This window comes from Phaenicophaeus curvirostris, chromosome 5 (assembly GCF_032191515.1).
Source record: "Phaenicophaeus curvirostris isolate KB17595 chromosome 5, BPBGC_Pcur_1.0, whole genome shotgun sequence".
NCBI lineage: Eukaryota > Metazoa > Chordata > Aves > Cuculiformes > Cuculidae > Phaenicophaeus > Phaenicophaeus curvirostris.
The window spans coordinates 43,012-104,933 of record NC_091396.1 but is presented as its reverse complement, the minus strand read 5'-3'; the positions used below and the strand labels follow the sequence as shown (position 1 = coordinate 104,933).

The 61,922-nt window shown below is 58.7% G+C and overlaps 4 protein-coding genes and 1 long non-coding RNA gene across 15 annotated transcripts; 4 read left to right on the top strand and 1 right to left on the bottom strand.

The window, feature by feature from the left end:
- Positions 1-4,458: 4,458 nt before the first annotated feature.
- Positions 4,459-33,076, top strand: CTNND1 (catenin delta 1). Of its 7 annotated transcripts, XM_069857146.1 has the most exons (20): positions 4,459-4,530; positions 17,567-17,682; positions 18,406-18,717; positions 19,798-19,869; positions 20,102-20,260; positions 20,443-20,975; positions 24,527-24,990; positions 25,097-25,280; positions 25,560-25,677; positions 26,271-26,424; positions 26,796-26,813; positions 27,063-27,131; positions 28,449-28,576; positions 29,104-29,254; positions 29,480-29,672; positions 29,779-29,893; positions 30,430-30,517; positions 30,830-30,877; positions 31,011-31,108; positions 31,695-33,076. In XM_069857146.1, exons 3-20 carry the CDS (start codon positions 18,523-18,525, stop codon positions 31,815-31,817), a joined length of 2,910 nt encoding a protein of 969 aa, XP_069713247.1. In that variant the 5' UTR covers positions 4,459-4,530; positions 17,567-17,682; positions 18,406-18,522; the 3' UTR covers positions 31,818-33,076. The 7 variants fall into 7 exon arrangements, with proteins under 7 accessions (XP_069713247.1, XP_069713253.1, XP_069713248.1 ...); XM_069857147.1 differs by lacking the exon at positions 17,567-17,682 and having other exon boundaries at positions 4,509-4,530; XM_069857145.1 differs by lacking the exon at positions 4,459-4,530 and having other exon boundaries at positions 17,430-17,682.
- An 861-nt stretch (positions 33,077-33,937) lies between these two features.
- On the bottom strand, positions 33,938-37,316 carry LPXN (leupaxin). 2 transcript variants are annotated; one of them, XM_069857143.1, is made up of 9 exons: positions 37,216-37,316; positions 36,250-36,398; positions 36,060-36,115; positions 35,640-35,739; positions 35,417-35,566; positions 35,159-35,332; positions 34,994-35,075; positions 34,567-34,715; positions 33,938-34,484 (listed from the first exon to the last, which is right to left on the bottom strand). In XM_069857143.1, the coding sequence occupies exons 1-9, from the start codon at positions 37,226-37,228 to the stop codon at positions 34,218-34,220; spliced, it is 1,140 nt and encodes a 379-aa protein (XP_069713244.1). In that variant the 5' UTR covers positions 37,229-37,316; the 3' UTR covers positions 33,938-34,217. The 2 variants fall into 2 exon arrangements, with proteins under 2 accessions (XP_069713244.1, XP_069713245.1); XM_069857144.1 differs by having other exon boundaries at positions 36,060-36,109.
- LOC138720794 (uncharacterized) lies at positions 37,303-38,277 on the top strand. The gene is made up of 3 exons (XR_011337476.1): positions 37,303-37,490; positions 37,566-37,727; positions 37,871-38,277. It is a non-coding gene; the product is annotated as an uncharacterized lncRNA (long non-coding RNA).
- Positions 38,278-39,048: 771 nt separating this feature from the next.
- On the top strand, positions 39,049-57,789 carry ZFP91 (ZFP91 zinc finger protein, atypical E3 ubiquitin ligase). Of its 3 annotated transcripts, none has more exons than XM_069857139.1 (11): positions 39,051-39,396; positions 39,865-39,890; positions 48,289-48,525; positions 48,770-48,806; positions 49,266-49,355; positions 49,699-49,821; positions 52,048-52,102; positions 52,589-52,663; positions 53,257-53,371; positions 53,879-53,978; positions 54,303-57,789. In XM_069857139.1, the coding sequence occupies exons 1-11, from the start codon at positions 39,074-39,076 to the stop codon at positions 54,811-54,813; spliced, it is 1,692 nt and encodes a 563-aa protein (XP_069713240.1). In that variant the 5' UTR covers positions 39,051-39,073; the 3' UTR covers positions 54,814-57,789. The 3 variants fall into 3 exon arrangements, with proteins under 3 accessions (XP_069713243.1, XP_069713240.1, XP_069713242.1); XM_069857141.1 differs by having other exon boundaries at positions 39,052-39,396; positions 48,310-48,525; XM_069857142.1 differs by lacking the exon at positions 52,048-52,102 and having other exon boundaries at positions 39,049-39,396; positions 52,585-52,663.
- Positions 57,790-58,469: 680 nt separating this feature from the next.
- CNTF (ciliary neurotrophic factor) lies at positions 58,470-60,318 on the top strand. 2 transcript variants are annotated; one of them, XM_069857138.1, is made up of 3 exons: positions 58,470-58,630; positions 58,714-59,003; positions 59,244-60,318. In XM_069857138.1, exons 2-3 carry the CDS (start codon positions 58,890-58,892, stop codon positions 59,715-59,717), a joined length of 588 nt encoding a protein of 195 aa, XP_069713239.1. In that variant the 5' UTR covers positions 58,470-58,630; positions 58,714-58,889; the 3' UTR covers positions 59,718-60,318. The 2 variants fall into 2 exon arrangements, with proteins under 2 accessions (XP_069713239.1, XP_069713238.1); XM_069857137.1 differs by having other exon boundaries at positions 58,470-59,003.
- Positions 60,319-61,922: the final 1,604 nt, after the last annotated feature.

Genomic DNA, 61,922 nt, shown 5'->3' with positions numbered 1-61,922 from the left:
CAGATGATTAAAAGGTGAGCAACCTTGTCTGCCCTGGGACACCCAGTGCTGCTGGTGGCTCTTAGTCTGCAGGAGGAGCAGGGAGCTTGTTGCCTCAGCCTCCTGCCTGGATGAGGGGTGGACACGCGCCCTGCACCCCTGGCAGAGAGCACAGGGCCTCGGGGGTCCTGCAGGCTCCTGAGCTGAGGGTTGCCAGGAGGACAGAGCCCCTCAGCTCCAGAGGCATTTGTTAGGCTCACACTGTGCAGAACAGCTCCTGTGCGTCCTCCCAGGGAAGGGCAGCGTCCGAGTGGCTCTGTGCCCAGAACAGGTGAAGGGCGCTTGGCTCCCAGTGGGCTCCGTCACGCAGAGCGACAGAGCCTCCCCACTCCTCCACTGCCCCCAGGGCTACGGAGCCGCTTGCCCTTCTCGCCAACAGCCCTGTCTGCCCTTAACGATCTGGCAGTGCTGGCAAACGTTCTCATCGCAGGCAGATAACAGGGGTGTTTTATGAGCGTAACTCTTACTGGTACATGAAGCTGGATAAACCACACTGGAATAGCTCTGACACCTTATGTCTCATTGACTCTTCTCTTTAAGTAGTGACGTCTGTATTCGTTGCCAGAATTTGCTGGCTAAAAAAGATTCCAGTGTCGCTCTTGCTGCCGTGCCGGCAAAACACGTAAAGCCATGAATCCTCCTGTCTGCCTCCAGGTGCTCGGAAGCCGCTTCCCTGGAGCGCAGCCCAGCTCTGCCGAAACCAGGGCTCAGGCAGCCGAGGCCGGGTGAGTCAGTGGATCGGGAATGCCGTGCGGGGTTTATCTCCTGGTGGGATTCTCTGATGAGGAGAAGGGAAGGTTGGTCAGTCTGGAGGTGGATTGAAGGCTACCTCTGCAACTGATGGGGAGAGGCCTTCCTGCAGGATGAGTCCTGTCCTCCCACCATCTCCCCAGCTCTGGAATCAGCAGGTTGTGAGCTGGTTTATTTCAGGGAAAGGCAATTCTCACCCCGGGTCTCACTCACAGCCAGGGCTGTTTTCCGGCAGCGTCCCCTCTTGCTGCTGTTCCCACTCCACAGGCAGGAGCCACTGCTGTTTCCCCATCCTACGGAAGTGCTGCCCTCATGCTTTGCTGCGGCTGCTGCAGAGAGAAAAGCCAGGGGTCCCTGGCTGGGAAAGAGCCAGAGGTGGGGAGAGGAGGAAGACGAGGCTGAAAGGAGCGACAAATCGTTGTCGGAGCAGGGAGGGATGAAGATTCCTGTGCCCGCTTCAGTTATTAGAACATTCAAGCAAAGGATGCAACAGGAATTTGATGGTCCGAGAGCACAATAGGACGCAGATGTGGAAGCTTGATAGTGGATGGGCTTGCAGGCATAGAGGAGCTGGGCACACTGGGAGACAGGTGGGAGGCAGGTACCACGCTCTCTGCTGATCCAGAGCCGAGCACCTGGAGCTGCTGGATGCAGCTCTGGGAAGGGGTCGGGGGCAGTGGGCTCGCTTCACTGCCTGGCGTCTGAGTTACGGCGAAAAAGCTCCATTAGCCCCAGCTTTCCATGTCTCCTTCAACACAGGTGTCCAACGGAGGAGCTGTTTCTCCCGCCGGTGCCACTTTTCCCCTAGTGCAAGGGTAAGGCAACAACCTGTTGGAATTCCCATAGGAAAGGGGCTGCGGAAGTGTCTTGTCCTGATTTAGAACAACGCAGGCCATCTCTGAGCTGTCTGTGCTGGGCCCGGAGGCAGCAGCCTCCCCTTCCTCCTGCCGTCCTCTGCCAGGGAGAGCGGATCTGTCTGGTAAACAAGCTGTCCTGCTCGGTTCCGGGGGTAGCCGTGTTTTCTGGATGTCTCACCAGGAAAAGGCAGCACTCTGGGATGAAAGGGGACGTGCAAGATGTGATTACTCGTAATTACTGTAAAAGAGGACAAATTTCCCTATGCTGGTAACACATCTCCTCTTCTAAGGAAGCTGTGGACGGGATCCTCTCCCATTCAGACAGGCACATGGTCAGCTGCTGGATGAGCCGAAGACAGAGGATTCTGGTTCATCCTGCCTTCCCAAGTACATGTGCTTTGAGGGGCGTTCCAGTGGCTGCCGGGCAGGGCTGACTCAGTTGTGATGCACTGAGAGACCTTGTCCAGCTCTGTCCTCCAGCCCACGGGTTCAGGAGCACTCGCCCGGCTTCAAGGAGCTCTGACTCCAGCTCAGAGCCAGCAGAGGCATTGGCAGCAGTGCCCTTCGTCCCAGGGGAAGCCAGAGGCTTTGGAGGCTGTGGATTTCTGTGCTGATTGGGTACCAAGCTCAGAAGGAGGCTGCTCTGCGCCAGCAGCCCGCTTCCCTGTTGTCCATGTCAGGAGCCAAGGGTTTGTGGGAGCATGCGGGGCTCATGCGTGCACCCTGACATCCTGCTGACCTGTGGGATGTGGGGACGGAGGAGCAAGGTGTCCCTACGCCTTTCCCTGAGGGAGTGCCATCCCTTGGGAGGTGTCGGACGTCCTGGAGACAGGCAGGTGAGGACTCTCCTTCCCAGAAGGAATTGCTAGACCACCTCTTGTCTCTCCTTGCCCGCAGGACCTGGGGGATGCGCCCACGCTCCTTCCTGGGTCGGTGAAGAGGAGGAAGGGCAGCCAAGGATTGTTTGTGGTCTGGGAGCAGTTCTTACTTGAGGCAGAGGGCCAAGAGGGCCCCCCGACTCCCGCACTTTGGGTGGCAATGTAGACAAAGGGGCATGGGGTGAAGGTCTCAGCTCCCAGATGGAAAGGAGAAACCTCCTGGGAGGGGCAGGAGCCAGCTCTCCCTGCAGCCAGCAGCTGGGATGATCCCTTTACAAACCCAGCGCCAGGGAGGACTGGGGGTCCCACTCCCCCATAATCTCCCTGAATGTGCCCTTCACACGCACCGAATCTCACGTCTCCCATTGTTCCTCTTTGTGTCCAGCCCTGCCCCAGCTGGAATGACCTTCCTTAGGGATCAGCAGGCTGCTATCCCACTCACCGCACCTCACAGTGCATATTTACCCTAGGAATCACCTGCCTCCACCCAGCCCTTTCCCCTCGCCGCCGTCTCACGGTTCAGCAGTCGGGAGCGCCCGATCCGCCAGCCCAGGGCAGAGGCGGAAGGCAGTCGCCTTCGGAGGGCTTGGAGCCAGACTCCTGCCAAGTGAGCGGTGGGAAGGGGCAGGGAAGGCTCCGCGCCACCTCCTCCCCTCCCTATGGAAGGGAACTCCTCCTGCACTGAGGCACGGGTGCCCGCAGCCACCTCTGCCCGAGCTCAGCTCCTTCTGCGGTTGCGTTTTGACAGGGTTGAGTGCAATTATTATGCCTCATGTCTGGGTTTCCTGCCCGGGTCCCTGTGCTGCCCCAGGTCCCTCCGGCTGCTTCTCCGTGCCGGTGGGGAGGGCAGCACGGTTCCCTGCATGCAGAGACGCCGTGTGTCTGTGCCAGGGGCCTCGTGCCTGTGTGCCAGCCCGTTTGAGCTCTGCCACGCTTGCCTGTGGCCCCGCTGGCCCTCCCGTGTCTGCCTGGGCTTCTGAACCATCCACGCTCCCACTGTGGGGCCAGCGTGTCTGAAGGCCCAGGGGAGAGCTGGGTGGGGACAGCCTGTGTGTCCCTGCATCCCGCAGATTGCACCATGGATGGGGTCACACGTTCCCTGTGCTCCGGAGGGGCCGTGGAGCTGGGCTGGACCCAGAGTCCCCCCGCACCGGGAAGCTGCGCTGTGGCGTCGGAGCCCTGCTCCGTGAGAGATCCCGCTGAGACCAGGCCTGGCTGGGGGTGTGCACCCCATAGCAAAACCCATGGAGAGACCCCCATGAGGCCTTACGAGGAGCGGCTGAGAGAGCTGGGGGGGTTCAGCCTGGAGAAGAGGAGGCTGAGGGGAGACCTCATTGCTCTCTGCAACTCCCTGAGAGGAGGTTGTGGAGAGGAGGGAGCTGGGCTCTTCTCCCAAGGGACAGGGGACAGGACGAGAGGGAATGGCCTCAAGCTCCACCAGGGGAGGTTTAGGCTGGATATTAGGAAAAAATTCTTCACAGCAAGGGTGATTGGGCAGTGTCCGAGGCTGCCCAGGGAGGGGGTTGAGTCCCCTTCCCTGGAGGGGTTTAAGGGCCGGGTGGACGAGGCGCTGAGGGACACGGGTTAGTGATTGATGGGGATGGTTGGACTCGATGATCAGGTGGGTCTCTTCCAACCTGGCGATTCCGTGATTCTACGACCCCCCCGGGACAGACCGCGGGGCACCGACCCTGCCCCCCGCCCCCCCCCGCCCCCCCCGCTGACCGCGCCGCTTCCGCTCTCAGGCCCCGCCCCCCGGGCGCGCTCCCGCCGGCGTGCGCTGACGCGGGGGCGGAGCCCGCGCTCCCGCCCCGCCCCGCGCGCCCCGCGGCTCCAACTTCCATTTTAGGTGCGGGAGCGGCGCGCGGCGCGGCCCGGCTCCGCTCAGCCCAGCCCGGCTCCGCTCACCCCGGCTCCGCGCAGCTCGCGCCGGCCCGGCTCCCGCTGCCGCCGCCCCCGCGGCCCCCGCCTCGCCGCGTTCCCCGCCGCGGAGGAGCCCGGCCACGGTAAGTCCCGGTCGCGCCGTCCCGGGACGGCGGAGCGGTCGGTGCGGGCCGAGCCCCGCTCGCGCCTCGGCGGGGCGGCCGGTCCCCTCCCCGGTGCCGCCGAGCCGGGACGCGGCGGCTCCGGTTGGTGCCGGTTTCCAGCGGCGGCGCTGGCACACCGCCCTCCCCCCCCCCCTCCCCGGCCCCGGTTCCCCGGCGGCTGGGACTCGGTCTTCCCCGGCGGTACCGGTGCCGCGGGGGCTGCGGGGCCGGGCGGGGCCCCGCGGGGGCGCTGTCGCGGCCGGGGCCGCCGGGGCCCGCGGGCGGCGACACAAAGGCGGCCGGGCCGCTCCCCGCCCGGTGCTGCCGCCCGAACAAAGGCGGCTCCGTGTGCCAGCTCCGCGCCGCCGCCCCGGGGGGACCGGGCCCCGCGGCCCCGGGGCCGCCTTTGTTCGGACAGCCGGTGTCCCCCGGGGGGCCGCAGGCACCGGGGCGCTTTGCGGGGTTCGGCTGCGGGGCGGCGGGGGCGGCGGCGGCTCCGTTGTGTCCCGGGGCTGGGAGCGAGGCAGCCCGGACGGCGGAGCTCCCTCGGGGTGTCGGGCCTGCCCCCCGCACCGGCAGGGCTCGGTGACCGGCGCTGGGGCGGCTGGCGGCCCGGGCGGTGCGGTGTCTGCCCGCAGCCCCGCCTGGCGCCTCCCTGGGGGGTCCCTGCCCTGCTCCTTGGTGACATTCGGAACAGGCATCCTCGGCTTCGCAGGGAGCGGGGGGTCTCGGCACCTCCAGGACCTGAACGCGCTGGGTCCCAGGGTCCCAGCTCGTGCTGAAGCCTCTGTTATTGCGTCTCTGCTCCTGGACCTGGCGAGGCCGGGGTGAGCGGCTGCCTGGGGGCTCGCAGGCTTCTGTCTCTGCTCCCTGTGGCTCATGTTTTTGTGTGAGGGGCTGCAGAGCCTGCCCGGGAATTCCTGTGCCTGAAAGTGCCCAGGCAGGAGAGCCAGAAGTCTTGCCCGCAGCTGCCTTGCAGCTCCATCCCACTCCCAGTGCTTTCCTGCTGCATATGTGCTTACCTGCCCATGTTTACTTATTCACTTTAAAGGGAAAACGGGCAGTTTATAAAAGCTGTTCCTTTTCCTCTGATCTGAACTTGGCCAGGACCATGTTGCATGCACACCACTGTCCTTCGCTATGTCCAGCATTTGCTGGAATCCTGTGTGGGGCCTTCCTGGAAGGAGTGGGAGGATGAAGGCGCTGGCTTAGTGGAGCGTGCCAGGCCTGCCTGGGCTGCTGCAGAGGGGAGAGCCACCTCCCTTCCAACTTGGAGGTCAGGCCTCGATCCTTGTGGTTGAGGAGCCCTGCGGGCCATCCCTTCCCTAAACATGGGCTGGGAGTCAGGAATGGTGAAGCCCAGACTGCGCAGCCGGTTCCCTGTGTCTGGATTGCCTCTCGTTTCTTCCCTCCTCCAGCCTCTGGCGTGGAGATAACACCTTGATCCATTGTATCCGTGCTGGGGTGGCTTTAGAACACCCAGAAAATTACAGCATAGCTTGGGCTGTGCCTGGGAGGTAGTGGCTTCCCAAATTGGCTTCCCAGCATCTGTGTCCCAAGGGAGAGCATGGGTTCGATCTCTTAGTTTCTTAGCTGTCCCCCATTTACTGCTGGCTGGGACAGCATCTCCAGGGAGCACAGAGGTCTTCCTCCTCTAAAAACCCCAGGTCCCTGCAGCATTGTGATTTTCCTCCATCTCTGCCTCACGGGGAGCAGAACTGCGGGGCTGGTTTGGGTCCATAAAAGGCAGAGGTGGTGCTGGGACAGGGTGGTGAACCCCAAACCTGATGGGTGATTCAGTGCTCCCCGCCTGTGACACAGGGCTGGGCTGGCACGGAGGCTGTCCTGGCGCAGAGCTCAGAAATGCACCTCCTGTGAGGCTGGTGGAAGGGGCTGGATTTAGCGTCTCCTGACCAAAGTCCTCTGATTCCCCGAGGTGGCCACAACCTTCTCGTTTGCCAGTAGAAGGCTGCTGGGGGAAGCTGTTCCGTGGAGCCAGCTCTGGTGCTGGAAACTCCCAGCAGCAGGCAATGAGTCCATCTGGCTTCTGCTAGTCTTGTGCTCCTTGCTAATCCATGGGTGCTGGCTCAGCGCAGGCGTGCCCGTCCCTGTCCTTCCGCTTCCCCTCTCCACCTGGGGCTGACCTACAGATTGATTTCATAGAACCGTGGAATGATTCATCTGGAAGGGACCTCAAAGCCCATCCAGTTCCACCCCTGGCCATGGGCAGGGACATCTCTCGGAGCATCAGCTTGCTCTGTCCCGTTCCCGTGTGGCCTCAGCCAGCGGAGGGGCCTTTGGGGCGGCAGTGGGTGCCACGGGCACCTCCTGTAGTGCTGCTTCCAGCTCCTTTTCCCCATTAAGGAAGTGTAGATGTTCCCCATGAGGGATGTTGCTTCCATGTGGTTGCCTGTAGGAAACCACACAGCACGGAGGGGGCTGCTGGGCGTGGGGACAACCCAGCGATGAGGGAGCACACGCTGCCGTAATCAGGGTGCCCGGCATCTCTGTTCTTATTGTGTTTTCCAGCCTGGAGCAGAGAGCAGCTGTAGGTCAGGGCTTGGCAGTGGGACACCCAGTGTGCAGTGGCCTTGGATGGAGGTGGGAATGACCAATCTTGGGCTTCCTCTACCTTCAGGGAATGAGCTTTCCTGCCAGGAGGCAGAGACAAAGGAGCCATAGGTGCCTGTGAGCTTCCCGTGTCCCTGACCGTGTGCTGCAGCTCCACAGAGACTGCACCACAGAGCCCCTGCCCGCTGTGGAAATACTTGGGCCAGCCTGGGCCTGAGGTCCTGTCCCAGGCTGGTGCTTCCCCATATGTTTGATTTTAACAGTCCGTGTGCCAGATACGGGAGAATGGAGTTTCTGTTGGGAAACTGCAGCCCCCGCCTTCAGGCATGACAGGAGGTGGGGGTGGCTCTGGGCTGTGGGTGCTCTGGGGATGTCAATGAGTGCACAGGCATCCAGACTGGATTCCAGGCTTAGGAAACAGCCTTGGTGTGATGCTCGACCAGGCTGGGAGCGACTGCTTCCTGGCACAGGCAGGGAACGGTCCAGGGGGGACAGGGTCAGGGTCTGAGCCCTGGAAGTGGCTCTCCTGGACCCTGGCTGGTGCTGTGGCCCTGGGAGTGCTTTTCAACCAGTGGCCCCTCCAGGGCTGGTGCGAGGGCATCGCTCCCTGGCTGGCCCCGTGTGGGCTGACTTCTACCAGGCTCCCCCATGTGAGGGCAGGAGCTGTTATTGTGCCTCCATCCCAGCCCCAGCTGCTCCGACTCCTCTGGGCGTTGGCCCCAATTACAGTGAACACTGCTCAAAGTTCACTGGCTTCCTGCTCCCCCTGTGTGGGCGCCGGCACCTGGAAGCAGCGTGGGCCTTACCTGCCCCTGCCGCTTCCTTGAGAGCCGGTGGAGCAGGGCAGAAGGCAGCTGGGACGTGGCGGAGCGGGCAACGGAAGGAGCTGCTCTTCCCTCACCGGGCTTTGTGGCTGTGGAAGCATCTCTGGGGTAGGAGAGGGGTTACTCAGGATGAGGGGGGTGATCTCCAGCCAAGAGCAAGAGCTGGATGGCCTTGGGATGAGTATGGAGAGCTGATCCCACCCTGGCCAGGAGCAGGAAGGTGCACGGCTGCCCTGGGTGGATGCGTTCTCCCCTCGCCCCCATCTCACATGGCGCCTGGGCTGCTCTTCAAGAGCTCCCAGATCCCTCAGCTGCTTCTGCGCCGACACTCCCAGCTCCTCTCCTGGCCCAGTAGGGGTGGGGAGCTGGTGGTGCTGGGCAGTCTGTGCGCGCAGGCGGCTGTGCTGGGCGGGAGGGAGCGTGTGGAACTGCAAAGACAAGTTTTTCCAACGAGGAAGGGTGGATCACGGTCCTGTTTGCCTGCTGCTGGCAGGCCCCTTGCCCAGTGGGGTAACGCATTCCTGCGAGCATGTCGGTGCACGCTGCACAGCTTGCCCTGCCTGGCTCCGGCTGCAGGTAGGCTGACTTGCTCTGGGGAGAAAGGTGTCATCCCACTGTGCTAACTGGGGTTTGTGGGGAGGAGGGGGCGGCTGAGGGTGCTTGTGAGGGGGAATCCTCCCCAATATGGGGAATCACCTGGTCCAGGGTGGCTCCGGAGCCCTCCTTTCTCAGTGGTAGGGAGCTCCCAGTGCCCTGCATCTCCCTGCAGGATGCACTGGTGTGGCAAAGGGAGACCTGCTCTCCCTTAATCTCTGCCTGGTGTCCAGCAGCTGCCTTGAGGGGAAAGCCACTTCCTTTCTGTGTCCCCCTTCCCTTGGGAGAGAGAGGAGCCACCCTGGGATGGTCCTGGGGAGCAGAGCCGCGGCAGCAGGCTTGTGGCGTGAGGGGCACTTGTGTCTTGGCTTCCCAGGGATGTTCCTGTCCTGCCTGTGTAGCTTGGGGAGGGCTGGGGGGAGAGGGGAGCTGTGCAGGCAGATGAGGGGTGTGTGAGGGAGGTGGGAGAGTGGCAGGGCTCATTCGCAGTCATGGAGTCGTGGTACTGGTGCCTCCCCAGCTCCATGGATAACAAGTGTGTTTCCTGGGCATGGTGGGCACGGCTGTGTCCTCAGGGGGCTGGAAAATGGCGTCCTCCACCCTGTGCTTCTTGAGCATTTCCAGTCCTGGGCAGGAACATGGTACCACCATGGGCCAGGAGCCCTTGTTCCCCAGAGCAGGAGAATTCCAGCAAACTGACTGGGTGTCTGGTCTCCTGGTGGGACTATACCGACTCCCTGACTGGCGCGGTGGCCAAGGCTGGTTCCAGGGCTTCTGCATGTGGGCTGGGGGTAGCAGGGAGCAGCCCTTGGCAGGACGTCATGTTTAGAAATTTACAGGAAAGGGAAGTCACTATGTCATCTCCTGTCTGACCAGGAAACACAGGTTTCCTTCCCTTTGGCTTGCACGGGAGCCTGGGAAGCTGCTTCTTGGCGACCGATAGCAGAGATGTAGCACCAGCAAACGATTTGGGGAAGGGGCTGGGACAGATGTCCCTGCATCCAACAGCAGCACCTTTGTCCTTGCCGCTGCATGTGAGCATTGGCTTATGCCGGCCCGTGCCCACCATGGGTACTCGGAGCATGGTGCAGGCTCAATGTTACCTTGTCACAACCTGTCTGCCAGGAGCCAGCCCCATTCCCCAGCCGGGACGCAGACCCTGGTTCTGCCCTGATGCTTCTCTGGTGTCTTCCCTTCACTCGTTCATTTTTCCCCTTGGCAGGGCCCTTGATGTCATCTCTGAGCCCAGAGGCAGTTGTGCTGGGAGGGACCCTGGTGCCTGGTGGAGTTGTGCCTTACTGAGGTGGGGATTCTAGCCTGGGACCCGCATGATCTGTGCTGTGACTCAGCCTGCTGTGAGCCTGGTCCAGACAGGGTGAGACAAGGCCAGGGGTCCCTCTTCTCTGGGCACTTTCCTCTTGCTGCCCCTGTGAGGGCGGCTTGGCCTCATCTCTGCAGTTCCCTCCCTGCCACTCCCGCACCCAGCACGGCTCCTGCGCCGCCTGTTTGCTGAGCCCAGCGAGGGGAACGTGGTGCGTCTGGCAGCGGGAAGAGGTGCCCTGGCTCCCCTGGATGGGCAGGGGCCCTGGGAGCCTGCCCTGCTCCCTACTGCTGGTCCTGGTTCCTCGGCGATTTGAATGCTCCTTGCAGGGAAGGTGAACGCCTTCAGCTGGGCGCTCTCCGGACAAGCCCGGTGTTGTGGGTTCTGTGCTGCTGGGAGTTGATTCCCATTGTACTTCCAGCCTTTGTGCACCGTTCTGAGCAGTGACTGGAGTGGAGTCAGGAGAGGAAATGATCTCGGGTGGCTTCCCCGAGAAGAGGGGTGAGGGGCTGCTGCAGAGGTTCTGTGCTGGGAAGGGGGACCCAAACCCATGTGTCTGGGTGCCAGGCTGGCACAGGGTTATCTTGTGGCTCTGCATCCCTGGTTCTGCTGGCAGGGGCTGATTCAGGCACCAGCTATAGCTGCGGATGCTCGTGCCATGGCCCAGTGGAGGGAGGCTGCCCTTAATCCTACTGGGAATGGTGGCCACTGGGCTGCGGCCTCTGCTTTGGGCAGCCAGCGGCATCTTGAGGAGCCAATCCTGCTTCTGGCTGGGGCACGGAGCAGCTTTGCCCCCTCCACCATGCCCAGCTCAGGGTGGCAGCTCTAGTGGCGCCGCAGCCTGGGGTTTGGAGGGGTGGACTTTGCTCCCTGGGCTCTGCCAGCATGGCCCTTATCTCATCTGAGCCGGCTACTGTTTGTTTTCCCTGCAGAGAGAGGCAGCTGGGTGGGAAAGTCCAGCGTGGCTGAGGGAGAGACAGGGAGAAGGGGAGGGCTGCTGGGATGCCAGGGCCTGCGGACAGCACTGACCTTCAGCTTGACGCCAGGGCTCCCGGTGAGCCCTGCGGACATGGGGGTGCCCCTGTCCCCTGCAGGACACCCACCATCCCTGGGGCTCAGCGAGGAGCCGTGGAACTGCCCCTCGGGCTGGGGGGCTGCCCCCGCTGGCCGGCGGAGCGTGGCCTGCCCAGAATGCTCTGGAAGCGTTCCCAGAATGCGGTGGTGGGTGTTTGTTTGCTGCTGCGCCCCTGAGGTCTGGCGCTACTGTGACAGGAAGCGGGAACGCCAGGGGGAGGGCGGCTGGCCGGCTGAGATGCGCTCTGAAATCCCTTTGTCCCCACCGAGCGCTCAGCTGCACATTCCCACAGCTGAGAGAGAGCCGCCTTTGTGTGCCGCACGGCTGCCGGCACATGGGTCCCGCATCCCGAGGGCCAGGGCAGAGGGGTGCTGGGGCCCCCAGCGTTGCCGCTGTCCCGTGATGGGTCACCCAGCAGGAAGGGGCTGCTGTGCTGTCCCAGGCGCTGGGTGCAGCACGATGCTGCTGGTGGGAAGGGTCAGGCCCCACGGCCGTCCCGCTCGGGGATTGCGGGTGGATGGCGTCCACCTGGAGCCTGGTGGCCTGGCCACTGTCCTGCAGCGAGGGGCACTCGTCCTCCCTAATGCTTGGATGGTGCCAGCAGCTTTCCTGGCCCATGTGGAGGGTTGAGCCGGCCTGCAGGTCTTGGTCCAGCCCAGCCAAGAGGCGAGGAGATCCTCAGTGCTGTGTCCAAAGTGTCCAAGGCCCCCTCGTGTGTGTGGGACACAGCTGCCCCGCAGCCAGATTGCTGGCGTGCCAGCAGAACAGGATCGCCCTCCATTCCTGACCCGGTGCTGCTCCTCTGCCTCATCCTGCTGGGGTGGCCGACAACACCCGTCTGGTGACAAGGCCCTTCCCCACGGATCGCCCCTGTGTTTCACACTCCCAGCCGTGTCCAGGCCCATCCCTGGGTTGCGCGTTCCTGGCCCCGCTGCCCTCGCTGAAGGCAGGGAAGGACATGCAGCTGCTTCCTCCATCCAGGGCCGGTGGCCGCACCCTGGCCCTTATCGCTGCCTCCCCATCGTCCTGGCTGGCTCCTGGCCCTCTCCCTTATAAGGTGTGGTGCTGCGTCCCTGCCTGCCTCTCTGCAGGTAACTCCCCTCTCCGGAGTTGCCTTTCCCTGTGGAGCTACATGGCCTCATCCCTGGCACTGGGGGCGGCAGCCACGGTGGCCCTGGGTGCCAGTCCCACTGCCAGTCAGACCAGTCAGGCACGAAGAGCGGAGGCGAGAGGCTCCCTGCCAACTCCCTGCCTGCTGCCACCTGAGGCGGCTGCTCTGGGCATTTCCCCAGGCACCCTGGGCACGGCTTCGTGGGGTGATGACTGACCCACCTGCAGGAGCAGCCCATTCCCACCCAGCTTAAGTCCGCTGTGCCTGCGTTCTGTGACCTGCCCTGGAGGGCTGAGGATGCCACTGGAACCACCCTCCCTGGGAGGTGGGAGAACCTCTCCGCATGCACAGGGTCCAGCAGGGCTGGGCACCGTCAGCCTGCTGGCTCACACAGCCAGCCCGTGGGGACACAGCCCGGGCAGCAGATTCCTCCTTATCCTCTGCTCCATGGTGGGGGTCTGCAGTTTGGGATGTGGGCACATTCTGGGGTGGTGGGAGAGAAGCAGCCATGGCCAGAGCTCTCTGTTGCTCACCAATCCGGCTCCCCTGGGCCCTCGGCTGCCATCGCACCAGAGTTGGAAAAGTAAGCGCAATGGGAATGAGTGTGGGTGCTCTCTGGAGACCCCGCGCCTTGGCTACAGCCTCTGTGCTTCCACCACAGGCAAGCCAGGGGCTGATGCGTGAGCCTGGACCTGCACTCAGTGGGGTGCGTAGATGCTGGAGAAGTTTGCTTGTTTATCCCTAAGCTGATGGAGAGTGAGCAGAAGCCTGTAGAGAGGCAGCAGGGCCATGATCCTGGGTAGAGCCAGTGAGCAAAATGCACTGCAGGCACTTAGGCAATCATGGGCCTGAATTATTGATGGGGCTGCTGTTCTTCCTAAGTGTATCCTGACGGGATGGAACCCGTCCCAGCTGGAACCAAGAGGCTGTTTCTCTCCCTCTGGAGGACCAGCACTCCGGAGCTGAGAGCTGTTGATGTTTGCTCTCACAGGGTGGGTAGCCAGCTGCTGTGCCGGAGGCGCTCGGATGGATAGGGCACAGCAAATCCTTGGAGTGATGTTGCCTTCTTTCTTGTCTGGTTGGTGCTGAGGACTGTGGGAGAGAGTTCCTCTGGCAGTGTGTCCTTTCCCATCCACCTGGGGAGTGGATCTGCCCGTGAGTCCGGGGCTCCTGCTGTCCCACAGGAGCTCAGCCAGTTTGGTGAGGGACTTGCTTCCTTCCAGGGGCTGCTTCCAGGAGGCATCCAGCTCTGGGGACAAACAGGGCTGAGAGAGTTGGGGTTCTTCAGCGTGTGGAAGAGAAGGCTTTGGGGAGACCTTAGAGCAGCTTCCAGTACTAAAAGGGGCTCCAGGAAAGCTGGGATGGGGCTCTTGATCAGGGAGTGCCGGGGTAGAATGAGGGGGAATGGTTTTGAGCTGAAAGAGGGAAGATTGAGATGAGACCTTAGGGAGAAATGTTTTGCTGTGAGGGTGGGAGGCCCTGGCCCAGGCTGCCCAGAGCAGGGGTGGCTGCCCCATTCCTGGAGGGGTTCAAGGCCAGGCTGGATGGGGCTGGGAGCCCCTGATCCAGTGGGAGGTGTCCCTGCCCATGGCAGGGGTGGGACTGGATGGGCTTTGAGGTCCCTTCCAATCCAAAACACTCCATTATTCTGTGATAAACCTTGCCATTTGCTGAGCAGGTGCCCCGGGGTATGAGCAGGCAGAGGAGCTGCCGGGAGGGCCAGGATGCAGCAGTTGGAGCCAGCGTGTCCCCGTCCCCTCCCTGGGCTGGGGACAGAGGTGACTTCTGGTTTTGCATGTGCTGGAGTTGAACTGTGACCAGAATCCTCTATACTGAGGGAGCAGCCTTGGCTCCAGGGATACCAGGACCACTTGGTGACAGCTTTCTGGGGACTTGGAGTGTGGAGCAGGGCCATGGAAGGACCTGACTCTCCAGCTGTGTGCTGGAGATCCCTGGTGCTGCTTGTCAGGCCTTCTGCCTGAGTCTTATCCACCAGGTCTTGCCGATTCTCCATGGCTTGTGGTGTACAATTCCCCATATGCTGACTTGATATGGGTTCCAGGGTTAATCTTTCCATGGCTAGCAGGGAAGCACCTCTTGGTGGGGAGCCTTCAAGGCCTGAATTCCATCCTCCTGCAGAGGAGTGTGCGGATGAGCTTTTGGAGGCTGTGGCTCAGCCCTTAAAGTTATTTTTTCCAGGCAAGAGATTTTGGGAAGAGATGCTGTGTCAAAGCCACCCATGGCAGCAAAGCTCTGGAGGGGTTGGTCAAGGTCTGGGAGTCGCTGGCTGCAGGGAGGATTGTGGTGGGCACCTGTGGAGGGAAGCTCTGTGTGCGCGTTGGCTGCCTCCCTACCAGCAAGGGGCTCGTCTCTGAAGGCGTCATGCGTGGGGCATCTCTCTGGTGGACCTGCTCCAGCTTCGGGACCCCTGGGCACAGCACGGGGTTGTACTGCTGCCCAGGGCAGAGACTGCTCTGGGGTGTGTTTTGTCCTTCAGCTCCTTGTTCTGCCCTGGACTGAGCCAGCTGAAGTATTTTTGGCTTGCTGGGTTTTTTAAGTGACGGGTGTGTCGGCAAGTGCTGCTCGTGATGACAAGGCTCCCGTGCGGCCGTCCTCGGGGATGGTCAGGGTCCGGCTCTGGAGGAATGTGCTGTTGTCCTGGCTCTGGTGGCTGGGGAGGAGGAGGGGGGAATGTCGCAAAGCCATCCCTGGAATTTCACCCTTGCGGGCTCTGGTGTACTTGGCTTTGCGCTGTCCCAGCAGCTCACTGGAGCAGCCAAAGCTTCTCCACTTCCCTCCCTGGCCTGCTCTAAAGTGACCTGCGCCCCGAGCTGCCCAGGAGGCCCCTGTCCCCAGCATGCCAGAGTGCCAGCCCCCGCAGGAAGGGTTTGGGGCAGATGCTGCACTGCCAGGAGGGTGTGGGGCCGAGGGGGTTTGTGTGCGAGCCAGCCGGGAGGGACGGTGTCTGCGGGGACAGCGCCTGCCAGCCGCTCGGAGCTGGCGCTGCCTCCCGGTGATTATGTCTGAAATCCCAGACCGGTGACAGTGGGATGGCTGGAAGGAGAGTGGAGGGAGGTGGTGTGTCCGGTGGTGGGAGCAGAACTGGGAGAGCCCAGGGCAGGCTCTGGAGTCCCTTCCCATGGCTTAACACGGCCTGGTCCTGTGGAAGACCCTCAGGGCCCCTCTGGAGCATCAGTGGGGCTGGGAGCTCCATTACACCCCAGCTGCTCCTCTGGCTGCCCTGACCGGCTGGGATCCCCAAAACCCCCTGGCTGCCGCCTCTTCCCAAGCCTTCGTGCTCCGACTGGTGGCCGGGAGGGGAAGGGAGGCCGTGCGTGTCCCCACAGCTCCTGCCCGGGCTGGAGAAGCAAGAGCTGGCTGGCCAGGGGCCTGGCCTGTTCCTTCCCCTGCGGGTGTGTTTACTCCCTGTAGAAGGGACGGGAAGGAAGTGGCCTCACAGCTGCTCCAGCTCCTTATCTGGGGCCTGAAGGGCCCTGCAGGTTTCATTGTTGGCCTCCACATTCTCCGGCCCCATTCCCAGGGGATGTGGGACTGGGCAGGCGTTACTGGCAGCTCTGCGGGGCTGGAGGAATCTGCTGAGGCCACTCACTCCTTCATCTGCCTTCCTGCAGGGACAAACCCTGCCACTCAGTTCTGAGGGTCCTGGCTCTCTGTCTCCCTCTCTGCAGGGACACACCCTGCTGCTCTGCACTTGCTGCTCATTCTGAGGCTCCTGGCTCTCCTCCGTCTGCCTTCCCACCAGGACAAACCCTGCTGCTCTCTGCTCGCCACTTGGTTCAGAGGCTGCTGGGTAGCAGATGAGCATGTTCCCAAGAGCAGGAGCTCAGCTAGAGCTCTCCTTGAAGGCAGCACGCTGGTTCCATCCCACCCACCCCAGAAATCCACTCCTTCTGTGCAGAGACAGCCAAGGGCTGGCAGATGTCGTGGGAGTGCAGCTCCTGGGGTGAGGGCACATCGGGAGGGTCCCTTCCCCACAGGGGTCGTTCCTTACCTTAAAAGGGCTCAGTGGAATACTGCTCTGGAAGGGGATTGTGACAAGGCAGTGGGGCTTTGGGCTCAGGCTGCCACCCCTGACCTGCTGAGGATCTGGGATGTGGTAAGGAGACACTCCCCGTTTCCTGGGGAGAAGGGCTGGGTCAGTGCTCTGAGCTGCGGTTCCGCAGGAGCCTCCTCACAGTGGGTCTCCAGGGCTGGGCCCTGCAGATCCACTCTGTCTGTGAGGGTCAACAGTGACCTTCTGTGCTCCCAGAGGGTAGGGAATCCATGTCCCTGCTCATAGCAGGTGGATGTTTGACTCGTGGGGCAGGGCTGGAATGTGGACTCCTTTTGGGAGGCACCAGGCCTCTCCTTCAGAGGATCCCTGTTGTGGATCCATGGGGCAGGCGAGGCCTCGGAGCCGCAAGGGTCAGAGCGTCCCTGCACTTCCATACAAGGCTATGGAGTGAGCCTGTTGGAAGAAGCCTGGGGCATACCTGTTGCAAGGTGGGAGGAGTGGAAAGCTGCATGCGTGAGCCAGGTGTCGTGTCTGGGAGCCTCACAAAGCCTGTTTGGTCTCCTGAGCCAGGAGTGGTGGGCTGTTCTTCTCCTGGGGTGCGGGCTGCCCAGCGAGATTCCCATCGATCCTGTGCCAGCTGGGGCAGCGCACTGGGAGCCGGTGTGGGTGCTATGGCTTCACCTCTTGCTGGGCACCACACGGGCATAAGCGTGGAACCGAGTTGGTTATTGATGAAAGGAGATTGCAGGGTGGCGGTTCCAGATGTTCAAACGTGCAGCGGCCTCCTGGCATCGCTGGGCTTGGTGGTGGTCATGCTTTGGCATCTCATAAGGCTGGGGCTGCCTGTGTCCTAGGGAAGCTTTGTGGAGACAGAACCCAACTTGCTTAGAGAAGGGTGATGTTTCAGGAAGGGCCCGATCTGGGCACACCTGAGAGAGTGTGAAATTCATGAAAGAACCCAAAAAGCCCTCCTCTGGGCCTCTCCAAAGCAGCAGGGCTGTGGGAGGTGGATGGGATGGGGCTCTGGAGTGGCTGTACTGCCCATGTGCCCAGTCCCAGGTCGCTGTTACATCCGTGCTGGGGTGGTGGCATCGGGGGAGTAGGCAGAGCCGGTGATGGAGACCGTGGGAAAGCAGCTTCTGTGCTGGCTGCCTGGCTGAAGCGAGTCTGCACACGCCTGCCGTGACGGTACGGGTTTGGGAAAGCCACTGGCAGGCTTGCTGAGACTCGGCCAGGCTGTGCGGGGGACGGAGGGCTGGGCCCTCGCTGCTTCTCTCTGCCTGTGCCGTTGCCCTGTCGGTGGGGAGCAGTTGGAGGTGCTGGGGTGTCCGGGGAGGCAGGGGCTGCTGTGGGAACGTCCCTGTGTTTGCTGCCCCACCAGCCCCTACTCAGTCCCTTGAAAGAAGGGATGGGAGCACAGCCTGTTTCTCTGGCCTTGCCTGCCTTGCCTCCCATTTCAAATTCGCTGCTGTGATTGTGACCTCCTCTCCTGCTGTCCCTGCAGCTCCCTTCCCTCCTGCTTCTTTGCTGGTGGCTGGGCTCTCTGTCCCATGACTCTCTGCGTCTAGACCTGGCTGTCCGTGCCTTTGCCAATCAAACCCGAACATCCTCCTCTACCAGGTCTGTATGGAAGAACATTGCCTTTCTCTATCGGAATGTGTTGATTGTGGTGCACTCTTTTGCTGGCCTCGTTTGAGAGGGGATGCAGAGAGGTCCAAGCCCATGCCCTTCTCTAGAACTAGCAGCTGGGGCCCTCCCGGGGCTGCTGCAGCCCTGGTGGAACCTGGAGGGTGGTCAGTTTTGGCAGCAAAGGGGCTGGTGGGGTCCCCTTTGAGGGGATCCCATATCCCATCCCACCACATTCCCTTTCCTGGGTGGGAAGGAGTCGTGGAGCCCGGGCTGTGTCACCACCTCTTATCACACTGAGGGAGAGATAAGTGACTCAGCCCTCAGCCCCTCCCTGGAGGAAATAATGGGATGTGGGTCGTTTCTGCGGGAGTGATCTCTGCCCTGCCCCGGGGACATACCCTGTGGGAAGAGGGAACCTCCTCCTGTCCACATAGCAGCTCTTCCCAGCCCGGCTCAGCCTCAGCTGTTTGCTGTGATGGGGGGACCCTCTGCCCCTACAGTGCCGCTTCCCCGAGCTTCAGTGCCGGGTGAGGAGCATCCGAGTTGCACTGGGGGCTGTGCTGTGTTCAGACCCCCTTGTCAACTTGCTGGCGGTGGGTGGGAGTGGGTGTTAATGCCACAAGGAATTATTTCTGTTGTTCTGACAATCTGTCTTAACAAAATCAGTCTCTTCTGACCGCTCTTCTTCTCCTTTCCTCCCCCAAATCACCGCAGTGGAGAGGGGCTCCTGCCCTCCCAGGCCACTTCCCTTCCCCTCGCCTTGACGCCAAGCCGCCTCCGCTTGTGCCTCCCCGTGCCCCCTGCCCTGCCCATCCTGGGCGCCCGCCACCCATGGACGACTCGGAAGTGGAGTCGACCGCCAGCATCCTTGCCTCTGTCAAGGAGCAGGAGGCACAGTTCGAGAAGCTGACCCGGGCGCTTGAGGAGGAGCGGCGCCATGTCTCAGCCCAGCTGGAACGAGTCCGGGTCTCCCCACAGGACGCTGGCCTGGGCTTGGCCAACGGCACGCTCACCCGGCGGCACCAGGTAAAACGCCCCCTCAGCAGAGGTGGCTGCGGAGGCTCCCAGAGCCCCCATCCATGTCAGTCCTGCCTCGGCACAGGCAGAGTTGGGCCCGGCTCCCTTCCTTGGATATGTGAGGAGCAGGAGGCCTGGGCTGCTTGTGCAGCTCCAGCCGTGCTGTGTGCGCAGGGTTGAGGTTGACCTGGGGCTGTACAAACCCATCAGAGTTACCAGAGTCTTCGGGGAGCAGGAGCCCACCTGGAGGGTTGTGCTGCCACATTGGTTCTGGTTTGGTTTTGTGGAGGCTGGAGGTTCTCCGTGTTCCGTACCTGGGCATCTGCGCTCCCTTACCACTTGGCTTCTGGGAAGGTGGCTGAAGTGCAGAGAAGGGGCGCAGCAGTGGGGAGTGCCTCTGCCTCTCCCTCATGCAGCTGCGGGGTCTGCAGCTGCCCCTGAACTGCCAGGCCAGGGCCGGGAGAGATCCCGGGTTCTCTACAAGGCTGGAAGAGTGGTTTCACCTCCCTTAGACTGAGATCTCTCTTGGTTCTCCCTTTGCTGGGCTCTGTTTTGGGGCAGAGTGGTCGGAGGGCTGGTGCTCAGAGGTGGTGGTGTGAAAGCAGGTATCTCTCTGGCTCTGGAAGGTGGTGGTCCTGGGTGCAATGTGTAGGTCGGCAGGAGGAAGGGGTGGGCAGAGGAGGAGCGCAGGAGTCCAGCGGTAGCGCTCTGCCATTGGCCTCCCAGCATCTGTGCTGTTCCCTCGCAGTCTGTCAGAAGACATGGAGGCTCTCCAGGCTGTGCTGAGGAGCAGGGGAAGGGATGGGCCGTTCCATCAGGAGCCTGTGGAAGAGCTGGGGTGGCTGGAGGGGGGCTAAATTGGATGGTGCCCCCTCCACCTCTTCTGCAGGCTGGAACAGTGGGGGATTGCTGTGTGTTGCATGGATTCAGAGGAGCGTGCCGCTCTCCTGGGAGCGACGTACGAGTGTGCGTATGATGCTTCTGTCAGATGCAGGAGGTGGCCACCTTAGGGAAGGGGGGTGGATATGTGGGATCCCAGCAGCGGGAGATCAGTCTGTGACAGCTCTGTGGTGGTGCTGTATGTTTCAGAACGGCCGTTTCCTGGGCGATGCTGACCTGGAGCGGCAGAAATACTCAGATCTGAAGCTGAACGGGCCGCAGGTGAGGGGGCTAAGCCTACAGGCTGTGGGGCAGGGCTACTGTGGCTCCACTGTGGCTGGGAGAGGTGGGGGACTCACATTTCTAACACGGCTGCCCTGGTTGAAGGGACTTTGAGTGTGGTGTTATGCCCCCCTTCTTCTCTGGGGTGCCCAGACAGGCAAGGTCTCCTGGCCAGCTGCCTCCCAACAGATGTGTGGGATGGGATCTGACTGCCTGTGCTGTGCTCCCGCAGGACCACAGCCACGTCGTGTACAGCACCATCCCCAGGATGCAGGACCCAGGCCAGATCGTGGAGGAGACGTACACCATGGAGGAAGACCCAGAAGGTGCCATGTCAGTCGTGTCTGTGGAGACATCAGACGATGGGACAACCCGGCGGACAGAGACCACGGTACCGACCTGGGGGAAAATGGAGGGGCAGGGCAGGGCTCTGGCAAGGGGCCCTGTGGCTGGGCTGCCACAGCCACAACATCTGCCAGCTTGTCACGTAGGGAGCTGGAAGGGGTGCGGAATCTGCCCAGAGTAAGGTGGTGGGTTTTCTGACAGGAGCATGTCCTGTGTCTGTCCCTGCAGGTGAAGAAAGTGGTGAAGACTGTGACCACGCGGACAGTGCAGCAGATGCCGGTGGGGCCTGATGGGCTGCCCTTGGAAACCTCCCCTGTCCCCAGCGGTTATGTCCAGACCATGGACAGGAACTTCCGCAAGAATGGCAACGGGGGCCCCGGTGGCTACCTGAGCCAGCTGGGAACCGCCACCCTCCCTCGCAACTACCACTACCCTGATGGCTACGGCCGCCCCTATGAGGACGGCTACCCCAGCAGCGACCACAGCTATGGCAGCCTGTCCCGTGTTACCCGCATTGATGAGCGCTACCGCCCCTCTATGGACTCCTACCGTGCCCCCAGCCGCCAGGACATCTATGGCCCCCAGCCCCAGGTGCGCGTTGGGGGCAGCAACATGGACCTCAACCACTTCCACCCTGAGCCCTATGGCCTGGAGGATGACCAGCGCAGTGTTGGCTTTGAGGACGTAGACTACGGGCTTATGTCTGACTACGGCACAGCCAGGCGGGCAGGGACCCCATCAGATGCGCGGCGGCGGCTCAGGTAGGCAGCAGGAGTCTCTGGGTGCAGGATACTGTGGGGTCCCCATCACTTCACCCTCCTCGGAGGAAGGATGATCACGGAGACGTTTCCGTGAGCTGAGTCGCATGTGGCTCATACAGGAGAAAACTGGCATCTGTTCCTAATTGTCTGCTTAATTGGTGGTTAAAACTTGGTGCTAATTGAGCCAGTCGTCCTGCAGCAAGGAGTTCCACTGGGTGGCTGGATGTAGCTCCAGGCCCTTCTGTCTCTGCGCTAGTGGGACAGCAGGCTCGTCTGCGCCCCAGCCTGGCTCATCCTGCTGGGAGCCGTGCCTGGGTGCCTGGTGCAGGCTGTGGGGCTCGAGCAGAGCCCTGCAGCGCCCAGAGCAGCGTTCCTGCTTCCTGCAGCAGGGCCCTGGTGCAGGGCAGGGTGGGGCAGGAGAAGCTGCTCGACCTGTTTGGCGGTGGCAGCGTCACCCCCTAGTTGGCAGTGATCGGCAGCTCCTTCAACCCTGTAGCCAGAGCAGCGTCCTGGTGCTTCTGTACCCACCCTGGCGGGCTGTGGCTGGGCTCCCCGGCATGCTGTGGCTCCTGTAGAGCTGTGCTAGCTGGGTCTCTTGCACAAATGCTGCTGCTGAAGCCTCTCTAACTGCTCCGCTGGCCACCTGAGCTGTCAGGCAAGGTCTGAGAAGCTCTGGAGGACAGCGTGGAGGATGTGAGGTGGGAATGGAGCAAGGTGCTGAGCCTGGCTCCCAGTGACAGGGAGGGGGCTGTTACAGCAGGCTAGGGTGGGCATACATCTGCCAAGCGTCCCCAGGCTGAGCATGGGCTGCCTGAGCTCCCAGGGCATAGAACAGGGGCAGGAGGCAGAGGGTGAGAGCAGGGTGGCTCTTGCCAGCCACTGCCGGAGGTCCGCCTGTCCCGAGGCACGTACTGTCAATCCGTACTGTAACCCACTGTGGCTCCTGGCTGCTGATGGGAGCAGAGGAGGAGCCTCTGTCCTTCTGGCTTGTGCCAACTCGCATTTCCCTGGCTGTGCCAAACCTGTTGGGGCGGTTGTTCACCCAGATTGATTTCCCTGGCCTGCCTCACCCTGGGAGGCATGTGCCAGCTGGAGGAGGGCGGGCAGGGCACCTGCTTCGTTCCCTGACTAGCTCAGGCCACCTCCAGGAAGCCAGCATGAGCAGTTCCGAGTCCATGGCTGTTGTGGCTGCTTGGCAAGCAGTGTGGGCAGAAGGGGTTCAGCAGGTGTGTCTGACCTCTGGCTGCTCTGCCCCTGGGGCTTCAGGGAGTGAATGACAGCCAAATCAGAAGGCTCTGGCTTGCAAACCTTCCCTGGGTGTCCAGCACACAGGCAAAGCCCTCCCTGGATGGCCTGGTCTGAACAGCTCAGTCTTTGAGACCGCAAGTCCTCTCCAGGCTGGGTGGTGCCCATGCTCCTTCTGCTCCTCCAGATCCTGGAGTAGTGGAGTTACAGGAGCTGAGTGGGAGACGAGACGAGCTGGGCCACAACAGAGGGAGAAGGTCCCACTTCCCGGCATGGCCCAGAAGCAGCCCTGGTGATGTCACTGCCAGGATGGTGCCGGGTCTGGAAGATGGGCTCATGCAGCCTGGCAGCAGCTCTCCCTCCCCCCGCAGCTGATAAAGATTGCAGCTATCCGTGGAATCCAGGCGCTGTTGAGCTTGGCTTTGTCCCCTGCCTTCTCAGTTACCGTCCGTGCTTCGCCGCCTGGCTTGTGGAACAGGAACAGGAGAGACCAGCATCCCCCCTGTGCAGAGCTGTTTGTCTGGAGTAGGAGCCAGGCGGTTAACGACTTCTTTCAGGGAAGCAGCACGCCAGGCATGCAGGAGACAGGCGGCGCTAAGCCGAGGCACAGCGTGTGCTGGTGCCCTTGGCTGCGGGGTCCCCTCTGCTGGGCTCTGCTCAGGCCTCTCTCTGCAGGGTACGGTGCCCCCATCGCTGCCAGCCCCATCTCGCCTGGAGGGGCAGGGGCATCTGGCACTGAGTGGTGCCTGCAGCCAGGAGCTCCCTTCCGCAGCCTGGGAGCACAGGCAGCTGCCAGCTGCGTTACCAAGCATCAGGCGCTTGTTTGCAGCGCTAGCACTTGGCTGTGTCCCACTCCCGGCGTGTCCTGCTGTGGGGGTGGTGTTGGTCAGTGTGGTGCGCTGGGCGCCGCAGCAACAGGGAGCAACTCCTCAGAGTCACAGTGCCCTTCCCATTGGGACTGGCTGGAAATCCGTCTCACAGCCTGCTGCTGCCATCCGCGTGGTGCCATGCAGGCAGCTCTGCAGCAGCCACAGCCAGCAGGGATGTGGCTGCAAGAACGGCTGCCAGCCGGAGCCAGTGGTTTGGCAAGTCCCACGCCAGAGGCTGGCGGGGAAGCAGCAGCATAAGGAACAGAGCCTGCTGCCATCCTTGATTACACCTTCCCCACTCTGTTCCTGGCTACAGCACACGGACAGCAGCTGAGCCATCCCTAGAGTGGCCGTGAGCTGGAGGTGCTGCCGTGTCACCTTGGCTGTGTGTCCCCAGTGCCCTGGCACCGCAGGAGTGATGGCAGCAGTCAGGCCCCTCTGTTTAAGCACCAACTTCCCTCCCTACCCTTTCTGTTGGAAATCCCCAAGTTGTTCTGCCTGGGGACAAAGGATTATATTGCCAGTGAGTACAACAAAGCATGGGAATTGCAGATTTTGTGTGTGTGTGTGCATGTGTTCTAGGGGTATTTGGTGTCACCTCGGTGTGCAGGGGATGAGTCGTGCTGTCTTGCAGCTTCCCTGTGTTGTCAGGGCCCATTCACAGTGCTGGGTGGTTGTGGGTGAAGTGCTCCGCACCAGAGCAGGATGTGGGAGCTTGGCTGTCTCTGTGCCCGACGGAGCCCATCTCCTGGGTAGCAGGAGACCTGCGGATAGCACTGGGCATCGGCAGGCAGGAGGGTCTGAGCCCCATCCTGAGTGAAGGTCTTTGTTCTCACTGTGATGCTCTGGAATAAGGGCAGTGGCTTGGCCTGGCCACAGCTCGTGTGGCGGGATGCCGTGTGGATACGGCCAGATGGTGTAGCTGAGGGCTGGGTAGCCTGAAACTGGGCTCTGCGCTGCACGGTGCTGGGCTATGGCCCAAATGCCTGCAGGATCCACTCTCCTGCAGTCGCTGGAACGGACTTGCCTTCTAGTGGCTGCTGACCCAAATGGGTTCTGTGCCTCTGGATCTGCTCCTGCCTCCATAGAGTTTATGCAGAGACCAGAATCCAGCCCCTGCCCCAAAGCCAAGCCCAGGGGCAAGGGTCTGGGATGGCTGTTGGGGCTGCCTTCTCCTGGGGAGCAACCGCCTGCTTCCCAAGCAGCCCTAGGAACACCATGGAAGTGGCTGCCTGCGGCTGCAGGCTCCAGCTGGACCCCGTGCAGGGAGCAGGAAGGTGCCTGACCCTGCTCCACTGCCCAGCCCTTGACTGGAGTGTGCCCGGAGTGCTCCAGCCGTGCGTTGGCGACAGGCACTGCACCTTGGCCCGTCCCTGGAGGGGGCAGAGCATTCCCCATGCTTTGGGCTGTGCCGACACCTGCTGTCCTCTCTCCTAGGAGCTATGAAGACATGCCGATGGACGAGGTGGCCCCTGACCGGTACTACTGGGCCCCCCTGGCTCAGCATGAGCGCGGCAGCCTGGCTAGCCTTGACAGCCTGCGGAAAGGAGGTCCAGCCCCCGGGAACTGGCGCCAGCCAGAGCTGCCGGAGGTGATAGCCATGCTGAGCTTCCGGCTGGACGCCGTCAAGTCTAATGCAGCTGCCTACCTGCAGCATCTCTGCTACCGCAACGACAAGGTGAAGACGGAGGTGCGGAAGCTGAAGGGCATTCCGGTGCTAGTGGGGCTGCTGGACCACCCCAAGAAGGAGGTGCACTACGGTGCCTGTGGAGCCCTCAAGAACATCTCTTTCGGCAAGGACCAGGACAACAAGATTGCTATCAAGAACTGCGATGGGGTGCCTGCCCTGGTGCGCCTGCTGCGTAAGGCCCACGACATGGACCTTACAGAGGTCATCACAGGTAATGGCTTCAGGGAGGAGAGGAGGGGCTGATCTGTTGGATGAGGGATGCACAGTGCAGTTTTTTTAGCCCTTGTGCTCTGATTGACCATCTTGTGGCTTTGCAGGAACACTGTGGAACCTGTCCTCGCATGACTCCATCAAGATGGCCATTGTGGATCATGCGCTACACGCCCTGACCGACGAGGTGATCATTCCCCACTCCGGCTGGGAACGGGAACCGAGCGAGGACTCAAAACCCCGCCACATTGAGTGGGAGTTGGTGCTCACAAACACCGCTGGCTGCCTTAGGTACGGCAGGGGGCTACCAGCTGCTGGCAGAGAGCTGGCGTGGGCTGGGGCTGCTGTAACGCTCCTTCCTAGCTGCTTCTGCTGGCTTTCTTGGACTGCCAAAGGAGGCCTGCCACAGAGCTGCTCTCCTGGGACAGCTGCTGGTGGCACAGTCCTTGATTTTGGAGGACTCAGTGGGAGGGGGCTGCAGGAGTTTCTGTTGCGAGCTCTGCTGGTTGCAGGCTGCTTCTCGGATGCCCTCAGTTCTCTTACCCATGACTGTTCTCTCCTGCCTGCCAGGAACGTGAGCTCAGAGCGCAGCGAGGCCCGTCGGAAGCTGCGGGAATGTGATGGGCTGGTGGATGCCCTGATCTACATCGTCCAGTCAGAGATTGGCCAGAAGGACTCAGACAGCAAGGTACCACAGCAGGAGTGCTGGCAGGCACTCCTAGGGTGCGTTCACAATGGCTGGAGCTGGTTTCATCCCAACACGGATGAAGAATGGATGGGGGAGTCTTCACTGGGGAGGGATTTGGTCTGACAGAACTAAGACCCAGTCCAGGCTCACACCTTTCCACGATCTCCGCTTGGGAAGAGAGCGCTGTGGAGGGTACTGTTTGATCAGGAGGGGTCTGGCAGTCGGCTTGCAGTTTGCAGTGGGAATGTCGGCCTCAAACAGGGCCCTTGTGGTGTCACATCCCCACACTGGTGTCCTGACTCAGGGCTCCCTGACCTGCCTCGGTGAGGCCTTGGCTTGAATTGGCCTGGAGACTTTGCTTGTGCATTTCCTGTTTGGTGCAGAGATTTTTGGCCCAGCAGAGTATGAACTCATGCCAGTGGAGTTGGCCATGCCTGGGATGGGGGTGTTCTCCGGTACCATCTGAGATGGAGCTGCCTAACTCAGTGGTCCCAGTTCATCTGGCCCTGGGCTGCGAGCTGTGATAGGGCCCTCACTCAGGCATGGGATGGGTGTGTGCTTCTCGGAGTCAAACAATCTGGCTTTCTCTCTAGCTGGTAGAGAACTGTGTTTGCCTGCTGAGAAACTTGTCCTACCAAGTGCACCGTGAGATCCCCCATGCCGAGCGCTACCAGGAGACACCTCTGGCCCCTGCCAACAACACTGGGCCCCATCCTGCGAGCTGCTTCGGGGCCAAGAAGGGTAAAGGTTCGTTGGGAGGCAGCGGCATGGAGGGAGGTGGGATAAAGACACATCTACAACTGTGGAGCTTGAGGGTGGTCTGGGATCTCTGCTACTCCTCCAGCATCTCTCGTGTGAGGGCTAAGCTGCAGCTTTCACTAGAGATGCAGCAATCCCTGGCTTTGGGAGCTGCTGCTTGGCTTGCCCAGAGCATTTGCACAAGCTGGTGGTGGGTTTCTGTGATGGTGGTATGCTGACGGATAGACGTCCACTAACTCCACCCCTTCCGTTTTCTCCTGTGTTGCCCCTTCCCTTTGCTTTCTTGCCAAATGATGATGCTGTCGGCACTTCTCTCCTCCTGCCTCCCCTCTCTTCTGTCCTCTCCGCTTCGCCAATAGACGAGTGGTTCTCCAGAGGTGAGTGTGCTTTGGTTTTAATTTTCCTACGGTTGATTGGGTGCTTTCTCTGGCTCTCTTGTCCCCCAAGCTGGGCTTTACCTGCCTGCAGCGTGGCTGGTGCCCCGGATGTCCCCTCCTGGCACACGCTGGCAGCTCAGCTTCAGCTTGCCTTGGGCTTGTTCTTTAGCAAGTGGCAAAAGAGCTGTTTGGCAAAGACAAGTGGGGAGAGGAGGACGTGTCTCACACCTCCCTGCTTGCTCTTTAAAGGTAAAAAGCTCCCAGAAGACCCTGGTGCCGATACGGTGGATTTTCCCAAAAGAACAACTCCAGCCAAAGGTATGTTCCTCCGTGTTTGTGTTTACCACAAGCAGCCCAGGAGAGGAGTGGGCAGAGTTAATTTCCCATTGAAGTGAGCCCTCTCAGGTGGGCAGAGGTTTGTTTGGAGAAAGTTTGTTTGGAAAAGGTTTGTTCCTGGTTGCCCAAGCCCGTGTTGGGAGGATAATTGTGCTTGGAGGGGCCCAGTGCTGCTTCTGGTTGGGCTTCCCAGGTCTGTGGAGGGAACTGTCATCCTGGGAGTGGGAGACAGCATGGTGATACAGCCCTGGGAAAAGCAGCCCAGTGCTCTCAAACTTCCCAGTTTCCCTCATGGCTGCTCTGGGAATGAAGAACAGCAGGATTTAAAGCCAGAAAACACTGCCATAAGGAGTTCTCCAGCATGAGGAAGGGTTTTTCCAAAAAAACTCTGGGGACAAGTCACTTGCTTAGAGGGCTATGAATCGGGCTGTAATGAGCCCAGTGCCTGAGTGCAGCTCCTTCTGCCCCAAAACACTCTGTGGTTCCTGGAAGGACCCTGGTGCTCCTGAGGGTGTGAAGATTGAAGCCAAAAGAACCGCAAGGAGACCTAGGACAGATGTGAACTTGTGGGCAACTCAGATGTGCAGTGGTGGCTCTTCAGGCTGAGCTGGGCCGTGGGAAGAGTCAAAACTCATCTCTGGTGGAAGGCCATGCAGGTGCCCACTCTGTCTTTGGGACTGGGAACAGCCCTCACCACAGCTGAGGGCAAAGCAAGATCTCAGGGCTGTAAACTGCAATCCCAGAGCTGCTCTAGAAGTCATTTCCCTGGAAAAGTCAATGCCTGCAGGCCTGATCGCTGCCCACTTGCTAGGGGTGGTGGAGAGCTGGAGAACCTGAGCCTTCAGACTCTGAGGATGAGCTGGACGCAGGCTGTCCTTAGCAAGATGTTGGTGGCCACTTGCTCAGGGTGTTTCCCCTTCACCTGCTGAGGGTGTGGGCTGAGCCTTGTGCTGCTGCAGTGCCCGACTGCCAGGTTTGCTGCCCTGCTCATGCTGGGCTGAACACTTCTCAGTTCGGGGTTGTACCGGAGTCAAGGCTTCCTTGCCGATGGCAGCAGCGCTGCTGTTCAGCCTCGGCTTCCCCTAAGCTGCAGGGGTTTCGGTGGCAACCGGGCATTGACCGTGGCCTTCGGCCAGGCTGGATCTCTGGGGCTGGGGACAGCCTGGCCCCCTCCGTGCCGAGGGTCCAGCCCCCAGGGAGCAGTGAGCCAGAGCTTTCAGCTGCCTCTGCCCAGCAGTCCTCCTCGGAATGAGCTGCAGCAGAGCCCTCCAGTAATTTCTACCCGTGTTCTTCTGGCAGGCTATGAGCTGCTCTTCCAGCCAGAAGTGGTCCGGATATACATCTCCCTTCTAAAGGAAAGCAAGACTCCAGCCATCCTCGAGGCTTCGGCAGGAGCCATCCAGAACCTGTGCGCTGGCAGTTGGACGGTGAGTACCTCGTGGAGCTGGCTGTGTCCGTGTGGAGGTGTGGCTGCAGGGTATCAGTGCCGAGAGCATTGCCCTTGGGGTGCCAGCACAGCTGTTGATGGCCACGGCTCTGCCGTTCAGGCTGCTCACTCGGTGCACGGTTCGCTGCCACGCGGCAGCACCATTCCGGTGCGGAGCAGGCCTCTCCTGTGCCATGGAGGGTCTGTGCTCCTGCTGGCTCAGTCCGTCCTGGACTGCCTGTCTGCATCCCTGCTGACAACAGCTCTCTGCCTGTCCCTCCTGTGGGCTGGGGATAAAGGCCCCATCGCCTGCATTCCCTTAGCATGTGTGGACAGACCACTCAGGAAATCCTGCTTCCCTGGCCTCCAGGGGGAATTTGGGGTGGGAACGGGACCTTTGCAGTCTGTCTCACCGCGGGTGCAGCCAGGACCCTTGGCTCCCACGATGAGGATGCGTGCAAGGCTCCCAGGAGCAGGGAGAGGCTGTGCCTGTCCCGATGATGCCATGTGCTCTGGCTGTCCCTGCAGTATGGCCGGTACATCCGCTCAGCGCTGCGCCAGGAGAAAGGACTCTCCGCCATTGCAGACCTCCTGACCCACGACAGCGAGCGTGTGGTGAAAGCGGCATCTGGAGCCCTGCGCAACCTGGCTGTCGACTTGCGTAACAAGGAGTTGATAGGTGAGGGCCACAGAGGGGAGGATGTCATGGTCTCCATATCCAAGTTAGGCAGGAACTTCTTCCTGATTTTGGTGGCTGAGGAAGCACGTGGACTTGGCGTCAGCCCCATGTCTGTCTGCTGCTCCTCTCTCAGCGTGTGCTGAGCTGCGCCCAGAGACACCAAAGCTGGTTTTCCCTTGGCACTCTCTTCCTTGCTTGCTCACGCACACCTCTTTACCCTTCCAGGGAAACATGCCATCCCCAACCTAGTGAAGAACCTGCCTGGAGGCCAACAGACCCCGGCCAAAAACCTCTCTGAGGACACAGTAGTGTCGCTTCTCAGCACCATCAATGAAGTAATTGTGGACAACCTTGAGGCGGCCAAGAAGCTGCGGGAAACGCAGGGGATCGAAAAGTTGGTGCTGATCAACAAGTCTGGGTAGGTTCTCCATGAAGGATAATGTGATGGACGGAGAGGGGCTTCTCTTGGAGCTTCCTTGAGGCCAGGGGTGTTTCCAAACACCTCTTCTTTCATCTCTTTCCAGAAACCGCTCAGAGAGAGAAGTCCGAGCAGCCGCTCTCGTCTTGCAGACAGTCTGGGGATATAAAGAGCTGCGGAAGCCTCTGGAGAAGGAAGGCTGGAAGAAGTCAGATTTCCAGGTCTGGGAACAGGGATGCCGGTTGTGGGTGGGGCTGTAGGTAGGGTCCTGCAGTAGAAGGGTGTTCCTGGAGTTCTTCTGTACTGGATTTCTGCTCCTACCCTGCTGGTGGGTTGGAGACCCTTGAAGCAGTCCCTCTGCTGTTTCTCGGCAGACGGATGGCAGAAAAACTCTGCTAAGGAAGAGACGTGTTGTAAAGCTGTAAGCTCTGTGTCCCACGTGTATGTGTGCAGGTCTGCAGGCAGGAAGGTTTGCAGCACTGAGGGCTGCTGTGGCTGTGCTGAGGGACAAGGCTCTCCAGGCTGGGGCTGCCCTTACTCTGTAAGGGTTGGATGCTGCCCTGATCCACTTCCAGGCAGCTGCGTCCCCTCCTACATAGGGGGAGCAGAGGGCTTGGGGCACCCTCCAGCTGCTTTGGGTCTTTGCCTGGGGGCTGTGGGAGGGTTTCTGGGGCTGTCCTGGTGCCAGAATGGGGATGTGCTGGTGGGGAAGGAGTATCTGGGCCAGATTGTGAGTGGCTGCTCTCTGCTGCTGCAGGTGAACCTGAGCAATGCCTCTCGGACCCAGGGAGGCAACTCCTTTGATGACAGCACCTTGCCTCTCATTGACAGGAACCAAAAATCTGGTATGTGCCTTGCCTCCAGCATCTCTTCCTGCTGTTATCCTTTCACCCTGTGGGTCGCCAGGGCAGCTGGCCTCATCCCCTCCCTGCTCCTTGTCCCTAGCTCCCTTGGCAGCCACAGCTGCTCACACAAGGCCATCAATTTGGGCTTGTGATGCGTTCTCAGGGTGAGAAATGATGTGTGCAGTTACCTTGGGTCCTGCAGCGTGCATGGGTCAGCAGGGCCGCACCTGCATTTGGGCTCCTCTAGCTGGGTTGGGTAGCAGTTCTTCTGTTCCAGGCTGTGTCTGATCTGCTGCTCTCTCATCCTTGCAGACAAGAAATCCTCCCGGGAGGAGATCCAGATGAGCAACATGGGACCAGGTAGGAGAGGGACTGGGAGGAAGGTGGCAGCTTGCCTCCTTGGTGTGCTGGGAGGGGACAGAGCTCACATCTGCGGGGCTGCTGCTGCCCTCTGTGGTGATGGTGTGGCTGACTGTCCACTCTCCTGCTCCAGACAACTATTCCACGCTTAACGAACGGGACCACAGCAGGACACTGGACCGGTCTGGTGACCTCAGAGATATGGAGCCAGTGAAGGCAGCGCCATTGATGGTGAGCAGCTCTTCCTAATGAGGCTGGAGTGAGCAGGACTGGGGAGCAGGTGGTGACATGTGGCTGTCCAGGCTGGCAGGAGGTGGGGAGAACCGGGCACCCACAACTAACACCCTCAGCTCTGTCACCCCTACTAACAATCCCGTGTGTCTGCAGCAGGAGGAGGGGCGGCAGGAATCGCTGCCTGAGGTAGAGGAGGCGGAGGAGGACGCTGCTGTGTTTTCCCCCCTGTCGGTATGTCCCACAGCATCCTGCCCAATCTCACCAGTGGTGAAAGATACTGCTATGCTGTTAGGGGTGCTTTGCCAGCCAAATTCCACTCTGATCGCTGCTGCCTGCAATCGCTGCCAGATCTGTCAGGGCTATGATCGCACCGCCTCTGGTTGCTCGTGCTCCGGGCATACTAACGTCCGTCTCTCTCTCCCCACAGCAGAAGATCTAGCTGCCATCCCACCTCCACTCAGTTTTGGTTGATAATATATTATATATATAAATATATATATAACACTCTTTGTGGTGGAATGGACCGACTTTTACCTTGTCTTATTTTTGGATTCTTGCTGGACGGTTCGTGCCAACTCGCCAGCCGCTCGGTGGCCTCATCCTGGGGCAGCCCGGCCCCTTGGCCTCCTCAACCGCTGCACCTCCCTGCTCTGGGACCGATAACTCTTCTCCCTGTCCTCCACCACCTCCTTCCTCCAGAGAGTAAAAAAGTCCCTCCTGCCGGATCGACCGGTGGATGCTGCAAAAGGATTCCGGCTCTGCCTTGACCAGGAACTGCCTTCTCTCCCCCGCCTTCCCTCTGCTTGGAGACACCTGCAGGGACAGGAACTGGGACCATACTCACCGCCTTGTTTTGTTTCCTTTTGTTGCCTATAGGATATATTTTTTGTGGGATCACTTTTCATCCAGGGTGGTGGGGACAGGGGGAACATCCCTCCCTGGTGGCGGCTGGACCAGGGGGAGAAGGTCTGGTGTCACAGCAGCGTGAGGGGAAGGAAAACCAGCAATAACTTCTCTTTTTTTGCTCTGAATGAGGTGTCGGAGGCATGGGAAGGGGATCGGGCTGGGGCTGCTGGCCCCCACTGGTGACCGTGAGGAGGGGTCCTTGTGTGGGGCAGGGGGTCAGCATGGGGGAGTGAGTCCCTGCGCAAGGAGGAGATGCGGCAGGGCAGGATTCTGGGGGTGCGCTGTGTGGGGTGCAGGCATGGGCAGGGCTGCAGAGCCAGGATTCCCCCTCACCCCACTGCCCCTCTGACTTTCTCTCGACACGTGCCTTTCTTTTGCCACTGTGAAATAGCTCTCTGAATCGTACTGTCTGGTTTCTGCGCTGGGGACGGGGTGCCTCCTGGACTCCCCGCGGGGCTGGGAGTTTCCCTGCCCTGTCGGGAGCCAAAGCTGGCGGCAGGGAGGCTGGAAGCCCAGTTTTGAGGGTGTAGCCCCCTTGTCCTCGCTTTTGGGGTGCCAGGCTCTCATCTGCACCCCAGGGAGGACACATATCCTCCTCCCCTCCACTGGGAGGGGGTACATCCAAGTGCTGTGATCTCCTGGGAGCCCTTGGGGCTCCCTCTGCAACTGGAAGCCTCTTTCGGAGGCTGCGAACTGGAGCAGGAGAGGGGGAGGCTGCGGTTGGCAGAACGGGTGCCTTGCTCCTCTCCGGAAGCACCTCCGGCTCTGGCTGAGTCCTCCCTGGCTCCACCTCAGCTCCGTTGGGTTTTGTTCTGGGATCTAACTCTTCTCTTTTCCTCTAAATATGTAAAACACTAATTCCTTTTTTTAATTTTTAATTCCAAATGAACCAAAAAAAGCGCTTCCCCCTTCCCTCCTTCCCTGCCCCAGTGAGGAGTGGGGTTGGACGGGAGGGCAGTGGGTAGCACTGTGCTGTTCCTTGTTCAATACCTGTGCACACTCTTGTAATGCTTTTAAAACAAAGTGATTTTTTTATATAAATAAAGTTTTTAAAGTGTGGCTGTGTGGCACCTTGGTGCTTTTCGCCTCACAGTTGGGATTGGTGTCTTTTCCTAGGGCCGGGCTATGCCTAGTGCTGCTCAGCTCTGAGGGGTCCTGGAAGATGCCACTTTCCCAAACCCTTTCCCTGACTGGAGTGAAGTTTCCTCCTCTTTCTGGGAAAAGGTTGGAGGAAGTGTAAGCAGAAGCAGAGCTTTGCTTTGTGCTGAGTTTTCAAGTGTTTTCACAGCGTGCTTGGGGCTGCACAGGAGAAGGCAGAGAGCATTCCTTTGGAGTGTTGGGGCTTCCTGCTGGGAAGCCTTTCACTGAATTTTACCTATCCTCTGGTGGCTGAGAGAGACTTTCCACGGGTGAAAAAATACCATAATTTCTCTAGCTCATCCTTAGGAAAACCCAGCTTGGGAGCCCTCTGGAACCAGGGCTGCCCCGCAGAGCATGGCTCAGCTCAGCCCTTCCGGAGAATACCAAAGCCAGGCTGGAGTTGCCTCGCTTTCCCTTTCCCTCTGTGTGCAGGTGAAAATTCATTGGGAAAGAAAGTCTGTAAACTCCTGGAAATACCTATTTTAGAAACAATTTTCTGGAGCCTTGCTCTGGGAGGGGATTGATGGGGGTGCAGAGCAGCCCTATGGTGATGGGATGGGGTCTGTGCTGATTCCCTGCAGGGTGCAGCACAGCTGGAACTGCCCCGCAAGGAGGCCAGGGCTGCTCCTGTGGTGACGGGAAGGGCAGCCCTGGCAGAGTCGCCCCAGCTGGCAGCACTCGGGAAGCTGGGACCTCCGAGGGCACCCGTGGGTCGGGGGAGATCCAGCTCTACCTCTACCCTTGTCCTTAAAGCCCCCACAAACAGAGCGAAGGCAGGGCTAGGTGCTTTATTGCTTCAGATTGAGAGGGCAAGGGCCAGGATGGGTGGCTTGGCTGCGACAATGCCAGGAATGTCTCGGGGTGGGTAGGGAGACAAGGAATGGTGTCCGGGATGCCTGGCTCAGCAGAAACAATGCTGGGGAACTGATGGGTGGGACAATGCAAGGGATGTCTGGCTCAGCAGGGGTGATTCCAGGGATGCCTGGCAGGGAAGATGACAGGGATGTTGATGGTGGGCATGACACTGAGGGCACCCAGCCAGGGCAGCTGCAGGCTGGGCTCAGAGGAAGAGCTTGTTGTGGCAGGTCTGGCAGTACATCTTGTCACTGCGCTCGCAGTAGCTGCCTTTCTGCAGCTTGCCCAGGCAGTAGGAGCAGATGAAGTGCTCAGGGTGGTACTTGCGCCCTGCGGCTGTGATACAGCGACCAGTGACGGGGCAGCCGCAGCCGTGGCAGATGCTGCCCTGTCGCTGGTGGAAGTGTAGCTTGCAGTAGGGCCGTCCCTCCAGCTCAAAGAAGGAGCCATCGGCAAAGCTGTTCAGGCACTCCTAGGGGGAAGGACATGTGGAAGGCTGGCACGGCCTCAGGAGCGCTCGCCTGAGTGTACCCGCTGTCCTGCTGCCCACTCACCGTGCACACGAAGCACTCGGTGTGCCAGATGCCCTGCAGTGCCGACAGGTAATCACCCATCACGGGGCGCTCACAGCCCCGGCATTTCGGAGCGAACATGGCCAGGAAGTCCTGGCGGCAGTACGGCTTCCCGTTCCGCTCGTGGAAACCTGCGGGAAGGGCAGAGCGATGGGCACCCACCTTGGGGAGCTGGCAGTGAGGGTGCCCAGGACAGAGGACAAGGGAACGACTATAGGGGGATGTTGGATGGGGCATTGAGCACGAGGGCTGGGGGAGACCCCGGGTAGGGGCAATGGGGACCTGATGGGTGGGACAATGCAAGGGATGTTTGGTTCAGCAGGGGGATGCCTGGCCTGGCCGTGAAGATGCCAGGGATGTTGGTGGTGGATCATCAGCAAGACCCCCCCATTTGCCCCGTGGGACGCACCGTCATCTCCAAACACCTTCCCACAGCGGGCGCAGAAGAAGTGCTCAGGGTGCCAGGTCTGGTCCAGGGCCGTGAGGACTTTCTGTGGGAAGAGATGAGGTGAGTGGCTGGCAGTGGGGACCCGGGGGGAGGCTGGGGATCGGTGGGGGAGGCCGGGGGTCTCACCTCGTAGATGGGGCCAGCACAGTAGGCACAGCGGGGGGAGAAGGCCTGGTGATAGTCCTCCTCGCAGTAGGGCAGCCCGTCCCGCTCGAAGAAGGGGCGGCCTCCCAGTTCCTGCCCACAGCGGGTGCAGGCAAAATGCTCGGGGTGCCAGGTTTTACCCAGCACGGTGAGCACCTGCATAGAGAAGGGGAGCAGTGAGAGCCGCTCCCAGGGGTGCCAAGAGGAGTGGGGCACCAGGATGGTGGCACAGGGACTCACCTTGCCTGCGATGGGCTTGTGGCAGGCAGTGCACACGCCAGTGGGAGCAGCCGTGATGCCCAGCTCTTGCAGGTCCTGGGTGAGGCTGCCCAGCATGTTGTCCAGTGAGGGCTCGGCTGGCACCCCAGCTCCCTGTCCCGCCACTGTGAGCTGCCAGGAAGCAGTAGGTGAGCACCGGGCAAGGGCCGGGCTCCTGAGCTCCTTTGGCAGGGATGAGACTCACCTTGCTCTCCATGTAGCCCAGGTCAGCCAGGAGCTCATCCAGTTGTTGGGCAGCCGCCGTGGGCAAGGGCAGCAGTGGCTGCGGGACCTGTACGGGGCTGCTGCACATGGCAGAGGGAGGCATGCTGCAGCTTCCATCCTGAGGCCAAGGATCTGGGACTGAGAGCCCCCGACCCTGCACACGCTGCAGCCAGGGACAGGGGCCCTCCCTGGGGATGTGCTGTTGGGGAGGGGGTTGCTGGAAGCTCAGCCCTTACCCCAGCAGCGCTGCAGGGGCACAGGATATAACCCCCCACCCCATTTCGTGGAAGGATCTGTGTTTTGTGGGCACGGGCAGGAGGCCAGGTGACCCTGAGGGATGTGTCCATGCAATGGATCAGGCAGCCCCAGATGGCTTTGCCCTCCTGTGGTTATGTTTTACCTGTACACTGTCTCTAAAGCCTCTGCTGGAGTCTGAGCCCGGGGTGGCAGCTGCACCTGGCAAGGACAAACCCTTGTGGCCAAGCCCACAGGATGTTTGCCTGTGCCCTTCACCGCCTGCTCAGCACCATAACCCCTGCCATAAGCTGAGCAAGTGCTCAGCCACCAGCCCCACTATGATGAGACGTTACCTTCAAGGCCACCGAGGTGAGTGGCTTGTGGCCACGGGGGGCTGAGGGCCTGGCTGTGGCCACATCCTGCTTGCATGAGCTCGGTGCTGGTGACGTGAGGCCCTTAGAGGCTGCCTGAGAGCTCTGCTCCAGCTCTGCCAGCAAAGCGTCTGCAGAGAGAAACGGGTCAGCACCCCAGTTACTGCTGCCCTCTCTGTCTGTCCCTCCCAAGCAGGGTTGTGCTACACCTGAAATCTCAGGAGCAGGAGTAGCATCACAGCAGCCTCTGCCAGCCAGGAGCCAGGGCCCCAAGGGTCTGTGATGTCCCTGAGCACCCACACACAGACCCCATCCCCAGCGCAGGGTGTGACCACCGTGCTGCGCAGCCTTCCTGCAGTGTGGGGTACTGCTGGTGACAAGGTCCTGCTTCTCCCCATCACCAAATCTGACAAAAAAACCATCCCCCAGCCCTTAAATTCACCTGGCATGGGAGAGCCAAAAACTTCATTGTGTCCTGCGTACCCACAGGGTGCTTTCTTTTTCCGCTTTCACCTTGTCACAGCGGTTGTTCCTCAGCATCTCACTGCCCTTGATTTATCGGGGAATGGGGAATACCCCCAGTGCGGCTCCTTCCCTGAGCGCACAGCCCCCACCCCAGGCCAGCAATGGCTCCCAGCACCCATGGACCTCGCGCTGCACCCTCAGGCTGCTCAGCTCCGTGGCATGCAGCCAGGATTGTGTTGCTACCACAGCCTGTTTCCTGCTGCCAAGCGCTCTCCATTTTTGGCCAAGCACTTGCTTGGCCATCTGGACCCCAATCATCCCCTAGGATGGGAGCACAGGAGGGAACACGGCTCCCTTGCTGCCCCCGCTGCAGCTTTCCCACAAGACTGAGGTAGTGGGAGGACAGGGCCTACCCAAGCTGCTGAAGATGCAACCTCGCACTGAGCCTGAGCATGGGACTGGCTCCGGAGGCGCCCCACTTACCCAAATCCTCCATCCTGCTTGTCGGGGGTCCCAGGGGCTCGGGGGTTAGGGCAGCGCCTGCAGGGTGGTGAGCGGGCAGGCTGGACTGCACGGGCTTTCAGTTCCGCTCCCCAGCGTCGCCGCCCTCCCCAGGACGGGGTTTGCGGCACGGGGTTTTCCCTCTGTGGGTTGTACACGACGTGCACATCTGACAGCGGAAAGCAGCGGTGGGGCTGGGGCGCAGGGCGGTGAGAGCAGCCCAGCTAGGGCTGGGGAGGAAAGGAGCTGGACAGCAGGTTGGTCAGTAGCTCCTGGCATAAAAACACTTGAGATTTTGGGGCTGCTCAGCTGGGTGTGTGTTCTTCTTCCAGAAGCCGCTGGCCACGTGTGGCAAGGGACAGCATCCCTGTGCCAGGTGGAAAGGCGTTTGCAACTGTGTGATGGAGGCAGGAACAGGACCTGCAGTGCTGGCATGCTCCAACGCAGCCTCACCTTTTGGGAGACGCTTTCGGAGCCTCACCTTGGATTTCCAGGTACTGGCAAATCCCTTTGTGTCCCTTATGAGCCACTGGGAGCGTAAGGCCTCGGCCCACCGCAGCTGTGCAGGCCACAGTGGCTCTGCCGACGCCAGCTGCGCCACATTCTCCCTGCGTTAATGCTTTGGGCCGCTGCTCAGTCTCCCAGCGGTGCCGTGCGTGTGGCTGCTGGGCACAGCTCGCTGCGGGCGCTGCAGCTTTGGGATGGACCTGCAGTGCAGTGATTCCCACCATCCAAACCCGTCCCAGGCCTGAGGTACAGACACCTGGGGTGACTCGGTGGGGGAGCCCAGCACCAAGGCCCTCCCTCTGTCCCACCACAGCCCTGCAGCTCCACGCTCTCCCCCAGCGCTGCTTTTCCGCCTGCTCCAGAGGGGTTTCCCTCACACCGCTGCAGCGCACGAGCTCCCTGCCAGCCCTCCTTCCTGGGGCTGGAAGGGGCAGACGGAACCTCGAGCTCCCCCGCTTCGCCCTTAGGACGCGCTCCCCCGACCCGTGTCCCGGCACCGTGGCCGGGAGGGACCGGAGCTCGCTCGGCCCCCCACGCGGGCCGGTTTGTCAGCGCGGCCGCAGAGGGGGCGGAACGGAGCTTGTTTCCCGTGGCGCTGGAGGGGGGGGGGGTCGCTGAGGGGCGAGGGGGTCGCTGAGGGGCACATCGCGCCCTCTCCCCCAGCTCGCCCCGGGCCGGACACGAGGGCGCGGCCCCGCGGCCGGAAGTGCCCCTCCCGGCGGGGGCGCGCGCGTGCCGCCGGGCGGAAGTGGGCGGTGCGCGGCCGGCCCGCCCCCCCGGCGCCGCCGCCATTTTGTCACCGACTTTCACCGCGCCCGACGCGGGGCGGCGTTTTTTTTTTTTTTTTTTCTTAAAGGAGCAGCGACGGCCAAAAGCGCGGCTCCGCCGACGGCCCGCGCCGGGACCGGGAGCGGCGCCGCGGCCCCACGGCAGGGAGCAGCCGCGCCGGGCGAGCGGCTTCCCTCGCCGGGCTGAGGGGGGGGCGGTGCGCGCCGCGGGCGGCCGGAGGGGCGCGGGCGGCGGCGGCGAGCGGCGGTAGGGAGGGGAGCCCGGCGGCGGCGCGGGACGCGCGGCGGAGGAGCGCGGCGGAGGAGCGGGGCGGGCGGAGGGGCCGCGGCGGGGAGGGCGGGCGGCGGGGCCGGGGGGGCGCGGGGCGCGCGCGTGGGGAGCGCGGGGCCGGGGGGGGCCGGGGCGGGGCGCGGGTTGGCGCGCGCGCGGCGGGGGCGGGGCCGGGGCGGGGCCGGGGCCGCGATTGGCGCGCCGGGGGCCGCGGGCGGTGATTGACCGGGCCGGCGGGAGGGCGGAGCGCGGAGCCGCCGCCGCTGCCGCCCCGATGCCGGCGGGCGCCGAGCAGCCGGGGGGCGCCGCGGAGCAGCCGAGCGCGCAGGGCCCGGCGTCCTCGGGCCGTCGCCGCCCGCCGCCGCCCGCCGCCGAGCCGGGGGAGGAGTCCGGTGGCAGCCGGGTGCTGAGGGGCGGCCGGGAGCGGGGCCGGGCCGCCGCCGCCGCCGCGGGGGGACCAGCAGCCGCCGCCGCCGCCTCCCGCCGCCGCAAGGCCGAGTATCCCCGCCGCCGGCGGAGCAGCCCCGGGGCCCGGCCCGCCGCCGAGCAACCCGCCGCCGAGACGCCGCCCGCCGCTAGGAAGACGCCCCGGGCCGGGTGAGTGTCCCGCGGGGCCGGGACGGGGGCACGGTGGGCGGGCTCTCCCGGGGCCGCCCCACGGCGCCGCCTCGTTGTCCGGGTCGGGCTGGGCCCGCCGGTCTCTTCCCGAACGGCGGCGGTCCCGGAGCTGTCTCTCGCCGGATCCACCGGCTCCCCCGGTACCCGCCCGGCGTCTCCGGGTCTCTTTTCCCGCAAGGCGGTGACCGCCGCTCCGCTCCTGGGGCCGATCCGCCTGGCCCCAGCCCTGGGTGGGACACACCCGCTGTGGGCACGGCTGGGCTGCTGCTGCTGTGTTATTGTCGCTCGCTCAGATGTTCTCGGGGTGAAATCGTCCCTGTTGGTGTTTGGGAGCAGGGCAGGGTGTCTGTCTGCAGTTGGGAATCCCAGCTCATTCTTCACACCAATCACTTCTCATTCCTGCTGTCGGAGCTCTCTCTCATCTGTGCCTTTTGTGTTTTTTTTCAGGTGCGCGGATAAAGCAGCTTTTAAAGGTAAGAGCTGAATTACTCCTGCGTTCTATTTCACCCCAGCAGTTGGGGCTTTCCCACAGAAGCAGCCAAACATCTGCTGAGTCTTCCTTGTAAATAGTGTTTTGTTGCTTGTTGACGTGTGGTCTCTTCCCAAGGTCTCTCTGGGCTGGAACTGTGATAAGCTGCCACTGCCATCGATGGTTGCACGTGCCCAATGTGCTAAAACTTATTCTTCTGGATAACAACTAGGGCTTTGCCGGCTGTCCAGAGCTGTGAGCGCACAGCACCGCCGTGAGCAGGCGCCGTCTCACAGTGGTCCCGGGCAGCTGGCAAACGCTGGGCTCGCATTGTCCTGCCACCATCACCAATACCAGCACTGCTCTGCAGGAGACAAGGGGAAGATGTGGAAATAAGAGTATTCAAATACTTACCCTTGTCCTTTTCTGGCTTTAGCAGAAAGTGGATTTTTTTATGCTTATTCCCTCAGGGATGAAAGGGAAAAGTTTTGAATAAGAGAGAGGAGCTTTATGGGTCTGATCAAGATGCCCCAGCTGTGGGGAGCTGTGACCAGGGGCAGAGCGTTTTTCTTCTTCCAGTGTAAGCTGTGGGAGCTCTACATCTGCTTTTTGCGCAGAAGCTGTCAGAGGGCTTTGCTCCTTAGCCTGTGATGTGGGAAACTGTCCTAAGTGCAGGAGGCACTGCGTGTTGTTAGTTTTGAGTTGGCACCTGAGAGTTGTCACAGAATGAAACAGCGAGGAAAGGCAGCTACATGCGTGCCCCAGTGAATTCCTTTTTCTACTGGAGCTGCTCAGTTCTTCTTAGCAGGTATTTTTATCTGGAAGGCTGCCTTTATTCTTGTAGTTCTGTAACTCTCCAACTTCATGCCCACGAGGTTGTAGCGTTATTCCATTTGGATGCAGAAACCCATCACAGTTCAAGCTGGCAAGGTGTGTTTTTGCAGACCCTAGCAGTAACCGGCACGTGTTTAGTACAGAGGCCTCTTGTGTGCATTTACCTCTCACTGCATAATGGGAGGGCAGAGCTTCAGACTTTTGCGTCAAAACAAAGTTGCTGGAATATGCAGAAAGGCTTGGTGTTGTCTCTTTGCATGCATATGGTGTTAACATCACGTTAGTGGTGATTTTCAGTGTTTCAGATACCCTTAAGCAGAAATGGTTACCTGGTGGTGGTGGTAAGCACGTAGAATGGTCCCATTTTTACCCCAGGTTCTTGGGATGTTCTGGGAAGGGTCAAATAGTTTGAAATTTCCTACGTTTGGTGGTTTCAGCTGGTTTAGTCTTCAACTGTGGGCTTGAGAGATTCATCTGTCCACGAATGTGAGAGTGGAAAAAGTATTTATTACCTTTCTTGGGCTCTGTATTAAGATGAGACTTGCAGTCAAAACAGATAGCAGGGGAGTTTGTGTGGAAGTTGGCACTCAGAAGCGGTGACTGCTTCTAGTCCAAGGGAAACCGGCCTTGGGGATTGTTCTGTTCATTTGTTTTTTATAGTCTTTAAAACCGCAGAGGTGAGAAAGCTGCAGTGCTGTGCCCTGGCTGCGCTCTGGCTTGAGGTCCCTGCCACATGCCTGTGCTTGCTGGGATGATGTGGAACAGACAGGATTGCCTTTCTTTGGCCAATCCTGTTCAGGCCTTTAGCATAGGAAGTTTGGAGAAGCCAAATCAAGTGTAAGTGAACCACAAGGTTTTGGTGGCTAGGAGTCCTCCATGCTTCTGGAAGGTGAAAAACCATCCGTTATTTCACCCCTGTCTGGAGCTGGGCTGAGGAAGACATCCAGGAACACTGCTGAACAGTTCTAGAGAAGCTTTGGCACTTAGGACTCACATTGGCTGGCATGTATTCTGACATGGAGTTTAATTCCATGTGGTGATTTGTGCTGTACACGTCTTTACTATAAGATACTAAATCTGGTTTAGGGTGTTAAATTTTCCTCAGCAGAGATGTAGTGGCGAGACCCGTGTTCAGGGCGAGTGACTGCTGAGGTGAGGTGAACCCATGGACACGTCCATTGCAGCAAATGAAAATTGTACTGAAGATTATGCTAAGGTTTGTACTGAAGATTATGCTAAGGTGCTGCAACAGTGGGTGTGCCGGGCCAGGTTTGAGGCTCTTCTGTACGGTGCCATGGGATCAGAGGGGTGCTCTGCTACAGGCATGAAGGTCCAGCCGTGCAGGTCTGACAGCAGGATGACGGGAAGGGTAAAGTCGAAGGCGTGTGGTGCGTCAGAACAAGTACATGGTGGTTACTGCCCTGGTGTGCGCGAAGGCAGCTGCAAAGTCAGCTGTACTGGTTGTATTTCCACTCCTCTCTGCCTCGTCACACAATGGCAGTGTCTCCCTGATGTGTTCCTGTAGGAATATTAGTTACGTAAGCAGAACATTTAATCTCAACTTGTAAATGGATTCACACAGCTGGACTCACACCGTGCGATGTAATTCACGTTTGACTTCCCATGACACTGGATGCTCTTGTGGAAATCATTTTCATTTTAGTTAATCCTGAATAGTTTTAATTATTGGCGTATAGATTTAATGAATACGCTTCATAGACTTCTGTCATAGAATTGAAAATCAAGTGTGCTTACTGTGGCTCTTCAGGTTGCGTTAACAGTCAGACGAGACCGGCTGCTCCAGTGCAGTCTTACAGCCTAACCAGTTCTGCGCATCTGCTTGGCCTCGGAGGTTTGGAGCTTCTGATTGCGAGAAGGTTACTTCTGCAGCAAGAGGAGCAAGGGTGGGGTTGGAAGTGTTTTGCCCGGTACAAACACCTGGACAACGGAATCTCCATGCTCTGCTGGTGTTGCACAGCGGAAACATGCTTCGTGAGCACCGTCCTTGGTGCAGGTTACTTTTCCTGCCTGTTTTCATCTTGCAGCTTTGTGTTGAATCGATGCTTTTTGCAACGCTGAGAGTGAGGTGTGCGTAGGTACGTGGTTGTGTGGTGGTGCTGTTAAACAGTGGGAAGGAGAACTTGGAGAGGTGGAAGAGGGCCACGTGAAGCCTTTATTTACCCAAAACAGTGACTGAGAAATGTGGTGCTGTGTGCATGGAGAGTCACCTCCTTGGGAGTCCCTTCTCAAGTCAAAGGTTGCACAGCGTGGGCTGGGGGATGATGCCAGCAGGATTTACGTTCTCCAGCACCTGGCCTTGGGAACCGTGCCTTGGAAAGGAACGCTTCTGTTGGGTGCTCGCACCTGTGGAGAGCAGTCTGGCGAGTTGTTCTGTGACACAGTTTTCCCCCATTCTTCCCGCGCAGCGGTGCTGTCTCACGTGCTGTGGGTACAGGTGTCAGCTCTTCTCCCACAGAGGGGCTGCCAGGCTGCAGGGAGGTCAGAGAGCCGCTTCCTTGCAGGCTGTGAAGGGAGGTGCATGGGGAGCCCAGTCTGCTCTGTAGTGATCTGCTTAACCGCTGGACACCAGTCAAACTCCACAGGTGAAAGACAGATGGGAGACTTTCAGACTCCAGCTGTACCAAATGGTTTTGTAGCATGGATAACTTGTGCTGTTCCTCATTTTTTGTGTTCTTACAGCTCCATCCCTCTTGGTAATGACTGCGTTCCATTTAGACTTTGTCAGTGTTTTGAGAGAGAAGTGTTACTTAAGCCAAACTGTATAAAATGTGCCCAAACCTACCTTGATGCCAGCAGGGATTTTCCTGTGTGCACAATTTCACAGCTGTCTGAGGCAGGAGAGCCATGGGATAGAGGTTTGCACTGGATTTTTTTCCTGAGCTCCATGTTTGTCTATGCCATTATAAAACTACTTGTTCGGTGCTTTCTCTTGTGTGGTCACTGTGTTAAATCTGTGTTGCAGTCTGAGCTGTGCGTACGTTGTGGTGCATTTGTTTCCTTAATAGTTGTTTTGTAACTTGGAATTTATTTTGCTTTCCCTTAGCCGTGCCAGGGTGTTTTCTGGAGGTGTTCTCTCCACAGGGTTATCAGAGTGCTTTCCAGTTGCTTCACAGATCAAAGTTTAGAACATTCCTTGTTAGTAATCAAAAAACTGTGAGTTGGTGACAGCTGAAAGTTTCCTTTTCCTTTGCCCCATGGGTAGATGATGGGGCAGCGTTGTTTGTTCCTGTCGGGATGTCAAAGAAGAGAGGAATCCGTTATTGCCACCAGCTTCCCTATGTGTTGCAAGCAGGAAGGGGCTCTAGATGAAGAGCTGGCCGTCTGATGTAGTGTGGCTGTATGAGAAGGTGTGGAATACCAAATGGCTCCTAGTTCAGAGAGCAGTGGAGGGGGTTTCAAGCTGCTGGTTCACCCAGACCAGTGCATGGCAGTGCAGCTGTTGGGAAAGGCTGATTTGTGCCAGGTCTGGAAACTGCTGTGAGTAGGAGGAGCAAGAGGCTCTGCTTCCAGAGGGTTCCCACCCATGGTCTCCATCAGAACCTGTGGACAGCTCTGTCTGCCGGCAGTGCTGACATCCATACCGGTTACTTCCGCACTCCGTTCCTGCAGGGAATGACAATTCTGGCCTCTGGCGACCTGGTTATCTTTCCCAAGATACAGAGCAACACAGCCACTTCATCTGCAAGTTATCAGGGGAGCGGAGAGGAGGAGAGTGCTGGGTGGACACGGGGTGATTGTGCAAGACCTGTGATGGAGGAGCAGCTGCTGCTTCAGGAAGCAAATGCAGTTGGTCTGGACTTTCCTGTTTTGCCGTTTGTGATGAGTAACTTGTGTGCCTGGAACTTGGTTTTCCTTCAGAGGAAGATTGGGAGGTGCCAGCTGTGGGGCGTGCATCTTTGCTGCTTGGCCCTGTTGATTCTCGGTCACTTGGACATGCTCTTCCCTTGACTGCATCCAGTGGTATGCCAAGGGAACAGCAAGCATCGTGTTCTGGGAACAGTCTCCTAAAAGAAAGTGCTGTGGGATGGGGAGGGATGTGGCCGTAGAAGAGGCAAGGAGCAAAGCCTTGGAAGTGCAAGTGCTGGTCTCCAGTGTTCTGTCTGCAAAGACGGTTTGTGATGGAGGGTGGAAATGGGACTTGGGAGGGTGAGTTTATCTCCTGGTCTGGCAGAGGAGGCAGTGGGCAGACTCTGTTATTTACCCCTGTTGTCTCATCTTGTGGCAGTGCTGGTGCATGTAGAGAAAGGTGCTGCAGGTTCTGGGGTGGGTTTGCTCTTACACGTTGATGACCCCATGGGGAGTGCTTGGCGTAGAGCTGGAGTGTGAGTGGGAATGTGTTGCTGCTGCAGGCACAAGGTGGGAATTGCCTAGCCAGTGTGCTGTGTGAAGATGGAGTGGGACTGGGGTGAGCTCTGCGCAGCACAGCCATGCCAAGAGTCCAGTATTGTCCTCACAAATATTAAGATGAAAAGGCGTTTGTTGCCTCTTGTACCATCACTCTAGTCTGGACATGGTCTCTGCCCTGTACACTGTTCAGTAAAGGCTGTTGGGAAGGATCGGCAGAAGAAATAGCGAAGAAATATTTTCCTGTGAGCGTGGGGAGGCCGTAGCCCAGGTTGCCCAGAGAAGTGGTGGCTGCCCCATCCCTGGAGGTGCTCAAGACCAGGTTGGATGGGGCTTTGAAACCCCTGATCCAGTTTTCCCCATCTCTCTTGAACAAATTCGTAGAAAGATGGGGGCATCCACACAGTTCTGAAGGAAACTCATGCAGAGTCTGTGGGCTGCGGTGGATAGCAGTGGATGTTGGCGCAGGGAAGTGTTGGTGCAGGGACACTCCTAGGCAGGCTCCTTTTGCCAAGCCGTAGCTCCTGTTGCCCCCTCTCCATGAAATGCGATTTGGGCAAAAGACAGCGATGCTGGGTCTGGTCTGAAGGCCCCTGTGCTGACTGGCCAAGAGGATCTGCCAGCAGGAGGGCACCCTGTTCACTGTGTAGCACCTGATCAGAGAAGCCAGCGCTCTGTGCTGCTTTTGCTTTGCCCTGGCACCGCCTCAATACCTGCTGCCTCCCTCGCTCTTTTGTCCTGCTGGAGGCCGGATCCTATGGCCTGGTGTCCATCATAGCTGCTGGCGCCAGCAGCGACCTAACAGGATGTTGGCATGTAATCCACTTTCCATGCAGCTTCTGGGAGGACAGGATCCTCCCAGGGAAACTGCGGCTGGCCAGGGCTCGTGGTGTTGACAAGTTTTAAACACAGAATTGACTACAGCCATTCTCGTTTAAAATGTTCCTGTGTTTCAGTCTCAGAAAATTCAAGCAGCATAATTTTTGTTGGAAGAGTGGAGCCTGATTATCCATACTGCAATGTTTCTTCCATCTGTCTTGTTCCTCTTGGTTTTGGGGGATGGTGGTGGGTATAAAGCTGAACAGAAACTGACGATGGGTGCTGGCAGCCTGGAAAGCCAACTGTATCCTGGGCTGCATCCCCAGCAACATGGCCAGCAGGCGTGAGGGAGGGGATTCTGCCCCTCTGTGCCACTCTGGTGAGACCCCTCTGGAGCCCTCAGCACAGGAAGGACAAGGATCTGTTAGAGTGGGGCCAGAGGAGGCAACGAATGTGATCCAGGGAATGGGAACAGCTCTGCTATGGGAACAGGCTGAGAGAGTTGGGGATCTTCGTCCTGGAGCAGAGAAGGGGATGTTATTGTAGCCTTCCAGTACTTAAAGGAGGTTTATAAGAAAAACGAGGACAGATGTTTTGGGGACTACAGCAACAGGACAAGCTACAAGGGGTTTGATTCAGACTGGATATAAGGAAGAAATGTTTTCCTGTGAGGGTGGTGATGCCCTGGCAGAGGTTGCCCAGAGAAATTGTGGATATCCCATCCATGGAGGCAGTCAGGCCCAGGTTGGATGAGGCTTGGATCAACCTGATCCTATTGAAGCTGTCCCTGCTCACTGCAGGGAGTGAGACTGGATGGGCTTTAAGTTCTCTTCCCACCCAAAGCATTCCATGGAGAGGCCGCACAGCCTTGCTCTCCTCACCTCTTCCAGTGCCTGGCTCCTCCTGGGGTGCACTGCTTTTCCTGTATCCAGTCAGATTCCTCTATTCCAGGTGGTGGCCACTTCCCCATCTCTCTTTCTGTGTGCCTCAGCAAGGAGGCCTGGGCTGCTCAATAACCTGCTTGTACATTTGTCTGGCTGCTGTTATGTCCCCAGGGTTTTCCGTTTCTCAAGCTCAGTGAGGATGTTTCCCTCGGCTGCTGCTCACAGGTTGCATGTTTCAGCTCTCAACTGTCTTGGAGGTCCCCTCAAAACCTGCTTAGAAGTGGTGACAGCCTTCTTGCAGTGGGTGTCCACAGCTGGAGGGGAAACGCACATATGGTGAGGAGGGCTGAGCAGTGGGGATGAACCGTGACCCTGTGCTTCCTGACTGTGCTCCAGTGAGTGGCACCCGGGAGGCTGCAGAGCTCCCTGGCTGCCAGGGCACACTCTTAGCTCCTAATGGGTAGTTTGCTCTTCGCTGGGACTCCCAGCAAGGCTGAGCTGCTCCCCAGGCCAGGAATGTCTGCTGACTTTGCCAACAGATGCTGGATAAGCTCCCAGGTATCTCAGTGGTGCTGCTGGCTGCTGCTCAGGCAGAAGGAACCCGCCTGAAACTGGGCAGCAGTGTGAATGAGTTTGGGTAAGGAGGAGTGGGTCAGAGCCTCCCTGGAGCACAGACCTTGTGGAGCGCTGTAGATGACTCAGTATCTCAAAGCAGTGGCAAACGGGGAATGCTGAGCAAAGACAGCTACTTGGAAGCAGTCTCTTTAGCACATTGTTTGAGAGATTCCTAAAGGCATTTGAGTTCATGAAGTGTCACAGCAAGCACCAAAAAAGTGAGATTGAGTCAACTGTACTTGGGAATTCCGGTTTTTAAGGAATGAACTTGCTCACATAGACATTTTAGCCAGTTCTGTTACCTTACCAAAGCTTATCTGGAGATCAGCAGAAAGAAACTCCTTGTAGAAGCTGTAAATATGTGCAGGACCTCAGGCTGACAGCGCTTGTGATGCCTTTTGCTCCAGCATAAGACCAGGATCATCAGCTCAGATTCCTCAGAGCTGTTACCAGGTGTACAGTTCTGATTAAGTGTGTGTCTGGGGGATTCTCCAAACGTAACTCTCTCGGTGGTCCAATTTTAGAGCAAGTCTGTCATAAAGCAGTTGTTGGGGTTTATGAGCGTCTGTCTCATAGTGCTTAGGGGAGATTTGAGCCAGCAAATAATCATCTTATGAGCTTTCATCAGAGGGAAACATAAGCTGTTTTAAAATGTTTGTGTCTCTTCTTAGAGGCAGTAGGAAACGTGCTGGGAGTTTTGGGGAAAGGCTGGCGGCGATAAGGCCTTGGGCTGTGTCTGATCTGGCTCAGCAGAGGCACACTCCAAGCCTGAGAGAGGCGGTGGTGTCCCCATTGGAGCAGGCAAGGGCATTTACACTTTTCAGCATCAGGCAGCAGAGAGAGGCGTGATTCTGTTGGGATCTGTGTTCTTTGTTGTTATTAAAGAGACTGCAATGGCTGTTTCAGATCCCAAAGAAGAGAAGGAAGAGGAGGAGGTTTCCAGCGTCCTCAGCTGCGACTCTGCTGTCGGCACAGCCAGGCCCAGCAGGAGCTGGCGCAGCAGCAGGTCAGCTGCTGCAGCCCGCCAGCGTGACACCGAGAACTCACGTGCCTCCAGATCCAAGACTGGTTCCCTGCAGCTCGTCTGCAAGTCAGAGCCAAACACAGACCAGCTGGGATACGGTATGTGTGGAGTCCTCACGTGGAAGTGCCTGGAGACAGACAAGTCTTGGGAACCCTTGAAGGGGACCTGGACACAGCTGTCCCTCTGAGCTGAGTGCTGGACGGTGGCTGGTCAGATGTGGTGCTGCCTGGTCACCTCTTGCCACCAGCACTCCAGGCACCGAATGCCACCAGAGGGGTCTTAGACAGACAAGCTCACCACAGCAAGCGCAGATGGAAACCTAACGGTGACTTTTCCTTTCAGAGGCCACAGAAGAACACCAGTCTCCAGCTGGAATCAGGTAGGAAACTCTGTTTTGCGGTGACGTTTCTTCCTATGTAGTGTCTCAAGAAGGGAAAATAAGGGCCTGAGTTTTCCCAGTGTCAGTGCTTCTGTGGAAGGGGCAGTGGGACAAATGATAGCTCTGTTTTCATTCAATCCTAGACCTTTGTGGTTCAGTCTGGATTGCAGATGGACTGTCAGGAGATATTGTGGAGGGAGGGAGGGATTGGGCATCTCACCTGGTAGCTTTATTCCTCCAGGAGCAAGTACTATAGTTAGGCAGGCTCACGAGAGGACACTGCCTTGCCCTGCCTGCCTGTTCTGTCGTCAGTACGAGCCATTTGTTCTCCCCGGTCAGACCGGATGAGAAAGTGCTGTGTAATCTCTACCGTCCCTGGTGATGATGTGCATGGATGTTGCTGCAGTAGTGCTCAAACTGTTGCTGCTAAAGTCCTCTGTTCTTCTTTTCTCCCAGCAGTGATGAGGAGGAGGAGATGCTTATCAGTGAGGAGGAAGTTCCCTTCAAAGATGATCCAAAAGATGAAACCTACAAGCCCCACCTAGAGAAGTATATTGGATTTTGTACTTAGCTCTGATTTTAGACCCTAAAAATGGTGACAACTTTGTTGAATAGGATTAATACAACCCCAGCAACCCTGCCAATGGCTCCCATTGGACACTGTGTGGCCTAAATGCTGCCTACCGCTTTCAGGGCTGTTCTCTAACAGACTGAAGGCTTTAGAGCCCTGCTGGCTGCCCAGTTCTTCCTTCATCCTTGTTCATACTTCTGCTTAGAAGTGGGGCTTGATAAGTAGATTGGAACTTCCATACAGTTTTTGCTTTAATCTCTGTAAAAAAAGCAGGCAAGGGGAAGAGCACTGGAGTAACATGTTGTATTTGTATCTTTGTAGGGAAGCACCAAAGCAAAGAAGGAAAGCTAGCAAGGGGAAGGAGGAGAAAGAGAAACAGAAAGAGATTAAAGTGGAAGTGAAAGAAGAGAGTGAGTTCCGGGAAGATGAAGAGCCACCAAGGAAGTGAGTAAAGCTCTGCAGTTACATCTAGCGGTGTACGTTCTGCATTCTTTCGAGCATGCAGCAGTGTTGGATTGTTGGCTCCCTTCTCCTCCTCTGGGCCTGAAGGATAATAAGGCAGAACTTGTTGTTCTGGTGGAATTCCTGCTTCTTAGTATCTTGTGCATGTTTGGCAAGGAAAACACAAGAGCTGGTATTCTCATTTATTTTAAGTTGAGGGTTTTTTTCCCATGCTGTGGGTCAGTCGGCCTGCCTGGGTGTGGTCACACAGCATGAAATACATCAGAAATTCCTAAAGCTGGTTTCTGTGTGATGTCTGAAGTGGCTTAGGCTGAGTTGGAGAGCCGGTCCGAGAAGGCAGCGTCTCTGCTCTGGTGTGCCTAGGGGCAGACACAGGAATGCCGTGTACATCTTGTGTGGTAGGTGTCCTCTGTCCACGTTTGGAATTGACAGAGCTCAGGAAAACCTCCCTTATTTCGGAGAAATGAAAGAACAAACTGGTACTGCTGAGTCAGGCACTGGGGCTTTGAGCAGAGGCTCGTAACCTTTGGGCATGGTGTCCTGAAACTTGGCACTGAAGCATTCCTTCTGGCAACTGAGGTAGATGGGATTTATGTGTGTCAAGGACATTCTTTGGGATAGCATGAGGGGAAAACTAGCAGTTTTTGTCCTGGAGCTCCTCTGTGAGCGATGGGAGCAAAGGAGACTTCCCTCCGCTGGCCTGTCGTACAGGGGCTGTGCACACCAGAGCCAATTCCTCTGGCTGCTTCCAGGCTGCTGCAGAGCTGATTGGCATGGGAGAGGAGTAAGGATGCTAATATTCTGAGTATGTTTTTCCCATTAGAGAAGCTGTTATAAAGGTTGCCGGTGTAGTGTTTGCATCAGACGCTGCTTCTGTGCATAATAAAACCTGCTCCTCCTCGGGAGGCTTGGATCTAATGCCGGGTGCCTGTGCAGAGCGTTACTGGCATGGTCTCGCTGTCAATAAAGACGTCTCAGTACAGCCTAGAGAAGACTCCATCCATCTGCCAGTGGTCTCTGCAGCAGTGCGACTAAGCAGGCATGGTGTTCCCGGCACAGCTGTCAGCCTAGAGGCTGTGTTTCACTTGTAAGCATGGGTGTGCCCAGATGGAGCACAGACTTCTGCCCTGACAGGCATATAAGCTGCTGCAGTTAATTCAGAGGACTCTAAAATACCTGCTGGATCATCAATCCTGCTCTTTCTCGCCATGCAGATTGATGTTTTTCATCTGGTATGAACGTGACCCAGCAGAAAAGAGGAAATGGGGTGCACCATAGATTTGGGAGTGTGGTGGCAAATTACACCCTTATAAAAATGCATTAAGGAATGGGAGGGGCTGGGAGAGCGAATCACACAGAGCACTTGTTCCTCAGGAATGTTGCCTTCCTCTGAACCTGCCTCCACCTTGCACTCAATTGCTGTTTCTAGAGCTTGCAGCTGATGAGGCGATAACTTGCTAACTGCAGCAGGAACTGAGGAGGGCAGAGTCCCCTGTGCACTTGTGCAGCCTGGAAAGGTGGGAATTTAATTACAAGGTCACAAGTTGTTGGGACAGTTGCAGGTTTGAAGTTAAAGATGTGGAGCGCGTGATGTCTGTCTGAGGGTTTCTTGGAGTGGTCCTTCCTCATTTCGCTGGGGCAGAGGAGTTGGTAATTCCCAGCTGCAGCTGCCTGGTGCCTGTGTACCGATACCTGTGCAGCTGCGTGTGGTGGGCTGGGAAATGTTTGAGCTAGCAGCCGGGTAGGACGTGGTGTACAGTGACCCAGCAGCAGCCCTGTGGCCACTGCGTGGCCACATTGGCAGAGGAAGGTTAGAGCTCTGCTACATGCACCCAGCGTCACGCAGCAGTGATGTTATGCACCCAGGCACTGGCAGCATAGGGACTGTGGCTCCACGGGGAGTGGCTGTCGATGTGATGGGGCTGTTCTGCTCAGCACAGGGACAATGTACACAGAGGCCTGGTTACTTAACTCCTTTAGGGACCCTGCCCATCTATGGCAAGAGCATTTCCTTTGGAAATCTTCAAGGCGTTTTGATCCAGAGCAGCAGACTTGACCGGTGCCATGTTACTTTTCAGCCTAACAGCCCATAAGAGCTCTGTAGTATTTCTTATAGCATGCTCCTTCTCTATAGCATACACCTCAAACTCTGCCCGCTACCAACGTAAATAAGCTTCTTTCACTTCTGTTTCTGTAACCCTGTTACAGGAGGGGAAGGAGGAGAAAGGATGACAAGAGCCCGCGGCTGCCCAAGCGAAGGCAAGTGATCGCCTGTGCTCGGTTCTGTTCTGAAGCCTTGCTTCCCTTGTGTCCCTCGCAGAGACACTGGTTGTCTCAATGCCATCTCTCTCACACAGAACAGAAATCTGCCTTAAAGTGAGAAGGAAAAAAGTAGCAGTGTGCCCTGACTTCCCTCCTTTCCTTCCCCCTTCTCCCTGAAAGTGTGGGTTTGAGTCCTTCCAACTAAAGCAGCCCTCTGTGCTCCTTCTGAGTTGATCCCTGGTATTACCCAGCGATAAAGTTCTGAGAACTCTGCCTGCTGGGGTTTTCTCAGCTCTGGGGAGAGCCCTCAGGTAGTGCTAGGAGTGGAGGAGACTCTTGGACAGAGTCTACCTCAGCATTACCCAGTGGGGAATGTTGGAGCAGCAATCCCTTGCTGTCATGTCGCACTTCTCAATCCTGCCGCTGCCCTGGCTTTTGCTGCATCTGCTAACGAGACTGCCCATTTTCTTACCGACTTTTCAGGAAGAAGCCTCCAATACAGTATGTCCGCTGCGAGATGGAAGGCTGTGGCACTGTCTTGGCTCACCCACGTTACCTGCAGGTTGGTTGAGATTTTTCACTTCCCAAATGACATGTGTGAGGACAGGGAAGGGCCATTCGGAGCAGACAGCTCATCGTCTGCTGGAACTGAGCAATCTTTTCTAACGCTGTCTTTTTGGTAGGCTTGATCAGTTGTGGCACACATGTGTCTCTGTCCTGCTCCTAGATGCTCACATCCGTGTGGATTTCTTCTCTCCAGGGAGATGAGTGTTCATAGCACAAGTGTGTCTGGACAGCGATTGGAGTCTGTCGGCTGGCTGAGGGGCTGGCTGGGATCATAGAATCACAGAATGCTTTGGTTTGGAAGGGACCTTTAAAGCCCATCCTGTCCAACCCCTCTACAGAAGTGGTGATATCTTTAACCAGATCACGTTGCTCAGAGCCCCATCCAACCTGACCTTGAATGTTTCCAGAGATGAGGCCCCCACTACCTCCCTGACCAACCTCTGCCAGTGTTTCACCACCCTCATTATAAAAAAATTCTTCCGACATCCAGTCTAAATTTCCCCTCCCTTAATTTAAAAGGGATTGATACATCCCAGGTCTTCTCTTAGCCCTGTAAAGAGTCCAGAACCTTTCACTCTTCCTTTACAGCATCACATAAAGTACCAGCACTTGCTGAAGAAAAAATATGTGTGTCCTCATCCCTCCTGTGGTCGGCTTTTCCGACTCCAGAAGCAGCTCCTGCGGCATGCCAAACACCACACAGGTACAGAGCAGTGGGAAATGATTATAAACGGCTCCTTGGTCAGTGACCAGAGGGGGAAAAATGGAAAAGCCTCTAGGACTTCTGGGGAGAGCGAAGAAGAGGCAGATCCTTAGGCTTGCAGCAGCAGCAGGTTATTATTTCCTTCTGGATTACTGCTTTTTAAGAAAATGAAAGGAACAGGCTGTAGAGTTTGTTATTCACTCGCTGGGAAGTATCACTGGGGTTTCTGCTGAGGAATAAAACAAGCTGAGCTTTGTCCTAATTTAACAGTCCTTCAGTATTGGTCAGGGTGGGTAATGAGCTCCTAGGAGAATCCCAATTACGCCTTGACTCTCCTGATGAGCTGCTGGGATGCACTGTGGGACACATCCTCCCTTGCTGTGCCTGCTGGTCACCCAGCACTTCTCGTTCTGATGCTTCTTGGGCAGCTTTGCCTGCAACCTGATAGAATTGAGAAGGGGAGCAGGTCTGTGGGAGAGTGACACTCCAACTCGTGTTGCCTTTTAGATCAAAGGGATTACATCTGTGAGTACTGTGCCCGGGCGTTTAAGAGCTCCCATAACTTGGCGGTGCACCGGATGATCCATACGGGCGAGAAGCCCTTGCAGTGAGTACCTCTTCCTTCTCTTGCTCCCTTCCCTTGGGGGACCCTTGGATGGGGGCCCATCTGGGACTGCGGGGGCAGCTCTGGAGTCAGGGCTGGGACCAGTTTGTGGTGTCCAGCTCTCTTTAAGCGCACACCTGGAGTATGAGCTGCTTCGTGTCTCAGTAAAGATGCGGGGAACGTAACTCCTGGAAGAGCTGGAGCTGTGATGACATCCCACTTCAGTGAGCCCTGGATGTCTTCCTGGGCTGCCTCTTTGCCTCTGCTGTCAACCCACAGGCGTGCGGGGATGTCCCTTTGTTGTGACCTCCACTTCTGCTTTCCCAGGTGTGAGATCTGTGGGTTCACCTGCCGGCAGAAGGCCTCCCTCAACTGGCACATGAAGAAGCATGATGCAGACTCCTTCTACCAGTTCTCCTGCAACATTTGTGGCAAGAAATTTGAGAAGAAGGACAGCGTCGTGGCCCACAAAGCCAAGAGCCACCCCGAAGTGCTCATTGCCGAAGCACTGGCTGCCAATGCGGGTGCCCTGATCACCAGCACCGACATCCTGGGCACTAATCCTGAGGCCATTGCACCACCCACTGACAGCCAGGGCCTCCCTCTCCTTCCCGATCCCCTGGGAAGCACTGCCCCAGCGGATTGTCTGCTGCTGAGCCCTGACGGGATGCCGAAGACGTACTGCAGTGGGGCGGAGCGCGTGAGCCTGGTGGCTGATGGCAAGCTTTTTGTGGGCAGTGGCAGCAGCGCGAACCCGGATGGGCTGGTCATGAACACAGAGATCCTGGGGGCTACTACGGAGGTGCTCATTGAAGATTCTGACTCCCCTGGGCCCTAATGGGTGTGGAGCACCTGGGTGCTGGGACAGTTTGGACTCTGTATTTAAAAGTTGGAAAAAAAAAAAACGAGAAGAGACATTCAAGGCAAGAGAGAAAAGTTAAACAGAACTGACAATACTAGTAAATAACCGAAGGGTCTGCTCCCCTCCAGTGTGGATCACAGCACATCCTCTTCTCCCAACCACTTCTCTCTCTCCCACCGCTCCTTTGTAGGAAGGGGCGCATGCTGCCATTACCAGAGCACACTAGACTGAGCGATGGATTTCTCCAAGGGAGGGGGGACTGCTGAAACCCTTCGCTCTGCCCCAAAGCAGACGCCTTTCTGACTCCTTGATGTGGCCCCACTCGCAAGCTAGAAGGCGTTTGCTGTGCTCTGAACAAGTCTCGTAGGACTCCCTCTCACCCTGGTCCTGACTTCTATGCATCCCTGCACTCTGGTCCCTGCAGGCTCGTTCTTCCTCCCGGGGTGGGAGTCTGGCTCTGCACTTTAGGCCCCTCGGCAGGGAGAGCTGCAGAGCCGCGCACTCCCCTCTCCCCACTGTGCTCCCATGCTCCAGCTCTGGCAGGCAGTCGAGGGAACGCCCTGGCTCATAGATCATGTTTGCTTGGAGAGGCCCGGGGGCTACGGGAGCCCTGCGTGGGAGAGGCAAGGAGGAGCATCCCAGTCTGACGACAGCAATTTGCACTTTGAACATGTTTCGTTTTTGTGTTGTGGTAACAAGATTCCTTATTTATTGATTAAAAAAGGGTCGGTATTTTTTTAGTTCTGTTCTTAGGGGGTGGAGGTGGAAGGGGTTCAGGCTGTTTCCCAGTAGGCTCCTTCGTGCCAGCGAGCCGTGAGGAGTATCGTGCCATTGTGACGCAGCTGGGAGAGCTGGAGCGAAGGCAGCGTTCTGGAGTCAGATGTCTCCTGCAGCTTCTCCAGAGTAGAGAGAGAGACCCTGGAGAAGGGCCTGTTTGCAGTGGGAGTTCTGCAGCAGCGTTCTAGCAGGAGGATGAGGTGAGTGGTGGAATAGCTGGCTGTTGTCTCCCTCCCTCCAGGTTGGGGTGAGCTCCCTGCATTAAATGCTCTTTTTGCCTCCTCCCTGCTCCCTTGCCTTTCAAGGCAGAACATCTTTAGCCAGGAACTTGTTCTCAGGGCTTAGGACAGTTGTGAGCTGTGTGCTGCTCAGTAATGTTGTGCTCCTTGTCACGCTTTGCCTCTCCTCAGGTCTAGACGGAGATGTTGAAGCAGCAGCTGGGAATGGCTGTCGCGGGCTTGTTTGTCCGTGGAAACAGACTGTTTCTGCTGCTCTCCGTAGCCCTGGTTTTTGGGGGGACGAGGGGGGCGATGTGCAGCCATGTTCACAAAGCTGCTCTTTTCTGCACAAACACCCTTACTTTTGGAACGTGGCGGTTCAAGTGTTGCCTGTTGGTATAGTTGGGACAGCTCTGAGCCCTTGGAAAAGTTTACATTGAGTATCATGTGTCTGCTATGGAGACTTGGATCTTTTTGCTCTTACCTGGAACTTTGTGTGGAGAATCAGTGGCCTTGAATTCATAGTGATTTTGGAAGAGGTGAAGAATAACCTGGAGTTTTGTTTGCCTGTTACTTTGGTTGGGTTTGTGTGGTTGGGAGCAGAGCTGAAGGATTTTGTCTGGGCACAAGGTCAGCTATGTTGACCTGCAGCACCCAACAGCTCGGCAAAATTGCGTGCCAGGGGTCTGGAGAGCAGCAATAAGACATAGAATTCAATTGGGAACTCTTTACAGGATAGTGGCTGAATTCCCCCCCTATCCCCTATGCTGCCTGGAAATCCTGCTGTGGCCAAAGCCTGGCAGCGGTTATTGGGCCATTGATCCGGATTTGTGCTCTCCCTTCCCCCCCATACACTGATGTCTTTGTCAGAGCAAGTTGGAACACTTCTGATGCCGGGGTGGTTCAAGGCTGAGCAGTTTGTAGCGCTGATGCCTTTTGCCTGGGGCGTGGGCATCCCCCACAGCAGCAGCATGGCTCCCATTCCCGCAGGAGATGCATCTGGCCACGAGCCTCTCCTGGAGCTGAGGGCCCAGTGTGCCTGAACGTGGGTCTCCTGGGGCAGTGCAGGTCAGGACCACAGTGGTATCGTGCTTAACTTTAAGCCAGTTTCTGCAGTTGGGATGATCCAATCTTTTTCTTGGATCAAATTATTGTGGTTTCCAACAGGAAGCTTTCAGGTGGCCAGGCAGTCCCCTCCTCTATCAAACCAGAAAGGGGCAGCAGAATGAGAGATGTTAAAACCTGACCCTCCTGGTCTTGAGTCCAGGGAGGCTTGGAGCTGGTTGAGCGCATTGTCCAGTGATGTCTCCTGGCCACCAGCAGCAGATGGGCTTGAGAGGTGTGGGTTGGCCACACTGTCCCCACGCTGCTTGCAGACCGTGCTGCTGGAGCTGCTTTTCATGCCCTGCCCTGTGCCCCGTGGGCGCTGTGGAGCGGGCAGTCTTGCACAGAACACTAAACGGAGAGCTTGGGATTTTGTTTCCAGAGGGATGGCATTAAAATGCTTTTGGGTCAAGGGCTTGCTCACCTCTGGTGCTGGGCACCAGGCTGGGAGGTGAGGGAGGCTGCCTCATCCTGCATCTGCCCCAACCACCTTGAGCAGAGCAAAGAGCTTGTTATCAGCCATATTTCTGGGGTGCAGGATTAAGCAGCTCATTTGCTTCCTGGCCTGGACACCTCTGATCCCTGCCACTCCCCGCCTTGTCCTTCCATGCACACCTCTTGTAGCTCTCCTTTTTCTTTTCCTGGTCTCGGACGGTTGCCTGTGTCCCCTCTAACCACAGCCTGCTAACCCCTGTGCAGGAGAGACCAGTGTAGCTCCCTTCACGCTCCCCTCTGGAACCCCAGAACTGACACAGCCCTCCTGCAGCTCCTCCCCTCGATGTCTCCTTCACTCGCATGCAGTTTGCTTCAATAAATTATTGTAGTAGTTTGCAATAAATTCTTTTGTATTTTTTTCCCTGTATTTATTTTTTTTCTCCTCCTGGGGAGGGAATAGAGGCGGCACAGGGCCCTTCCCTGCCCCCTGCACCCTGGAGAGCTTTAGGCACTCAGCCTGGTGTGGGCAGCACTACAGGCAGGAGCCTCCCTCTCCAGGGGCCCTGGGTGCAGGTTTGGGCCAGGTGCTGTGCCAGCCAGAGCCAGGGGCTCCTGGGGCTCATCAGCCCTTTTTGCAGTAGCCACCACGTGGCAACGACGCTGTTGGGTTGACCATCGGTGCTGGGGCTTGGGCTGAGGACCAGGGCTGCTCTCCGGCCTGGCTGGGACAGGGCTCAGTGTACTATTATGCTGAAGGGAAACTGCTTTTCAACTCCTGTTCTTTTCTCTTAATCTGGGTAATCCGTAACCAAAATAAACGTACTGAGGACAAACCAAACCAACCGCAAGGGCTGTTTTTGTCATAGTGTGTGCAGCTCATCTGCGGTGGGGGGCTGGGGCCTCATCCCCACCTGCAGCCCCACATTAGGTCAGGATCCCTCTGGGAAGAGGGGTTAGAGCTGGAGGACCCAGTCCTGCACAGCCAAGTGGAATGGGAAGGCTGATGGTGGTGGGGCTGTGGCTGGTGCTGGTCTCCAGCTCGGGGCTCCCCTCTGTCTGTGCTGGAACCCACATGCCCTGCCCTGCTCAGGCCCCCATCTGAGGTGTTGAGCAATGTCCGGGCTTTGCTCTCCTCTTCCCGGCAGTGGTTTCCCGCACTCTGGCAGGAGCCGGCGGGATTAGCGTGTGCTGCTGCTCTCCCTGAGCGGCAGGGAGGGCAAAATGGGTCATAGCCGGGGCTGGGAGCCTGCTGCTGCCGGGTGAGACTGTTTAGGCAAGGCACTTGGGGTGGCAAAGCGTGGGGGAATTAGGGAAATGATCTGTCTGTCGCTGTTGATCCCAGAGGCGGGAATTCGCAGCGTCGTGCCAGGCCCCAGGCGCGGAAGAGGGGGAGAACCAGGCCAGCAGACGTGTGAGTGGAGCTCCCGGCTGGAATGCACCAGCTCAGCAAGGGATTGTCCTCCCCGGGCTGGGCAGGCGCTGTGCCGCAAGCTGGGTGCCCGTGACTGCTGCCCGGCCATGGCGGCAGCTGACAGCCCCTCCGCTGCCCTCCGCCATCGTGACCTGTGCAGCCGGGGCATCCGCCTGGCTGGGAAGATGCGCTTGGATGTCATCAACCTCCTGGACACCTATGTGAGTTTTCCCAGTTCCCTCTGGCTGCTGGCGGGGCGGCCACCGCTCCCAGGGTCTGGGGGAGGCTCCTGGCTCTGGCCCACAGTAGGGATGGGGGGTGGAATGAGGGAGTATCTGGGTGAGCGTGGAGCACCTGGCCACACAGTACCCTGGATGCCTTCAGGTCGGCTGCTCTGGGGCCACTGGAGCCGGGGCATGGGGTCCCCCATTTCTCCGCTGACCCCGGATCTCGCCCTGCAGGTGGAGCGACAGGGCCTGGACGCCTCGGCCAGCATGGCGGCAGTGGAGGGTGTGCCGGTGGCCGCAGTGGAGCACTGGGATGAGCAGACAGGGACCCAGCGGCTGCTGGAGAACCTGGTGGCGTACCGGGCATTCCGAGTGCTGCTGGCCCAGATGCTGGAGGAGCAGCGGGAGCAGCTGGGCGAGGCGGACACCACCCTGGGCCGCGCACTGGCGGCCGTCCTGCTCCAGGTTTCAGCCTTCGCCTACCACCTCGAGGAGCTGCTGCGGCTGGAGAGCCGTGGGCCGCCCAGTGAGGAGGGAGCTGAGCCGCCCCCGCCACCCCCCGTCAGCCTCTTTGAGAGGAAGCTGCGTGGCCTGCGAGTGCTGCGGGAGCTGGCCCAGTGGGCACTCAGGTCCTCGCGGGACCTGCGGCAACTCGCCAAGGCCAGCCCGGGCAGCGGCTCAGCCCCCAGCCCGCCCAACAGCCCTTGAGGGCGGCTGCAGGGCTGGGGTCCCACCGGGGGGCAGCCAGGGCCCTGCTGGCCCACCCCTGTGGAGGGGCTGTGCCAGGAGTGGGGCGGATGGGAGGGACCGCGTCACTCACCCCCACACTTACGATGCTGTACCCCTTTCCCTGTGGGGAAACAGGCGCTGGCCACACTTCAGCTTGGCAGAAGCAGGAATCCTCAGGTGGGGTGACCTCTAGCGTGGCTGGGGCTCTGCCTGCAGTGGGGTGGGATTATCCCCCAGGAAGCAGCTCTGCTACTCCCCCCAGGGCTGGGGACAGTGACCCTCTGCCGGCTGCGGGGGTGCTAGCCTTCTGTTTGCAATCCAGCCACCACCCGGCATGGCCAGTGCTGTCTCTGAGGGATGGAACCCGCCTCGGGAATCTTGTGGAGGCACGGTGGGAGTGAAGGGACAGAGAATGCAGCCTGGTGAAGGGAGTCTTGGGACTTGCGCCCTGGCTGTGAGATGCAAGGCTTTGCCTCCTTCACGTGGACTCTCCTCCTGCCTGCTCCAATTCTGCGTCTTCTATCCCTGCTCTGACTGCTTGGGGGCTTTTTTTTTTTTTTGCAGCGGGGGGGAGGGAGTTGTCAGGGGGATTTCTTAACTGCTCAGATGAGGTAATGGAGAGAATCCTTTAACTGGAGGCTGTGATTCAGAAGACCCTCTGCAAGGAGGTTTGTGCCTCCAGGGGTTATTTTAGGACTGGAAGTGGCACAGGCAGCACGGCTCCAGCCACATTGCTTGCCCTGTGAAGGGGAAGGCCGTGCAAGATTGCACAGCTGCCCAAGCCGTGATTTTCTTGCTGAATAGATGTGGTGGCTGCCGAGTGAATAAAAGGGCTGGGAGATCAGCCAGGATGATGTGACTTCTTGGGGCAGGTGGGACAGTGAGGCTCAGCCTTCCCGGAGACCCTGGGCTGCCCCGTTCCCACCTTGGGGAAGGGTTGGTTGGGGGCTGCAGGGGGAGAGATCTGGGGGAGAGGGGACCTGCTGGGAGGAAGATGAAGGAGCTGGGGTTGAAGGGTATGGAGGTGGTGGGAGGATGAGGACGTAGGGGGGTCACTGGAGTTGTGCCCCATCCTGGTGTGGCCCTTCTTTTGTCCCTGACCCACGAGAGGGAAAGCAGCGCAAGGGGTTGCTGGGGGCACTGGGTGAGGAGGAGGCGGGGGCTGTGCCTGGCCAGCCCTGCACAAAGCAGCTTTGTTGTGGTGGGTGGCAGTGGCACCAGGCTCAGTGCCTGCCCAGCATCAGAGGCGGCTGCGTGGGCGCCTTGGGCAGCACAGGAGGACAAATGGTGATGCTGAGGCAGGGCCCCAGCACCCACCCTGCTGGCCATGTCAGGGTAAGTGGGGCTCTGCCTGCAGGGCTGTCCCTCGGGCTGAGGGGATTCGGTGCCGGCCGTGTTTTTGAGGGAGATGCCTAAGAGGAAGAGCGTGCACCTTCTGCATCACCGCTCATTGCCTGACCTCAGCTTTGCAGCTCAGACCGGATTATTCGCGATGTTTCTGCTTCCCTGCACTTGGGAATAATGATTGCTGGCCTTTACTTTTTTCAGGATTAGTCAAAATGAGCCCCTTTCCCAGCCAGTGTTTGTCCCAGTCTTCTCTGCTTTGTGTGCTTGAAGCCTCTTGCTGTTCTCCCTGCGCACCCTCATGCTCAGCAGCGGCTGGCTGCTCGCCCCCTCGCGCACCCACTGCCCCTCGCCATCCTGAAGGCAGGTACATACATCCCAAACGCCACATCTCCATCTCTGAACCTTGAGATGCGTGCGGGTGGGAACAGCCCCCTGTTCTCCTGCCGCAGTAGCCACGGTACGAGGTGCCCTTCACCTCCCGGGGGAGCTGGCCCCAGCCCCTGCGCAACTCGATCTTTCCAGATCAGCTGCTGGCGGAGCAGCAAGCCAAGCACAGCCTGCTGCAATCACACTCTGAGAGCTGATGCAGCACCGGGGATGGAAGGGGGATGATGGTTGTTGCTCCAGGGGGTTCCCTGGGCTGCACCCAGCAGCGCCAATAGCCGCCTTTGCAACCTTTCTTATTCCTTCCTTGCCAGAGGCGCGGGGTGCGTCTGTTTGCGAAGTGCCTGCAATGCTTTGAAATGGCCACAATCAGCAGAAACAACATGAAAAACAAAGCCTAACTCACACCTCTGTGGGCTGGCAGAGCGAGAGGCTCCAGGTGTAAAGGATTCC

Coding starts and splice junctions, on each gene's coding strand:
- CTNND1 (XM_069857146.1), top strand. CDS start 18,523: ATGGACGACTCGGAAGTGGAGTCGACCGCCAGCATCCTTGCCTCTGTC. Junction 19,870..20,101: donor TGAAGCTGAACGGGCCGCAG/GTGAGGGGGCTA, acceptor GTGCTCCCGCAG/GACCACAGCCACGTCGTGTA. Junction 24,991..25,096: donor CCTTACAGAGGTCATCACAG/GTAATGGCTTCA, acceptor GTGGCTTTGCAG/GAACACTGTGGAACCTGTCC.
- LPXN (XM_069857143.1), bottom strand. Junction 35,076..35,158: donor GTGCTGGCCCCATCTACGAG/GTGAGACCCCCG, acceptor CTCTTCCCACAG/AAAGTCCTCACGGCCCTGGA. Junction 34,716..34,993: donor GAAGGTGTTTGGAGATGACG/GTGCGTCCCACG, acceptor CCCTTCCCGCAG/GTTTCCACGAGCGGAACGGG.
- ZFP91 (XM_069857139.1), top strand. CDS start 39,074: ATGCCGGCGGGCGCCGAGCAGCCGGGGGGCGCCGCGGAGCAGCCGAGC. Junction 49,356..49,698: donor TACAAGCCCCACCTAGAGAA/GTATATTGGATT, acceptor GTATCTTTGTAG/GGAAGCACCAAAGCAAAGAA. Junction 52,664..53,256: donor CTCACCCACGTTACCTGCAG/GTTGGTTGAGAT, acceptor CTTCCTTTACAG/CATCACATAAAGTACCAGCA.
- CNTF (XM_069857137.1), top strand. CDS start 58,686: ATGATCTGTCTGTCGCTGTTGATCCCAGAGGCGGGAATTCGCAGCGTC. Junction 59,004..59,243: donor TCAACCTCCTGGACACCTAT/GTGAGTTTTCCC, acceptor CTCGCCCTGCAG/GTGGAGCGACAGGGCCTGGA.